This window comes from Schistocerca nitens, chromosome 3 (genome assembly GCF_023898315.1).
Source record: "Schistocerca nitens isolate TAMUIC-IGC-003100 chromosome 3, iqSchNite1.1, whole genome shotgun sequence".
In the NCBI taxonomy this organism is placed as follows: domain Eukaryota; kingdom Metazoa; phylum Arthropoda; class Insecta; order Orthoptera; family Acrididae; genus Schistocerca; species Schistocerca nitens.
In genome coordinates this window covers 495,339,008-495,411,096 of record NC_064616.1, presented here as the reverse complement: position 1 = coordinate 495,411,096, position 72,089 = coordinate 495,339,008, and the positions used below count along the sequence as shown (strand labels likewise).

At 40.2% G+C, this 72,089-nt stretch overlaps 1 protein-coding gene across 1 annotated transcript; it reads right to left on the bottom strand.

Annotated features, from left to right (window-relative positions):
- Nucleotides 1-17,318: 17,318 nt before the first annotated feature.
- On the bottom strand, nt 17,319-48,646 carry LOC126249638 (uncharacterized). The gene is made up of 3 exons (XM_049951315.1): nt 48,483-48,646; nt 40,862-40,967; nt 17,319-17,702 (listed from the first exon to the last, which is right to left on the bottom strand). The coding sequence occupies exons 1-3, from the start codon at nt 48,534-48,536 to the stop codon at nt 17,440-17,442; spliced, it is 423 nt and encodes a 140-aa protein (XP_049807272.1). The 5' UTR covers nt 48,537-48,646; the 3' UTR covers nt 17,319-17,439.
- Nucleotides 48,647-72,089: the final 23,443 nt, after the last annotated feature.

Below are 72,089 nucleotides of genomic sequence, written 5' to 3'. Positions count from 1 at the left end.
GTCCATTCCGGTTGGGGGCAGTGACTCTATATTGTCAGTCTGAGAAGTTTCTGTAACTGAGTCTCTGCCATGCACAGTGTTACCAGATCCTGGCTGTTGGCATTTGCAGCAACAGGAGCACATGCTGGTAGCAACAGTTTCCACTCCCATTTAAGTCATCACACTAACTTTAACTATGGGCTGTTTCACAGCTGATGCAAATGAGGTAGCGAATGATGCGGATTACATTGACATAAGCAGCTTCCTTGCTTCACCATGTGACACGCGATGTGTAACTTTAAGTTCTTTAATTTTCTTTTCATCCCTATAGATGGGGCACTCTCTACTCCAGACTGGATGTGAGTTAGAACCATTAACATCCACTGGTGGAGATGAACATTCCACATCTGGTTCAAGAGCTGCTTGACCGCAGTTCCCACAAGTAACATGACCATTACACCCAATGGTTGTCTGACCAAATCTTTGACACTTTAAACACTGCATGGGATTTGGGGAAAAAAAAGCACAAACCAGTAAACGTAAGAAATGTGTCTTAATGTGGCTGGGCAGGTCTTGGTGTAATGGAAATTAGAATGAATGCAGGTGTTGGTTCAAGCTGCCCATTCACACTCTTATTGTAGAAGCTAGTGGGGAGCAGCACACCCTGAAGTTGATGTGAGAACATGGATTGGAAGGAATGACAGGATGGAGGAAACTGTTGGGTTGAGGATGGGGGGACGGTGGGTCACCTGAGATTGAGGCCAGGAGAATTACAAGAGGATAACTTCTATCTGTGTAGTTCAGAGAAGCTGGTGGTGTAGGGAAGGATCCAGATGGCCTAGGTGGTTGTGAAGCAGGCATCAAATTTGAGCATGTTGTGCTGAACTGCATGTTGTGCCACTGGATGGTCAATTTTGTTCTTGGCAACAGTTTGGTGGTGGACATTCATCCTGGTGGACAGTTGGTTGGTAGTCATAACAACATAAAAAGGTGTTTCAACTCCAATATATATAATCTCCAATCCATACTGAAATTCATAGTCCCATCCAAGAATGTCTCACCTGAGGGCATCTGCCCCTCTCACGCCAACAACACCCCACAGAGCCACTTTCTACATGCTTACCCAAAACCCACAAACTCAACAATGCTGGATACCCCACTGTAGCTGGAGACTGTGCTCCCACTGAAAACTTCAACTCTTGTTTACCAACACCTTCAACCAACTGACTGAAACCTATCTCTTCCACATCAAAGATACTAACCACTTCCTTCCCTGACTTTCCACTATCGCTCCTCAATCTCTATTCATCACTACTGATGCCATCTCCTATACACCTTACCAATGGCCTTGCATCTATCGAACACTACCTCTCTCAGTGTCTTTCAGACTCCAAACCCACCACCTCATTCGTTATACACCTTACCAACTGTACCCTGATGCACAACAACCTTTCCTTTGAAAAGAAGGTACACAAATCCACAGCACACCCACATGACACCTTCCTATACCAGTGTTTTTATGGGCCCTCTAGAGGAAACCTTCCTAGCCTCCCATGCCTCCCAACCCCTTGTCTGGTTCAGGTTCTCTGATATTTTTACAATCTGGACTCAGGGTCAAGACACCTTACCCACATTCCTTCACAACCTCATCACCTTCTCTCCCATCTGCTTCACCTGGTCTTCCACCAACCAACGTGCCACCTTCCTGGATGTTTACCTCCAACTCTCCGGTGGCTCCATTCATACCACTGTTGGTTGGTTGGTTTGGGGGATCAAAGGGACCAGACTGCTACGGTCATCGGTCCCTTTTTCCAAAGACAAAGAACACCCACAGAGAATAAAAACGAGGAACAGAATAGAACACAGACGATACAGAACAAGAGAAACTGAGACAAAGACAAGACAAAACAAAACGAACTAAAACCACACAGAGTGTGACGGTGGTTGGCCGACCATAGAAATAAAAAAAGGAAAAGCTAACCACTTAGAAACACGTTAAAAAATCAGTTTAAAAGCATAGGCCAAAGGCCAGAATCAACACAAAACAATAACATAAAATAGAAACACTCAGATTAAATGATAAAAGCCCCCTGCCCGAATAAAACGTAAAACTAAGTCAGCCATTGCGGAGTCGTCTGTTAAAAGGGCAGGGAGTGTATCAGGCAGCCTAAATGTCCGCCTGACCACAGCTAAAAGGGGGCAGGCCATCAAAATGTGGGCCACCGTCAAAGCCGCCCCACAGCGACATAGAGGAGGGTCCTCCCGGCGCAGTAAATAACTGTGTGTCAGCCGGGAGTGGCCAATGCGGAGCCGGCAAAGAACTACTGACTCCCTGCGAGTGGCTCGCACGGATGACCGCCACACTGCCGTCGCCTCCTTCACAGCACGGAGTTTATTGCGCGTCGTCAGTTCGCGCCATTCATCGGCCCATAGCGCCAAAATTTTGCGGCGGAAGACTGCCTGCAAATCAGTCTCCGGGAGGCCAACATCAAGAGATGATGTACTCGTGGCCTCTTTCGCCAGACGGTCAACATTCTCATTCCCGGGGATCCCAACATGGCCTGGGGTCCAAACAAAGACCACAGAGCGGCCGCAATGGTCAAGAGTAGACAGGGACCCCTGGATAGCCACCACCAGACGGGAACGAGGAAAACACTGGTCGAGAGCTCGTAAACTGCTCAGGGAATCGCTACAGATAACGAAGGACTCACCTGAGCAGGAGCGTATATACTCTAGGGCTCGAAAGATGGCGACCAGCTCAGCAGTGTAAACGCTGCAGCCAGCCGGCAAGGAACGTTGTTCGGAATGGTCCCCTAGAGTGAGCGCATAACCGACTCGACCAGCAACCATCGAGCCGTCGGTGTAAACAATGCCAGAGCCCTGATACGTGGCCAGGATGGAAGAAAAGCGGCGGCGGAAGGCCTCTGGAAGGACTGAGTCCTTCGAGCCCTGTGCCAAGTCTAGCCGAAGGCAAGGGCGAGGAATGCACCACGGGGGTGTACGCAGAGGTGCCCGGAAAGGAGATGGAACAGGGACAAGCCCAAGCCTGGAGAGAAGCTCCTTGACGCGTACGGCGATCGGACAACCCGACCGGGGCCGACGCTATGGCAGGTGGACGACCGACTGTGGGAACAGCACACGGTAATTTGGATGCCCGGGCAAGCTAAAAACATGGGCAGCATAAGCAGCCAGTAATTGTTGGCGTCGGAACTGCAGTGGAGGGACACCTGCCTCCACTAGTAAGCTGTCCACAGGGCTGGTGCGGAAAGCACCAGTGGCAAGGCGTATCCCGCTGTGGAGAATTGGGTCCAGCACCCGCAATGCAGACGGGGATGCTGAGCCATATGCCAGGCACCCATAATCCAGACGGGACTGGATTAACGCCTGGTAGAGCCGTAACAGGGTAGAGCGGTCGGCGCCCCAGCGGGTGTGGCTCAAACATCGCAGTGCATTGAGATGCCGCCAACACGCCTGTTTGAGCTGCCGAATATGAGGCAGCCAAGTCAACCGGGCATCGAAAACCACCCCCAAAAACCTGTGTGATTCCACCACCGAAAGAAGTTCGCCGTTAAGAGAAAGCTGTGGCTCCGGGTGGACAGTATGTCGCCGGCAGAAATGCATAACGCAGGTCTTGGCTGCCGAAAACTGGAACCCATGCGCTACAGCCCAAGACTGCGCCTTACGGATAGCGCCCTGTAGCTGACGTTCAACAGCTGCAATGCCAGTAGAGCTGTAGTAAAGGCAAAAGTCGTCAGCATACAGGGAAGCGGAGACAGAATTTCCCACGGCCGCAGCAAGCCCGTTAATGGCTATTAAAAACAGACAGACACTTAAAACAGAACCCTGTGGCACACCGTTCTCCTGGACGTGGCAGGAACTATACGAGGCCGCGACTTGCACGCGGAAGGTACGACACGACAGAAAATTGCGGATAAAAATCGGCAGAGGACCCCGAAGACCCCATCCATGAAGCGTAGAAAGGATGTGATGACGCCATGTCGTATCGTACGCCTTCCGCATGTCGAAAGAGACAGCGACCAGGTGCTGACGGCGGGCAAAGGCAGTACGGATGGCTGACTCCAGGCTCACCAGATTGTCGGTGGCGGAGCGGCCTTTACGGAACCCACCCGGGGACGGAGCCAGAAGGCCCCGTGACTCCAGTACCCAATTCAAGCGCCGGCTCACCATCCGTTCAAGCAACTTGCAAAGAACGTTGGTGAGGCTAATGGGACGGTAGCTGTCCACCTCCAGAGGGTTCGTTCCAGGTTTCAAAACGGGGATGACAATGCCTTCCCGCCATTGCGACGGAAACTCCCCCTCGACCCAAACACGGTTGTAAACATCGAGAAGGCGCCGCTGGCAGTCCACTGAAAGGTGTTTCAGCATCTGACAGTGGATGCCATCTGGCCCAGGAGCGGTATCAGGGCAAGCAGCTAGGGCACTGCGAAATTCCCACTCACTAAATGGAGCATTGTAAGATTCTGGGTGGTTGGTGCGAAACGAAAGGCTCCGACGTTCCATCCGCTCTTTAATGGAGCGGAAGGCCTGGGGGTAATTCGCAGAGGCGGAACTCACAGCAAAATGCTCTGCTAAGCGATTTGCAATGACGTCGGAGTCAGTACAAACTGCTCCATTCAGTGAGAGCGCAGGGACGCTGGCAGGGGTCCGATAGCCGTAGACGCGTCGAATCTTGGCCCAGACCTGCGATGGAGTTACATGGAGGCCAATGGTGGATACATACCGCTCCCAGCACTCCTTCTTGCCTTGGCGGATAAGGAGGCGGGCCCGCGCACGCAGCCGTTTGAAGCCGATAAGGTGGTCGATGGAGGGATGTCGCTTGTGACGCTGGAGCGCCCGCCGGCGATCTTTAATCGCTTCAGCGATCTCAGGCGACCACCAAGGCACAGTCCGCCGCCGAGGGGACCCAGAGGAACGGGGAATGGCTGATTCGGCGGCAGTAACGATGCCGGTGGTGACCGATTGAACCACCGCATCAATGTCATCAGTAGAGAGAGGCTCAAAAGCGGCAGTGGAGGAGAACAAGTCCCAGTCAGCCTTATTCAGAGCCCATCTGCTAGGGCGCCCAGAAGAGTGGCGCCGTGGTAGTGACAAAAATATCGGAAAGTGGTCACTACCACACAGGTCGTCATGCACACTCCATTGGACAGACGGTAAGAGGCTATGGCTACAGATGGAAAGGTCAATGGCGGAGTAGGTGCCATGCGCCACACTGAAGTGTGTGAAGGCACCATCATTTAACAGCGAGAGATCGAGCTGCGACAATAAATGCTCAACGATGGCGCCTCGACCTGTTGCCACTGACCCACCCCACAGAGGGTTATGGGCGTTGAAGTCGCCCAATAGCAAGAAAGGTGGCGGCAATTGGGCGACCAGTGCAGCCAGGACATGCTGCGAGACATCACCATCTGGTGGAAGGTAAAGACTGCAGACGGTAACAGCCTGTGGCGTCCACACGCGTACAGCGACAGCCTCTAAAGGCGTCTGGAGAGGGACAGACTCGCTGTGAAGAGTGTGAAGGACATATATGCAGACGCCACCAGACACCCTTTCATAAGCTGCTCGGTTCTTATAATAACCCCGATAGCTACGGAGGGCGGGGGTTCGCATTGCTGGAAACCAAGTTTCCTGGAGAGCAATGCAGAAGAAAGGGTGAAGGCTGATAAGTTGGCGGAGCTCAGCTAGATGGTGGAAGAAACCGCTGCAGTTCCACTGTAGGATGGTGTTGTCCATTGCTGGGAAAGGCGTGACGGGACTGGGAAGGCAGATTACGCCGCTGTGTCACCTGCTGCCTCCGATGGAGCACCCGTGCAAATGCCATCCATTGCGTCCGAGGGACCGGCAAGAGCGAGGTCCTCAGCGGACGCCAGAATCTCCACCTCGTCTTCAGAGGCAGAGCTTGTAGGAAGCGGTGGGATGGGTGCCACCGCAACATCGTTGGTCTTGGGGACTTTCTTCTTTTTCAGCTTGTCGCGCTGTGCCTTCGGTGGTTCAGGCTTCATGGGCTTCACTGGGTCAGTCTCAGGGACAGACGACGACCGCGAGGCCCGACGACCAGGGACTGGCGGTTGTTTCAAGCCCTTGCGGGCGTCCGCTTTTCCACTGGTCGGGACTTGCGAAGGGAGGTCCCCAAGGGATCCCTTCCTGGCGAGAGTAGCCAAAGAAGTCTTACGCTTCTCCGGCTGGGAAGGGGGAGCTGATGTCCCCGATGGTTTTGAGGGTGTTGCTCCTGGAGAAGATGGAGCAGGAGCAACAGGGTGTTAAGTGCCCCCCACAAGCAAGGGGGCTGGTGGATGCTGACCGATCTTAGAGCCGATTCGTGATGACGGGAGAACCGTGGTAGCAGCAGCGGCGTAGGTTGACGTCATTGCCACAGGATGGAGCCTCTCTTATTTCCGTCTAGCCTCGGGGTAGGTCAGCCGGTCCAGGGTCTTATATTCCATTATCTTCCTTTCTTTCTGCAATATCCTACAGTCCGGCGAGCAGGGGGAATGGTGTTCTCCGCAGTTAACACAGATAGGAGGCGGGGCACATGGAGTATCGGGATGCGAAGGACGTCCACAATCCCGACACATGAGGCTGGAAGTACAACGAGATGACATGTGCCCGAACTTCCAGCATTTAAAACACCGCATCGGAGGAGGGATATATGGCTTCACATCACAACGGTAAACCATCACCTTGACCTTTTCGGGTAATACATCAGCTTCGAAGGCCAAGATGAAGGCACCGGTGGCTACCTGATTATCCCTCGGACCCCGATGGACGCGCCGGATGAAGTGAACACCTCGTCGTTTGAGGTTGGCGCGTAATTCATCGTCGGACTGCAGAAGAAGATCCCTGTGGAATATAATACCCTGGACCATGTTGAGACTCTTATGCGACGTGATGCTAACGGAAACATCCCCCAACTTGTCACAATTGAGCAACCTCCGTGACTGGGCAGAGGATGCCGTTTTGATGAGCACAGAACCAGAGCGCATCTTGGACAAGCCCTCCACCTCCCCGAACTTGTCCTCTAAATGCTCCACAAAAAACTGGGGCTTGGTCGACATGAATGATTCTCCATCAACCCGCGTACACACGAGGTACCGGGGTGAATATTCTCCACTGCCTTCTTTAGCAAGACGTTCCTCCCAAGGAGTAGCTAGGGAGGGAAACGATCTCTGATCAAATTTTTTCCCGTTGAGGTTAGACCTCGATCGCTTAGAGACTGCTGGTGGAGGCCCACCAGCGAGAGATGATGTACCACGCTTCATTGCGGGTCATCCGCCCTGATGCCACCTACTCCGACCAAGGGCCCTCCCCACGGGCGCCACCCAGCTGCAGCAATAGCCATCTGGCAGGACGGCCATTGCCGGGAGTCCTGATGTCCCAAGGAGATGGGCATCTACTCCTTGGCATACGTGGGGAGTTAACGGCGCAGGCATCAGTAGAGCGATCCCTGTGTTGTCAGGGGGCTACAACCAAGAGGGTACATGGCGGCCCCACCACAACGGACTGGCTACCGTGCTGGATGTTAGGTGACATGTGGTCCATGGTCGCCGTCAGTGCAGAAAATGGCCCTGCACAGTGTTTGGCAGAAAGTGTACGCAAGAGCGTAGCCATGCCCAAGCGATGGAGAGCGGGCAGGACTGCAATGCAACGACGAAGAAGATGGCGAAAGTTCTGAACACAACATGGACACAAGGCACCAAGTAAGGCGCCCTTCCCCAATTGGCTCGCTCTTCGGAATAATTTAGAAAGATGGAGGTCAAACCCGAGAGGGGACCATCAAATAAGGCCAAAACAGTTGAAACTCCTTTTAGTCGCCTCTTACGACAGGCAGGAATACCGCGGGCCTATTCTTACCCCCGAACCCGCAGGGGGTCATACCACTGTTCACTTTAAACCTACTAATCACCAACAGCACCTTCATTATGACAGCTGCCATCCTAACCACACTAAAAAACCATCCCACACAATCTTGCTACTCGTGGACAACATATCTGCAGTGATGAGAACGACCTTGCTCAGTATGCTGAAAATGTCATAAATGCCTTCACAAACAGGCAATCCCCCGCCCAAACCTAATTCATCACACACCACCAATCCTCCCTCCACCCCCAAGAATCACCCCAGACTGGAATAACTCAGCCATATCCTTTACCAGGGCTTTGATGCTCTCTCATCCCACCCTAAAATGAGGGGCATCCTACCCAAGATCCTTCCCATCCATCTGAAAGTGGTGTTTCTTCACCCACCCAACCTATGAAACAGCCAAGTCCCTCCCTATTCCATTCCCACTTCCAACACCTGTGGCAGACCAAGATGCAAGACCTGTCCAATCGACCCATCCAGCACATCCTACTCCAGTCCTGTCACAGGCTTATCCTACCCCATCAGAGGATGCACCACCTATGAAAGCAGCCATATCATATACCAACTTTGTGGCAAACACTGCACAGCTTTTTACATGAATATGACTACCAGCCAGCTGCCCACCAGGATTAATAACTGCCACCAAACTATTGCCAAGAACAAAGTTGACCACCTGGTGGCGCAACATGCAGCTAAGCACAAAAAGCTCAGTTTCAATGTCTGCTTCACGACCTGGATCGTCTGGATCCTTCCCTCCAACACTAGCTCCCCTGAAATACATAGATCGGAGTTACCTTTACAACACATCCTCTGCTCCCACACTCATCCTGGCCTCAATCTCAGGTAACACACTGTCCTTGCACCCATCATCGAAGTTTCCCCTTCCTCTGCACTGTCACCCCTCCCAACTCATGCCCCTCCATCCCCTTCAGTGTGTACCACTCCCCACTGGCCCCTACAATTGTGCATTCCATGCCTAGCTCATATACCTGCCTCCCCTCCCTCTTACATTCCTAGCCAAGGTATGCAGTGAAGACTTTCCACTATCTTGCTCAGTGTTGGCAACTCTGGTGTGAGCTCAATATTGATCATTTTTTATGACAAATGACACACACAAGTAACAAGGTTTATCGAAAGCACATTATACGGATGTTGATGTTCAAATAGTGTGAATATATGTAGTAATGGGTATGAATTGGCTACACACTGTTAGATCTCATAGATTTACAGTAGCTGCAAGTGGCTTGGTCTTCCGATTAGAAGAAGTAGAAAACAGCTTTTAACAATTGGGTTACCTCAGGAGCTAGTGCCAGTACATTCTATTTTATGTAGTTCACTTTGTTCAAGACACCTGTGCTTATTAATACGGGCAATAGAAAATATACTTTCTCCGAAACTCTTAAAGCAGAATTTCTTTTCTTGAGCAAACATATACAAATGTAGAATGTACTTTATATCATTCAGTTTTCTCCAATGAACATCAAAGTGCTTGATATAACACAGCACCTTAAGAAGCAGCAGCACATGTTGGGAGTTTCTGTAAGAACTTCCAGTAGTACAACTTCCTTTATAAGTACAAATTGACAACAAACTGAGCAAAATAAACTTATCACTGCTGAAGAAGGGTTGTTTGTGTTTCATACTGCAAAACAACCATTCACTCCACTCAATGGACTGCATAGATCTTATTGTACAAGAATGTTTTGAGAAGAAATTTACATGTTCCAGGACAAAGTGAGAGTCAATTTTAGTGAACGTTTTATCATCATATGCAATGCATGAAGTGCAGCCAGAACTTAAAGACACTAAGTACATGTCTCTTATGGTTGAAGCATCAAATCAAAAAAGCGTAAAATTAGTCCCAATTATAGTTAGGTATTCAGGGCAAAATAATTTTCTGCAGAAAACTGGTGGCGAAACAGCAAAATTATTTGCCAGTTATGCCCTGGGCATCACAAGAAAGCATAATTTAGCTGACAAGATCGTCACATTTTGTGCAGATACATGTAAAGCTAACTTTGGTTGGTACAAAAAGGCTGTGACACACAACGGTTATTCCCAAGTGAAGAGAGTGCTCAAAATGAACATTCAAGGCATTTGTTGTGTAGCCCCTGTGGTACACAACAGCCTACAAACAGGTGCGGACATTCTACCTATCGATATAGAAACTGTAGTAAATAAAATATTTCAGTATTTTCATATGTACACTGTGCCCGTGGAAGAACTGAAATAATTTTGTGATTTTGTTGCTAATGAATACAAGCAGGTTCTGGGTAGTGTTAAAACTAGATGGTTGTCATTGCTGCCAGAAGTTAGAAGACTTACTATACAGGGTGAACATTAATGAAACCAACAAACTGCAGGGTTGGATTCCTGAACAGAAATGGAGGGAAAAAAGGTCCTATGAAAATATGTCTGGAAATACATCATTGTCATGGTAGATGAATGAAAGTTCCTCTGACCATGTGCCATGTGTTCCTTATGTGTTGCAGGTTGTGCAACTGACGCAGCATACTGTAGGCAGGATGATGGTCTGGTCTTCATGTCAAGAACAAGCCGAGATGGTGTTTGTGTACTGCCGAGCAATGGAAACGGTCGAGAAGCAGCACGGCTAGAACAAAACAACCACCCCACAGACACCAGCCACATCACATGGCATTTCAAGCCTTTTTGGGCAATTTGTGTGATCATGTGTCCCTTCAGACAGACGAACAAACAGGGAGGAAGCGGACTGTGCATACACCAGCTTTGGAGAACCGGGTTCTATACGGGATATTGAGAAGAACCCCAGTACAAGCTTGAGGTACATGGCTCGCCAACATGGTATAAGCCAAAGAATGATTATGTGTATGCTGCATGACAACCTTTATTATCCATATTACCTGCAATGAGTGCAATGACTATCAGCAGCAGATTTCCCTCTATTGGAAGGATTTTTTCAATGGTTTTTGCACCAGACCATCCCAGTTATGGGATTTCTGTCAGTCCATGATGTGACACGTGAATGTGTGCATTGCATCCCATGGAGGCCACTTTGAACATCTGTTGTGGCATGTATTCAATGCACCTTTGTACTTTGTTCCAAGACAATCTGTTGTTGTGTGTACACCATCCTTTTCCAGATGTGTTCATAGGACCTTTTTCCCTCCATTCACAGTCAGGAATCCATCCATCTCTGCAGTTTGTCGGATTTGTTAATGTTCACCTCGTGTGTGTGTGTGTGTGTGTGTGTGTGTGTGTGAACCACTCAAGTCTTATTTCATGTCCCAGGAGAGGTACCCAAAAGTTAGAAAGAACCAAAATTTCTGCTACTGAAGGAGATGAACTAGAACAGCTTAAAGAAAGAAAGGAAAATAAATAAAAAAATAAAGAAATCAGCAACACAAAATGTAATACGTTTCAAATTTCAGCTGTTTCTTAAATGTTAATTGATTTAGAAAAGGTGTTTTCACTCAAATTATGAACTGTTACAGATTTATTTTATGACATTTTTGTAATCTGTTTACAAATCATTTCATTCATTAACATTGAAAATTCTGCATCTTCAAATGATGTTTTAAAAAGTCTGGAAATTCCTGAGATAGTATATTCAGATTCAACGATTCAGGTAAATGAAGATGAATTATTTGATGAGTTAGGATATGTGAACAAAACTGTTTCTAGAAAACTTTAATGCGCAAAGAATAAAGTGGATACTGGTATAATATTGTGTGATGTATTCCACATACTTAAAAATGTATTTATTTCATGTCTATAAATATAGAGGTCCTTTTGAGTTTTGCTCTTCTGTACCAAGAACAAATGCTGTTGCAGAAGTCTTCTCAGCTGTTACCTCCCTTTGGATTGATATAAGAAATCACTATACTACCAAAACAATTGCAATCGCAATCATTAAACCTCATTTTCAATACTTCAGCTGTACACATCAAACAATGTTTTGCATCACCCTGGTTCCCAGAACTCCTGAAGACAGATGTTGACTGTGGATACTGTATCACAGACACAGTCCCTTTGACTGTTCAGAGATGTCACTAAACATGCCCAGAGATGTAAACAACCATGCATGAGCAGCACCTATTAGATGGAAGGAGTCCGACAGCCAATCATTTCTAGTCATTCCACCAGAAAGGAGGTATTCACATGGCTCCAAGCACTATGGGACTTAACATCTGAGGTCATCAGTCCCCTAGACTTAGAACTACTTCAACCTAACTAACCAAAGGACATCAAATGCCCAAGACAGGATTCGAACCTGCGACCGCAGCAGCAGTGCGGTTCCGGACTTAAGTGCCTAGAAGCGCTCAGCCACAGAGGCTGGCAGGAAGAAGGTACACAGTTTGTGTCGCCTGTAATTCAACCATGCCTAGATGGTCAACACCGCAGTTCGAACGCATCCGCATTGTTACTTTGTGTCAGGAAGGCCTCTCATCAGGGGAAGTGTCCACGTGTCTGAGTGAACCAAAGCAATTTTGTTCGGACATGGAGGAGATAGAGAGGGACAGGGACTGTCAATCACATGCCTCGCTCAGGCCACCCAAGGGCTACTACTGCAGTGAATGACAGCTACCTATGGATTATGGCTCTGAGCAACCCTGACAGCAATGCCACCATGTTGAATAATGCATTTTGTGCAGCCACAGGACATCATGTTACAACTCAAACTGTGTGCAATAGGCTAAGTGATGCACAACTTCACTCCCTTGTCCATGGCAAGGTCCACCTTTGAAACCAAGACACTGTGCAGCGCGGTACAGCTGAGCCCAACAAATGCCAAATGGACCGTTCAGGATTGGCATGTTCTATTCACCGATATGTGTCACATATGCCTTCAATCACAATCATCAGAGACGTGTTTGGAGGCAACCTGGTCAGGTTGAACGCCTTGGACACACTGCCCAGCGAGTGAAGCAAGGTGGAGGTTCCCTGCTGTTTTGGGGTGGCATTATGTGGGGCCAACGTACGCCACTGGTGGTCGTGGAAGGTGCTGTAATGGCTATACGATATGCGAATGCCATCCTCTGACCGATAGTGCAACCATATCGGCAGCATATTGGTGAGGCATTTGTCTTCACGGACGACAATTCGTGCCCCCATTGTGCACACCTTGCAAATGATTTCCTTCAGGATAACAACATCGCTTGACTAGAGTGGCCAGCATCTTCTCTAGACATGAACCCTATTGAAAATGCCTGGTATAGATTGGAAAGAACTGTTTATGGACGACGTGACCCACCAACCACTCTGAGGGACCTATGCCGAATCGCCATTGGGAAGTGAGACAATTTGGACCGACAGTGCCTTGATTAACTTGTGGATAATATGCCACAATGAATACAGGCATGCATCAATGCAAGAGGATATGCTACTGGGTATTACAGATATCTGTGTGTACAGCAATCTGGACCACCACCTCTGAAGGTCTTGCTGTATGGTGGTACAACATGCAATGTGTGGTTTTCGTGAGCAATAAGAAGGGACAGAAATGATTTTATGTTGATCTCTATTCCTATTTTCTATACAGGTTCCGAAACTCTCGGAACCAAGGTGATGCAAAACTTTTTTTTCATGTGTGTGTAAGGAATTCTGCAAGCTGCTAACTAAGCAATCCGAAACACTTACAAGATTTCACGTCTTCCGATAAGTACAAAATTCCTGGCTCAGACACCATTGTGTTGGTGTTCAGGAGGTACCTGATGTCTATGGTACTATTTTTTTAATTCTGGCAGAATTCTTAGAAAAACTATGTACTAGAATATGATTCAGTGTCATGATATGTACGTTTTTAAGTTCATTTTAATAATGAATGTCTATTTCTGTATATGAAAGTTTTCATTTGTTTCATTAAAGCAGTGCTGACATACACTAAGCATCCTGCTTTTTCCCATTTTTTAAAATTTGTATTTTTCAGGAATGCTCCGTTTTTTTTTTACATAAAAAACCTGGTCACCCCAAATTATCAGTAAATTTAGTTACCAAACCCATCTTTTAAACTTCAGCTCCAAATGTAGTGGTGCCCCATACTTTTACTAGTTGGTCACTTAATTTACCTGACACTTTTGAATGATTTATGAGATGTTCTGAACTGTAAGACTAAATCGGGCATCAGTCATTTCGTACTCTATAAACTCTTCATAATTGTGTTCTGCCTGAGCTGTTAGTGATAGAGACTGTGTGTTGTTTCAGAGAAAAACGTAACATTTGAGAAGACTTTAGGAAAAGTGAGATGCCTTCCAATGACCTGTTGGATAGGAGTTTCCATAGTACTAATGGTTCTATAGAAAATAGGGGGGGGGGGGGGGGGGGAGGGACATGGAGAAAACAAATTTGTAAAATTAAGTAACCTTTAATAGTTTATGTAGTAGTTTGTAAATACTTCTTAAGATAGTTCTTACCTCTTATGTTTATGTAATGAACTTCGTTAGTAGTACTTACCAATATAGTCAGACACACACACATGCAGACATTAAAATTATTCTAAAACATACCTGTTCTGGTATGTGCATACTATGGGAAACTATCATAATTTTTGTGTGTGATACTTTGGGTGTGCATGTAAAGAAGAAGAATGGGATGACTTACCACTTTGGAGACAGGCCACTTTGAATAATATCGGGCCTAGAAAACTGGGCATTTATGTCATTATTTAAAGCATTACTGGTACATATGTAACTGATTTATCTCTAAGAGTAATACATACTAAAAATGAACCACATTCCAGTGTCTATTTTTCATGTTTACTTTAGCTTGATACATTACACATTTTAAAATAATAATTACGAAGTATAACTACTCACCCACGAAAAAAAGTTCGAAGTCAGTTATTGAGCAATTTGTTCCTCTTGAGCTCCCACAATTTCTTGCTCATGCAATTAACTTGACTCATCTGTGGCAAAGTTACAGCGAATTGCAAAACCTACCAAGTACACGCACGAAATTATCTCAATGCAATCATATTGGCTCAGCCATTTGAGAAAGCAGCTGTTATGTTTACTAATGTTTCTTTCAAATTAGTTCCTCAAATTGACAACAGAAGGCAGGACTAGTCAAGGGACAGGTGGCAAGATGTCTGTACATTGTTCTCACACAAAACGAGTCCAGTTTTCGAGTGACAGGTGGCTCGCACATCAAGAAAATTGTGGCCCAACCTGTACTCGGGTGCAGTTTTTTTAACACCAAGTTTTGGCCCAAGCTATGCTAGGATTTGGTCTGCAGTCTTAACAAAACTGTGATTCTGACTATATCTAAGTACCTGATACTGTCTTGCAATGTTTACACGAAGTAGTACAAACATGAGCATGCACTCCAAGACTGAGTACAATATATTGATGTAATTAGAATACCTGGAACACAGCTACAGTGAAATACAATAAAAATGCAATGAAATATAGATACTATCCGAGAATAAGTGAAAAATTTAAACAACTGTTAAAAGCTGTTCTTACAAAATTCATACACAGAATCCTCACTGTAATTATTGTTCAGCTAAGTGTAAGGTTGCAGGATTCATGTTAGTATCAAAACTGAACCTGTATTTAAAAAGTTGAGATTTTTAAATTAAACATCATTTAATAGAACTGACTGACTCTGTGTCGATCCTGGCATCACAAGGCATCCAGACTTTTGTTACAGGTGGATATAAATGTTATGAGGAGATACATACCTCATTTACAAACTTCAAGAAACAGCAGATTAAGTATCCAGTTTTAGAGACACAGAAGGTCACTACATTTTATGGGGATACTCAAGAATGGGTCACCCAAGTGTCCTATATGCAAACTCTTATGTAGATGAGATACATTTTCCCAATAAAATGCTGTCTAACATTTGCCTTTCCTACTACCAAAGTTATAAACTATTTTGTATTGCTTTGCAGCATTATGCCTATATACTTAATCAAGATGGCTGTGTCAAGCAGCACAACACTAATACTTTATTGGAACATTATGGGATTTTTCCCACTACTCACATTTTTTAGTCATCACAGCAAACAGATTCTAAGTCACTGTATCTTTCTACATGTACTTAACATTGATACTTTCCTGATTACTGCAGCAACATCGGCAAAAAGTAACAGACCGCAGCTCACGCTCTGTCAGATCATTAAGTATACAGAGAACAAATGTGGTCCTATCACATGTTCCTCGGGACACTCCCTAAAATATCCTTATGCCTGACACACACACACACACACACACACACACACACACACACACACACACACACACACACACACAAATGTAATGGCTTCTGTTATTTAAGAAGTCTTCAAGCCACTCCCTTATCTGGAAACCTACTCCATATATTTAGACCTTCATTAACAGTCTGCAGTGGAGCATCATGTGAAGCAGTATCTGGAAATCTGACACCATGGGATCAGCCTGTTGTCCTTCACACATGGTTTGCAGGATATCACATGAGAAAAAGGCAATCTGAGTTTCACATGAGAGACGCTTTCTAAATTTGTGTTGATTTGTGGACAGAAGCTTTTCTGTCTGAAGAAAATAATTATATGCAAGCTTAGAATTTGTTCCAGAATTATGCAACAAACCGATGTTCTTTTACACTTCTCTTACACAGGAAATGCCTGCAATTTTTCCCAGACACCTAGCACTTCGCACTGGATGGGGGGTTTGTGATACATGCCAGCTAAGTAGAGGGGCCAATGCCGTAAGAGTACTTGCTGTAAAACAAGACTGTAATTCCATCTTAAGTGGCAACTTTTTTTTCAGTTTCTTCTGTGCACCAGGGATGCCTATTACTATGTCGTCAATACAGTTGTTTGTGTGATGGTTGAACAACGTTACATCTGTACAATCCTCCTGTGTTAAATATTTCTTACACGCAAAATATAAAAACTTCAGCATGCTTTTTGCTGTTGTTTACTGACTGCCACTCCAGAATAGTCACATAGATTGTCCATCTACTACCTCTTGTACTTCAGTGCTACAGATGAAATGAACAGTCATCATATCAGCTAGCCCAACAACACTAGTTGTACTTATCAGCTGTAATGTGTGTGTGGCAAAGTTGCCAACAAATAAAGAATACTAAACTGAAGCCCTTATTATGGACACAGGTGAAAAGATAATCTAACATACATCATTTTTAAGAAAACCATTTTCTTGTTGTGAACTGTGCTACATATTACTGACAATTTCATAAGGTAAGTAATGCTGAGAAAGTAAGTACCATGTTACTGAAAAGAACCATTCAGATAATTGTCCATTTGTGTTATAGTTTTAATTTCTGAAGGTTTCCTCACCTGACAAACTCAACTTTCATCATGTTCTTCTGGTGACAATATAGAAGATACAGATGTTTCTCATGTCTGAAATGTCTTATGATGGTAATTACATGCATGAAATAATTACACAGTCTTAACTCTAAATGAAGGCACAAAATTGCCGAGAAAAGCATGCAGACAATATTTGAGGAACTCTAAAATAAAGACTTCTACAGGGTTTCCATAAGAGACTTTATTCAATTGTCAATTTACACAAATCAGCTCTCAAAATCTGAAGAAACATGAAAGTACATATTCTGTATAAAGTAAATACATACCAAATTAAAGACTAAAATGATTCAGCTGCCCAATTTTGCTTCGTCTCTAAGAAATGTGGCACAAAGCTTTTCTAAATCATCTAAACTGAGATTTAAAATAGATTTGTAGAAATATATCATGAATTCTCTAGTAATTTTAGAAGAGTCACTTTCATTATAATACTGCCGCAAATATCTGTACATTGCATCCTTTAGGACAGTGCAGTCTGCCTCACCCTCCCTCGCCTTCACAACAGCTACTTTTGCTTCATCCTTTATTCCATACACAGAAAGCGGAAAGTCATCTGTAACACAAAAGAACACATTTCAAACAACAAGAAGTCCCATGCAACTAGAAAAAAACTGCAAGCATTTTCTGTATACAAGAAAGCTGGAAGAACATTGGTGTGTTGCATAATTCTTTAAGACATTCTAAGCTGGAATACGATCAATTTGCTTAAGACAGAATACTGAGCTGCTTTTGGTGGTGACAAATACAAACATCTGCAAAAAAGTTTAGTATGCTAATCGAAGAATCACTGGATATGGGTCTGATACCTGTGTGTGATCAAAAACTAATACATTTTCACTGAGAAGACAGTAGACAGGAAGCAATTTAAGGGTAGCAGTTTTAAGGGCACAGGGGAAAGAAGTGCCACAGCAAACAGGCACAAAGATGATGATCAGTATCTGAACAAAAGCAGTAATCATGACATATTGGGTTGTTGGGTGTTCTGCCAGATATCAGCGTCATACTTGCATGCTATTTCGGCAACGTAACTCGTTATTGTCATCAGGTGCGACCTGAAACTACTTTAGTGGACCTGGTCCAGTATTTATGCCTGTGGCCTTCCTCCTTACCCAGGCACTCCCTCTGCAGTCTGCACCCACTCACTGTGATCTTCTGGAGCATTGCTGTTCCCTTTTCCGTCCGCTGCAGTCCTGGGTGTTCTTTTTGCAGTCAGCACCTGCCAGACACACTCCTGGGTATTCCATCTTCGGTCATGAGTGTTTGTAATCCCGTCTGTGACACCAGGCATTCCCCCAGTGGTCCTCTCCCACTCACTGTGATCTGTTGGAGCGTTGCCATTCCATATTTGGTCCGCTGCGGTTCTAGATGTTACCTCTGCAGTCCGCGTCCGTCAGACCCGACCCTGGGCACAGATCCGGCCTTGGGCATTCCATGTTTGATCTGGCGTGCCTGGAACTCTGTATGAGGATCGATCTCCCTGTCCAGTTCTATTTGTGGAGTGCTGCAGCTGTCCCCGTAGCTTCTTCAACAATTACAGAGCAGGATCCCAGGCTCTACTTAGCTGGTACCCCAAGTCACGGTTCATGAGATTATTGGTTACTTTTATTTCTATTGACTCCCTAATAACACTGTTCCAGAATATGGGCGTTTGTGCTAGAAACTTGGTTTCTTCATAATTCATGGCATGACCAAGCTCTAGACAGTGTTCAGCAATGGCTGATTTTGTTGCCTGTCTTAATCGAGTGTGCCTCTGATGTTCCTTTGCACCTGATATTTACTGTTCTTGTCGTCTGGCCAATGTAGGACATGCCACATTGGTAAGGTATATTATAAATCCCTGGTTTCTGTAAACCCAGGTCGTCCTTAACATTTCCAACCAGTCCCCCGATCTTGCTGGATGGACAGAAAACACACTTGATATTGTTTTCACGGAGGATCCTACTAATTCTGGCAGAAACAGAACCAGCATAGGCCAAATATGCCACCTTCTTTGCTTCATCTTGCTCTGCTTCTGGAACTTGTGGTGTAGTGGCTGGGAGTGCCAACTCAATTTTTTTCGATGTGTACCCATTTTTGCAGAACACTGTTTTGAGATGATCTATTTCTGTGAGTGAACTTTCTCGGTCTGACAGGGCACGTGCTCTATGGACCAATGTCTTAAGAACACCGTTCTTCTGTGCAGGGTGGTGACAGCTGCTGGCCTGCAGATATAAATCAGTGTGTGTGGGCTTTCGATACACACTGTGGCCAATTGATCCATCTGCTTTCCTTTTCACTAGTACATCCAGAAACGGCAGCTGCCCGTTCTTCTCCTGTTCCATGTTGAACTTGATATTCTGGTGGGAGAAGTTAAGATGTTCCAGAAACTCATTGAGACTGTCCTTGCCACGAGGCCAGATCACGAAGGTGTCATTCATATACCTGAAGAAGCATGTGGGTTTATATCTGGCTGTCTCTAATGCCCTCTCCTCAAATCTCTCAATGAACCTGTTGGCAACCACAGGAGACAGTGGGCTACCCATAGCTACACCTTCAGTTTGCTCATAATATTGGTTCCCATACAGAAAATACGTGGATGTCAGTATGCCTGAACAGGTCCAGCAGAGCACCATCAAATTTTTCTGCCGTCAGTTCTAGTGAGTCTCTCACTGGGGTCCTTGTGAACAGTGATACCACATCAAAACTAACAATGATGTCCAAATCTGTGATGCGTAGTTGCTTGAGGCATTGCAGGAAGTAGTCAGTTTCGGATGTGGCGAACACATTTCCCCACATACGGAGGCAGCAGATTTTTCTAATACATGGCTGTTGCATACGTAGGTGCCCCAATATTACTGACTAGGGCATAGAGGCATGCCCTCCTCAAGCAACTACGCATCACAGATTCGGACATGGTTGGTTTTGATGTGGTATCACTGTTCACTAGGGTCCCACTGAGAGACTGACTAGAACTGATGGCAGAAAAATTTGATGGTGCTCTGCTGGACCTGTTCAGGCATTAGTAGGATCCTCTGTGAACACAATATCAAGAGTGTTTTCTGTCCATCCAGCAAGATCGGGGGACTGGTAGGATATGTTAAGGACGACCTGGGTTTATGGAAACCAGGGATTTATAATATACCTTGCCAATGTGGCATGTCTTACATTAGCGAGACAACAAGAACAGTGGATATCATGTGCAAGGAACATCAGAGGCACACCAGATTAAGACAGGCAACAAAATCAGCCATTGCTGAATACTGTCTAGAGCTTGGTCATGCCATGAATTGTGAAGAAACCATGTTTCTAGCACAAATGCCCAGATATTGCGACAGTGTTATAAGGGAGTCAATAGAGATAAAAGTGACCAATAATCTCATGAACCGTGACACGGGGTACCAGCCAAGTAGAGCCTGGGATCCTGCTCTGTAATTGTTGAAGCAACGGGGACAGCTGCAGCACTCCACAAATAGAACTGAAGGCTTGGACGAGGAGAATGATCCCCATAAAGAGTTCCAGGCACACCAGATCGAACATGGAATGCCCAGGGTCGGGTCTGTCTGATGCGGACCACAGAGGGAACATCTAGAACCGCAGCGGACCGAAAATGGAATGGCAACACTTCAGCAGATCACAGTGAGCAGGAGAGGACCACTGGGGGAATGCCTGGTACCACAGGTGGAATCAGACCAAAGATGTAACACCCAGGAGCGTGTCTGGTGGGCGTGGCCTGCAAAGAGAACACCCAGGACTGCAGTAGACGGAAAATGGAACAGCAATGCTCCGGAAGATCACAGTGAGTGGGTACGGACCACAGAGGGAGCCCCTCGGGAAGAGGGAAGGCCACAGGCATAAATACTGGACCAGGTCCACTCGAGGAGTAGTCTCAGGTCGCACCTGATGAAGATAACGAGCTACGTTACCGAAATACCGTGCAAGTACGACGCTGATATCCGGCATAACACCCAGCAACCCAAGATGTCATTAGAGTGCCGGGAAAGTCTGCAGAATTACACCAGTAATCTTTGTGATTTTCTTCCTGACAGTGAAATAAGGTTTCGTAACTTTGTTATTTACTTATTGAGCCTATCCTGAATATCATGATGTTGGACCTACCACAAACTGCACTGACAAAAACGGGTACCATATATGTTCACAGGTTTGACTTTTACACAAACCATACCAGAAGCAATTGCAACACACACCATCACACAAATACTGTGTGGAATAAGAATGGTTGTTGTTTTTTTTTTTTTTTTTTTTACCAAAGCAAAACTTTCACTAAGGAAACTACATTACACTAAGAGGAAATGAATGTAAGAAGGGTAATGCAAGGAGCATTCACTGAATTATCTAGACACTCACTGATTTATCAGACTAGTACTGAATTGGATGACGACATGGGGAAATACAAAATAATTTAATTTTTCCTTAATGTTTTAGCTCTGGAATATCTTAATATTGTTTATCTCCGTCATCACACACATAATTAAATGTGTGTGGATAGAAAACAAAATCAAGCAAAATTGCTCAACAGAGGAAAGACAACTGGAGCTAATGGTACACTTTTATACTTTTATGATCCAATAACAGGGTTTGCACAGTATGCACTAACTGCATGCATGTGGCCTCAGGCTTTGCCTGTCTTGGCACTACTTGGCCCTTCTCAGAAGTACTCAGCGAAGGGAGACATTTCATTCAGCAATGCAGTGCAGTATTTCAGTTGAATCACTGTGTCAGCTCTATCCTTCATTATTTATTCATAATATAAAGGAAGTTCACAGTTCCAGTGGCTGATTGCACAAAAAAGGCTGTCTAGTGACCTGCCACCACAAACCTTTCAAAACGAACACCAATGACAGAAGAGATGGATGCAAGTTCTTAATATTTACTATCCACTCACACAGTCATGGGTACCACAAATTTGTTATGGGACAATACTACAACACAGTACAGAAAGGATTTAAAGATTTAGTTAACAACAAAAGAGCAAAACATTACAATGCTCAACATATGATTTGTGCAGGATTCACTGTTCTATACACCAAGAAGTACTTTGTGCTAAATTTGCAGGCGTAGAGTGAACAGTAAATGTTATGAAGTTGCATGCACTATTACACTACCTGTTGCAATAGTTTTTGACAAAAATTGAAAGATGATTGTGGAGCCCTTACATATTTTGCAAACAATGTTGGTTATGTCAAGGGGCATGCTTGCAACAATATTTAAATTTAAAAGCCACTATTGTTGAATTACTAATGGAAAAAAGAAAAGCAGGAAAAAAATTAGAACCTCTGGAATAGACTGCTGATCTCAAATTTTAACTAGACTGGACTGTACCAAGTCTAAAATTAGACACTGCAAGGTCAGGAACAACTAATTTCAGATTCGACGGGGATGCACTTAAAAAGAAAATCTAATTGTGGAAGCGACAAATCCCGACAAAAACAGTATCTATTTACATAAACTCAATGGCGCTAAAAAGAACATGATTTTGAAGAACTGTGGCATTCAAATAATTACCAGATTAGTTTTCTAAACATTTTGAGTGCCCTGCCAATCATATATCTGTTTCTGATCTGTTTTCGAGACCGTTTGCCATTACAGAACACTGTGCATGAGCAATGGAATGTACAGGGCTTGCCTGCAAAGTAATGCATCATTTCTCTTTTTTTTATTTTGTGTTTGGATGGGTTCAGCAACTTAAAATTCTTCCAAAGTATGACTCTTCCACACCAATACATTTTTGCCAGCAAAACGTCCATGCATTATGAGCTTTCTGGAACACCTCAATCTGAATGCCCTTCACGGAAGCCATCAAAGTACCTTGCACATTGTCCACTGACTTAAGATGCTTTCCTTTGAGGTCCCTTTTCAGCCGAGCAAACAATAAAAAGTCCTCTGGGGACAGGATGGGACTGTAGGGTGGCTGTAGTACTGTTGCCACACTGATACTAGTCAGGTCAGAGATGACAAAAAAAGTGGTGTGAGCAAGAACACTGTTTTAGTGCAATTTTCAAGATTCCTGGAACTCCTTTTTGACATAAGCACCCCTGTGATTCAGTCTCTGGTGCACTGCCTTGTAAAACTGAGCATCGACAGTCTGGTTCATGTTCAGAGAGTTGTTCTACTTCTTCACACAATTCCACTTGGTGCCTTGTATGCACATCTGCCAAAAGTCTCTGCACAAGTTTTGCACGAACCTTTCAAATGGTCAAGTCTTCAGATACAATCTTGGGAAAAAGCATTTTCAGCGTGTCCAAAATTTCCAGCACCAAGCAAACACTCAGTCTATGATCTGGATTCAGTAACTGGCACCTTTGAGGCACATGGTCATCCATTTTCTATGTTGTGTGTGCTGCACAGACCTCATCAGTGACCACCTCTAAACATCTTGTGCCACCTGTCTGACTGACCCGTACAGCCAATCATCGCCAAAGGTTTTCTTAAGCATTCCAAAAGTTTCCAGCGGCATCTTGTTGAGCTTCACATAAAACTTTATTGCACGGCATTGCTCTAAAGATTTATCCATCGTATATTCAACATGACCATTATGTAGAGGTTCACAGAAGAAGTCCACACAGAGGCAACTGAGTGACTTACCACTCAAAAGCTAAGGGTCCCTCCCAATCTCCCCAACTGGCCCAACAACTCTAACATATAATCACGCCACAAAAAATTGTAACATTACTTTCTGGACACAACCTTTAATTCTCATTTAACAGAAATACTTTAAGGTTAAAACTGTACAGGAGTTCTATGTAGTTTTCCTTGGGAAGGGGTTCCACATTTCCATAATGTGGCTGCAAACATGATACAATATTTCAGTTGACCTATGTGCATCAAAGGCTTTCTTGATTATCAAACTAAATGATGAACAATTACACGGAAACTTGAGTGATGAGAAACTGCAGAATTCTCTGCCTCTGTCTGTACACCAACAGTTTGTACCAGATCAAAATTTTATTACATCTTCAGCAGGCCAAAAACAATACTTAAAATTTATTCTGTTTGTGATGTAAGTTGTTTAGAAATACGAAACAAAGCTGCATGCAAGCAGTTCAGTTTTCCTGGTGAGCTGCATTGCCACCTAAATGGCACATTCACAGTTTCCACCTCTTCCTGCATGGACACCGTGCGTGGTAGTGGGGAAGTGTGCAGCCAGGCAACAGTGCTCCAAATGCATGTGAGAGTACTGTGTACATGCAGAATTCTTGGCTGTCCCCGATATGAATCACGCAGAAGAACATATCAACTTCTAACAATAGTTTATCATAAATTACTGGAGAAACAAACTGTTCTAAGCAATCAGAAAAAGCCACATATCGTTTCAATTTCCAAGAAGGGCCATCAACTAGTTGTGTACAGCTGGAGGCCTACATCAATGACATCACTCTTGGCAGAACCTATGGGGATTTTTTGAACACTGATCTTATTAAACTGTTCTCCCTTTCTCATTCTGCCCATTCACAAAAGCAACAAACCAGTAGACAACAGCACCCAGGTTGATGCCATCTCCTTAAATTTCCAGAATGTGTTCAATACAGTTTTGAATATCAGCTAGTGAATAAAATACAAGCTCATAGACTATTGCATCAGCTTTGAGATTGGATTGAAGACCACCTACTTTTTTAAAATAATGATATACTGAAGACAGACAGATTGTTAGATGTAAAAGTAACTTCAGGCACACTGTAGATGAATGTTAGGCACAGTGCAACAAAAAAGATGTGGCACAGGTGTGGAAGCAGGGTGGTGGACATGTGGCATGGAGAGGACATGGGCAATGCACACTGAAGCTGCACTGCTGAGACAAGACAGTCCTGCAACCAAATACTGGCACAGATGCCATCTAGACCAGACCCAGACAGTAACTCATTTAATTTTTGTGACACTTAGATGTTGAGCAACAAAGAAGATACTGGAACCTTGCATTATAATTGAAAAATGAGAAGAAAAATAACATTAAATTGTGTACTGAACATTCCAGAATATTTACAGGATGTCTCAAAAGTGTTTCTACATTGTATTAGAGAAAGCGAAGGACACAATTCGGAGTAAAGCTACGTACTCTGGCCCCATGAGAACCTATTTACCCATTTATATGAACCGTGGAACCTGTGTAACTGTCAGTGGGGTGGACAATAAACACACAAAAGTAACGATGCATGCACAATTGGCGTATGTTACTGAAACCAATCTGATTCTTTTTTTAAATGTGTTGTCATTCACATATGAAGTAAGTATATTTGTAATAGTGGAGATGGGTGAAATTTCATAGCAGTTATTTTGGACAAGCTTTTTAACACCACCACCTTAATTTACCATATAAATTACATTGTCAAGTGTGATGTTTAAGGTTTCTTTCCATTCAGTGACAGGTAAGAGGGACCCCTTTGAACAAATTTAAAGGAATCAGTGTCAATGAATCTGTTTACAAACAAGCAACGAATACTCAGTACCAAGTTTTTAAGAGGACAAAAATCAGAAAAATTATTTGGTGCTTTAACATAAAAAAATTAGGAACTACAAACACAAAACTGTGTTACAACCCTCTGTAAGTTGATGTTATAATTCTAAGTACTCACATTTTGCACAACATTATTCTGATTTGTGATGGGATAATTTCCATGTCTGTGTGTCAACATCACAATACGAGGGCTATGCTGAAAGTTTTTAGCAGAATGTGTGGAAAAAAAAAAAAAAACATTTACAACTTTTCAAAATACTCTCCATTAGCATGTATACATTTTTCCATTCTCTGAAACCACTTAGAAAATGTGTCAGTCCAAGCTTCTTTTGGGATGTCAGTGCACTCTCGTACACTGCAATGGCCTCTTCATCCGATGAAAACCGCTGTCCTTTAATTTTTTCCTAAGTCTTACGGAACAGAAAGAAGTCACAGCAGACCAGGCCAGGTCAGATGAGTATGGGGGATGGGCTAACACTCCCACTTTTGCCTTCTCCAGAAAATCCATCGTTCTGGCAGCCATGTGCACAGATGCATTGTCGTGATGCAGCAGAATGTGCCCACTCTTGGACTTTGGATGCTCTGACTTCCATGTGGCGATGACTTTTGGAAGACAATTGTTCACGTACCATTCAGCATTGACTGTACGACATGTGTCCAACGTCACAGAGGTGAGATGCCTGATCTTTGTGAAAAAAGTTGCCACCATCTTTTTTCCAGATCTCTGATGTCGTTTAACTTTTGTGGGTGGTTCCTCCCCTGGAAAGCACCACACAGAAGAATGTCTCTTCGTTTCAGGGTCATAATGGTAGACCTACGTTTCATCACCTGTGACGATATTGTAGGTGTCTTGGTACTTCCCTCCATTGAATTTTTCGAGCATGAAATGACACCAGTCCACTCTCGCCTCCTTTTGGCTTTATGTCAGGGAATGTGGCACCCAAAGGGCACATCTCTTAGTAAGGCCTAAGTGACTGAACGATGGTCTGCGCTGCTGTTGATCCAATATTTAGGGTCCCTTCAATGTCGAAAAATGTAAGATGTGGATCTTCTTTCACCATTTTCTTCACAGCATCAATGTTTTCAGGAGTCACAGCTGTTGCTGGCCGACCGGGACAAGGTTCATGTTCAATTGACTGCCGACCCCTCGAAAACTCGGGAAACCAATTTCCAACTGTGGCCCTAGAAGGGGAAGCTTCACCAAAAACACGCAGCAAAGAAGAATGGCATTCTTCGGCTCTTAAATCCTTTTTATAATCGTAAAAAATCATGGCGCAAAAGTCGCGGCGCGACAGCTCCATCCTGCACCGTCTCTGACTCAGCACTGCCTGTGCTTTCTTACCGCGCTGTGGGGGAATGACCGCTAGCCAGGGTTTGCGCGCGCACGTCCCAAGGTCGAAAAACCATCGCTCTTTCGAATGAAAACAATCCCATTGTCCTCCACCTTATGGTTTACGGGCTGCTAAAAACTTTCGGCATAGCCCTTGTACAACATTAAAATGAACAATTAAGGCAACAGCCATCTCCAAGATACATTAAAGTCTGCCTTTCCACATACTTCCAGAAACATCCTCATTTACTTTCAGAACAGCTAGTGTGTTTACTAAGCACTCAGATGCACAAAATTTTATTTGCAACAATGTTCCAGATGATGGCTTACATACTTTACTCATGACAAGCACTGAGGTAAAATGTTTCTGATAACCGATTTCCTCAGATAAACCTGTTTTATGCTTTCAGCTAGGTATGACAAATTCACAAGTGGTAGCCAGCATTAAGTTCATTCTCATTATCTGTCAAACTGCACAGTGCTACATCTGCTCCAATACTGGAGACTAGGATGCCTCCACCACACATCACTTTGAAACACCACTCATGGCTGCAAACTGACTTGGTGCAGTTGACGAAGGGATGTGCTGCCGCCATGCCACTCTTGTGTGTGATGTCCCATTTGTTAATAAGAGGGCAGCCCTTAACCAGTGCCATGACTGCCACACGTCCATGCCATGCCAATCTTGTGTGCATTGGACCTTATAGGGACATACTGCTTGAATATAAATTCACTATCAACTGAGTAATGTCTGAAGCTCCATTAGGCTGTTCACTGATACTGAGGATGTATACAGGGAACACCACAAAGCTTTAGTTATAGGCAGGAAACTCTCCAGAGGATCAAAACTTAGTACAGAGACTGGCACTCATTTTCCCTAATCACACAATGCAAGACAAGAAGAGAGAGAACCGTGAACAAAAGGTCAGAACTAACAGAGTCTCCTAGCATGCACTTCTCAACTATTTGTGAAGCACAGATCTAACACTATTTTTTTCATTTTGCCCAGTATCAGAGTGGTTATTTTTAGCAATGCCTGCACTTATTATGATAATTACTATGGCTGATGCTGCAGGTGTGTCCAACACCACCCAAATGTCCAGAGTTGCAAACATGGTTGGTCTTAGGATGTTATATAATTTGACTTTCATCTCTAGAAATGCTCCGTGTAAGGGAAGAAAAGTTACACCAAACACCTGATCTCATATTACACTGTCAGTTCTGAAGACCACATCTAGAAAAACATTTAATGTCAAACGAACCTCCAGGTTGCTAATAGCTTAACATTTTTAATTTTAGTACAAGCGGCTTATGGGATTTCATACTTTTCAACAAAATGTTTTAGAAATTCTGAACAGAGCAGGAAGTTCTACTGGCAACAAACAGTAACTAAGGAAATGTGAAGAGAGGGAGGGAAAAAACGCACACGGAGTATGAATGCAAAGAATAGTTAGAAGACCTTGAAGAATCAAGAGTTTCCAAACAGTCACACAACACTGAAGTGTTTTTCTTCAAAAGTAATGGTAAAGTATACACAGCATCACATTATTACTTTATCATCACTATTACAATGTAAGATCTGCCCCAAAACAGTACTATTAATTATTTGATGCAAGCAGATTTCTCCACTTTGTAGTATCAATGGGAGCACTTCCCCACACTTTACTTTTCACAGAATGGAAACTTTGAGCTGGGAGAAGGCATTGCAGTTGAGAACTTAAAGCTGTTCACAGAAATGTAGAGGTCAGCTGCCTGAAGTGCTCCTGAGGCAAATTTGCACTTGACTGTGCCCACTTGCAGAGACTGGGGTATGGAAATATTGTCACATTAAAAGCACAAGGAAAACTAAGTTAAAAGGGAGAGTAGAACATTCAGATCCCAAGATGAAAGGGACTCAACCTTAGTGAGGACAGGGGTAGACAAAGATGTCTGCCTGTCTTTCCTTTCTAACATCCCCTAAACTATCCCTCTCTCCCCCCCTGGGAAGGACCTATTAGTTACAAAATCTAAATGATTTGTCTAACGGCAGTTCTATACATTTTGCCTCCTTGAAACCAAGTACTGGCCAGAAATTCTGTCTCAAATTATGATTTTTCCTTTGATACGTCATCCTCCCCCTTTCAAGTATTTTATTATCCTGGCCAAGTTCCCTGCAATCAATAGTTTCACAAAGGCTGCAGTATTCTAAGCTTAAGAAGGGCCCATTGTAATGTGGGATAGCACTAAATGTAGCTCACACTGTTGCACTCACATATTGATAATTACACTGTCAAGACAACCCTCAGAAACTGTAACACAATGTGTCACATTGCTTGCAGTGCAACTACCAGACACAGCTCATGAGATGCCACTGACAACATGACATGACTACATTGTGCAAGGAAACAGATGAAGCATTTCTTTAACTGAGGCACTTATTTGTGTATTGGTGAATTGTTAATTCTTTTTATTAATACCACTGAGTTTTAACACTCACTTCTCAGTTTAGCAGATTTCAATGTTTGTTTAAATTCATTTCAGATCATATCACAGGCACGGGCCAATAAAAATAAATTAAGAGCACATAATTAGCAACCGCATCATTGCACATGTTCTACAACTGGAGCCCCAAAATTATGAACAAACACTAGGGCCTCATTCTAAAAGACAAATACTAGCTCCTCCCACTCCCCTCCCTAAATACTTGCACGTTACAATAGCTGTAATGAATACTGACATGCCTAGAAATAACCATAAAGAGTGAAAAATGTGATAAGCTGACAAACTTGCCATTTGTTTGTGATAAAGGAACGAAAGTGAAGCCACACAAAAAACAGGAAAATTATCTTTTCTTAACAGTGCAGTAAGTAACACTACAAATGTCCGATACAAACATTAGTTAGAAGAGTGTGCCATAGTGGAACTTAATCGAGATACCTGTTTTTCATAGTATGTTACCTATTTCACCATTTGAGCATACTGTCCATGAAAAGCTGGTCTTTGGGGAGTTCCAGTCTGTCACAAGGTTTTAATTTGCTAAAAAAATTACTTATGTTTGAAGGTCAGTCATTTAAGAGGACATGTTTTTCTATAAAAAGCTTTGCAACTAACAGAACAGGATGGCAAGTCAGTAACTAAATAAGCTACATGCTGTATTAGCAATGTAATCTTGCTAACTACACTGTGTTAGGTTATACTGAATGAATGTTTTGATATAAATATTATAATGAAATTTATAATTACATAATGGTAAGACAGCTTACAAAACCAGATTTTGAAGTTTAAGTCATTTCACAGAGCAGATGTGGACTGCACACAACTGATCGGTTGCGAACTGTACATTAAAACAGAACTTCTGACAATAGAAAATTAAGGAGTTTGGATCTAGATAAGTTAAAAGAATCAGAGGTAGTTGCAGAGAAAAAAAATTAGGCGACGTGGGTCAAATAGGAGAATACAGTAGAAGACAAAAGGATAGCTTTGAGAGATTAAATAGTGAAGGTAGCTGAGGATCAAAAAGGTAAAAGACAAGGCTTACTAGGAAACTTTGGATAAGTCAAGAGATAATGAATTTCACTGATTTAAGAAGAAAATACAAAAATGTAACATATGAAGCACATCAAATGGAATACAGACAACTAGAAAAATGAGTGACAGGAAATGCAAAATGGCTAAACAGGAGTAACTGGAGGACAAATGCAAGACTACAGAAGTATGCAGAACTAAGGGAAAGGTAGGTACTGCCTATAGGACTATTAAAGAGAAGTTTGGAGAAAAGAAAAGCTGCTATATTAATACCAACATCTCAAATGGAAAACCAGTGCTAGGCAAAGACAGAAAAGTTAAAAGGTGAAAGTTATATATAGAGGAGCTATACGAGGGAAATGAACTTTAAGGCAATATTGTAGAAGGGGAAGGGGAAGTATATGAAGATGAGATGGAAGATAAGATACTGCAATTCGGTTTTGTTTTGCTTTAGGGCACAAAAAACAGCTGGGGTCATACGCACCTAAGTCAAAACTATAGAAGGCGAAGACAGAGGAGTTAAAAATGACTGTCATCCCAACTGACACAATAGAAGACAGCTAAAAACAGGCATGTGGCCAAAGGGCTAAAAGAGAGACCATACAGAAACATAGGTCCAAAACTAAAAATTAAATGGCCTTCACCATATTGCTTTGGCAGATAACAAGTAAGACTCAGTTGACAACCCGTGCGTCATTTACTGAAATGGCCGATAACTCAGACCACAAAGCCAAGCAGGACTGTAAAAGATTAAAAAATGGACATTCCATCATCAGTAAGTGGCAGACAGTTGAAACTTGAGTGCAATGTGTACAAAGTGATGGGGTAGTGCCACTTAGCAAATGACAATGGCTAAAAAGGCAATGTCCAATACGCAGCAGAGTTAAAATAACCTCCTCCTGGCAGGAGGGCCGAGAGGTGGTCATCCAAGCCCGTGGGAGAGGCTTAATAAGCTGGAGCTTATTCCTGTGAAGGGAAAACCATTGGTGATGCCAAAGTGACACCACCTCCTGACAGACAGCAAAACAGAGCTCACCAGAAGGAATATAGGTACTCTCGGGCTGAGGTACAAAAACTTCAGCTTTGGCATCAGTGTCAGCAGCCTCGTTTCCAGATGGATCGACATGACCAGGAACCCACAGAAACATCACACTGGCTCCACCAAGAGTGAGCAGTTGACAGCTTTCCTGGACCCGTTGCACTAAGGGATGGGCAGAGTACAGCACACACACACTTTGAAGGGCACCGAATGAGTGAGCAGATGGCAGACTCACAAAGGCTGTATCGCCGGATTTTCTCTGTGGCCTGATACAAGGCAAAGAGCTTGGCTGAAAATACTGAGGAGTGTGCCGGTAACTGATATCAAACGACATGGGTGCCAATGACTAAGGCACAACTGACTCCACAGTCAGACCGAGAGCCATCAGTGTATACAAAGGTACTAAAGCGAAGTTCCATCCAAAGGTTGTGAAATTGAAAGTGATAGACCGAGGCTGGATTAGTGTCCTTGGGAAGAGAATGTAGGCCAAGGTTATCACAGGCCACTTCACGAAGCCAAGGTGGCGAAGGGTTCACACCCACCGGAAAAGTGCAGGTAGTGTAAAGTTAAGCCACCATAACCAGTGCCGAAACTGGACTCCAGGAGGTAACAGAGACGAAGGATGAGCCCCATACTAACGATCAAAGAAATCATCAAAGAATGAAGCACAGGATGGGTGGCCACACATGGCAGACAAATGGCATGCATACCTGCTGAGGAGAAAGTCACGGCGGTAGGACAAGGATAGTTCAGCAGCATCAGCATACAGACTCAACCAGGCTAGTGTGAAAGGCGCCCATGGCCAAATGAATGCCACAATGGTGGATAGTGTTGAGATGGCGTAAGAGGGATGGGCGTGTAGATGCATAAACAAAGCACCCATAGATGCGTTTCGAACAGACAAGGGTCTGGTACAAATAGAGGAGGGTGGTTCAATCGACACCCCAGGAAGTACCATTGAGGACATGTAGGACACTAAGGAACCACGTACAGTGGGCTGCCAGGTACATGGGAGGACCAAGAGAGCTTCCTATTGGGCATGAGCTCCAGGAAATTCGTAGTTTCAACAAATGGAAGGGCAACAGGCCCATGCTGTAAAGAACGTGTGAGAAACCACTTGCATCGCCAGAAATTCATACTGACAGTTTTGTCAGTGGAAAAGCGAAAGCCACTGTCGATGCTCAAAGAGTAAAGATGATAAAGACACTGCTGAAGATGCCACTCACTGAGACAGGTCCGTGGAGAACTGCAACAGATGGCAAAATGATCAACAAAAATGGGGCTGGAGATGCCCGGTGGGAGACTGGCCATGATAGGGTTGATGGCAATAGCAAAGAGGATGACACTCAGGACGGAACCCTGAGGCACACTGTTTTCATGGATGAAGATGTCCAACAAGGCAGAACCCACACACACCTTGAAAACTCAATCTGGTAAAAACGCCTGAAGGAAACAGGGCAGGTGGCTACGGAAGACGTATTTGAAAAAGAGTACGGAGGATAACAGTTCTCCAGCAGTTGTCATACGCACTCTCCAAATTGAAAAACACAGCCACAATCTGGGAATTCCACAGTAAGCCATTCAGGATAAAGTAACGAGATGGTCACTGCAGAACGCCTCACTCGAAATCCACATTGGCATTCATCAGTGAAGTGCGAGACTCAAGCCACCATACCGGCCGGGCAAGAATCATATGTTCCATCGCATTGCAAACACAGCTGGTAAGAGAGGTGGGGCAGCAGCTAGAAGGAAAGTTTTTGTCTTTACCGGGCTTAGGTGTGTGTACGACGGTAGCTTCACGCCAGTGTCCAGGAAATGTGCCCTCTGCCCAGATGAGGTTGTATATGTTAAGCAGAAATTGCTTGCCTGCAAGAGAAAGGTGCTGCAACATCTGAATGTGGATGGCATATTGTTCTGGGGTAGAGGATTGGAATGAACTGAGAGCATGATCGAGCTCCTTCATAGTGAAGGTGGCATTGTAGCACTTACGATTTGGAGAAGAGAAAGGTATTGCTCATGCCTCCTCCTCTCATTTCCAATTGAGGAATGGAAGGTGTTGGAGATAGAGAACCGTCTGAGTTTGGCCCACACTACAGAGGAAGGGGTGGAACTGTTAAAAGAACTAGTGAATGAAATACAGCTAGCTCTTTTGCTTTCCCAAAGAATGTGACAACACTATGCTCGCATTTGTTTATAATGAATGCAGTTTGCCATTTTAGGATGATTGTTAGAAATTTGGACAACACGTCTCTGTGTGTGAATTGCATCGTGGCATGCCTCAGTCCACCAAGGGACTGGAACACGGCATGGTAAAGAGGAAGTGCGAGGAATGGAACATTCTGCAGCAGTAAGGGTAACATTCATGAGTTATTTCACCTGGCCATCACTCCTGGGGAAATAATGTTGTTCAAAGGTTGCCAGGTAGGAGTAAAGCTGCCAGTCAGCATTAGTAAGCTGCCATTTAGGCGTGCACGTGGATGGGGTAGGAGTCAGTTAATGGGTAGCACACATGAAATGCTCACTCTAGTAGGTGTCAGGAAGAAAAGACCACTCACGACAATGGGCAACATGGGCAGTGCAGAAGAATAGGTCCAAATGGGAATAGGTATGCGACGAGTTGGGAAGGAAAGTGGGTGCTCCAGTGTTAAGACAGAAGAGGTTAAGTTTGTTAAGAAGGTCAGCCAAGAGGGCACCTCTCTGACAGGTCCTGGGAGAACGCCAAAGGGGATGATGCACATTAAAGTCACCAAGTAGCAAAATGGGGAGGTAGCTGCTCAATAAGCTGAAGGAAGTCTGCCCTGGTGACATCAAATATGGAGGTACATAAATCGTGCAGAGCGAGAAAGTCAGGCGGGGAAGGAAAAGGCGAACTGCAACAGCTTGAAGACAGGTCGTCAGGGAGATGGATTGACTATGATTGTCATCCCATATGAGATGGAATGCCGACCTCAGGGGGAAGGTCAAAACAGATCGGTAAGTAATATGAAAGCTCAAAGTGGTCATGAGGGCGCAATTTCATTTCCTGAAGGCAGAAAACAAGGGGATGCTGTGATGCTAAAAGCAGCCATAAATCCTCCTTGAGGGACAAAAGGCCACAAACGTTCCATTGGAGGACAGTCATGAGGCGGAAGAGATGTAGGGGTGTCAACTTGGCAGCCGCCAAGTGACAGCTGGTGTAGAGTCACTACTACAGGGCACAGAAGCACGAGGATCCTGCTCCATGGGGTCCACAGAAGCATCAGCTTGCTAGTGCAGTCGGTCTGTGGAGTTCAACACTGAGAAACTGTTGGTGGTGTGCAATGGCGAGAGAGGCCGGCCGGGCTAAGGTATCACGTGGCAACACAGTCGAAGAGGATCTTCAAGTTGACAAAGGAGAAGACCATTTGCCTTTGATGGACTTCTTCGAGCCTTTCTCATTAGAGGAAGACTCTGGTGTTGTTTGGCTGGAGGGACGGAGGAAGTCTTCATCGGAGTACTACTCCTGCCCTTTCCAGCCTACCAGTTGTGTAGCTGGTGGCTTTCCCACTTGAGCCAAAAGTTTGACGGATTGTTGCACAGCAGGACGGGGGGAATGGTGATGCTACCTTGACACTGGGTGATTTCACAACCTCAGGGCCGAATTTGAGGTTGCATGTCTGCATGACCATGTCCTTCATGGAGTGAGGGGTAAGAAGAACAGAACTATAGATGCCCGACAGAAGAATGCAGGGTTTTTGACTAGCCGGTATCTTGAGAGCTACTGGGTAAGGCACTTTTTCCTTTCCCTGAATCTCTCTGACACCACGCTCATCAAGATACATGGGACAACCCCAAAAGGAGGTCGCATGGCCGCCATTGCAGTTGATACAGCAGGGAGAAGAAGGCGGACAGTCGCCCTCGTGCGCATCCCTACCACAGGTGGCAAATTTGGCTGAGTGTTGGCAAGACGTTGTAGCGTGGTTGAAACGATGACACTGGTAGCACTGAATCGGGTTTAGTATATACGACTGGACTGTGATTATTTCATAGCCTGCTTTTATCTTTGACCAAAGCACCACTCTATCAAAGGTGAGGAAAAGAGTGAGGGTGAGAGCTAAGGAGGAATCTACCTTTCTCATTACACAATGGATGACACTGATACCCTGATCAGAGAGGTAAGATTGGATTTCGGCTTTGGTTAGGTCGTCATGGAGCCTGGTATAAATGACACCACAGGAAGAATGCAAAGTACTATGAGCCTCAACACGAACGGGTAGCCGTGGAAATGTGAAGCAGCAAGCAGTTGTGCTTGAAAATCAGAAGTAGTTTCCAAAAGCAAAGTGCCATTCCATAAAGAAGAGCATGATTTCATAGGGCCGGCAATTACAACAAAACCTTTCTGAATAATGAACGGATTTACTGTGTCGAATGACTGACCATCTTCAATATGTGAGACCACGAGGAACCGTGGTGCAGTAGGAAGGGTCTTCGAACCATAAGCCTCATTACATTTACGTTTTGTAGACATTGATTGGAAAGATGATTGACTCACCACGAGGAAATCCCCCATGATTGCCAGCGTCTCCGATGGTGTGCCCCTTCCAACTGGGGGCCTTCACAAGGGGGTGCACCTGACTTAGGTGATTGTTCACACCTCTGGTCACAGCGCCTGAACACCTGACAGAGGGACCAATCGGCAATTTGTGAAGGTCGCAGGTCAGGCGATCATCCCTCCCTGCGCCTGGCCTGTACCAGGGGATATGTGCAGACCCTGCCACTCAACCCAGGGCTGGAAATTATGCATTACACAGTCACCTGTTATGCATCAAATGCATAGGACAGCCTTCAGGAACGCACAGGGAGGACGAAGAAAAAGAGGAACCTCAAACACTGAAGCAAACGAATGAGAGGAGAAGAGAGAGAAAGGAAAAGGGAGTGAAAAACAAAGGTGAGACGGTTTTTACATCAGCGGAAGACAATGCAGAACATTCCTAATAACATCCCAGATATGATCCTGAAGTGGAGGGAAAAAGAACAGCAAGAGGATGGGCATGCAGCGGAGAAGGGAAAAAATGCTGCAAAGGCTGGGGCCCCGTGGTAGCCAAACATGAACCCACGAAAGAGTGGAGAGCCCCCTTGGGGGAATGATATTGTGAGAAAACACACAGCATCGAAGTCTAAACAAAACCCCCTGAGCGGACGACATCTCTCAGAATTACTGAGAGCCTTGGGACAGTGAGCCAAGATAAAACTATTCCACCTTGTGTGCATGATGTTATGAGACAGGCAAAAATACTGCCAGACCTAAAGAAGAATGTAATAATTCCAATTCCAAAGAAACCAAGTGCTGACATGTGTGAATGTTATTTAACTATCAAATTCATAACTCGTGGTTTCAAAATACAATTATTTACGGAAGAATGGTGCAACTGGTAGCAACTGACCACTGGAGCAATGTAAGAACATGTGGCACAATAATGACCCAAGGATTATCTTACATGATATATTAATGGAAGGTAAATCAATGTTCACAGCATTTATAGATTTACAGAAAGCTTATGATAATGTTGAATAAGCTATAGTCTTTGGAATTTTGCAGCCACCAGGAATAAAATACTGGGACAAAAAGGTTATACATAGCTTGTAAAGAAATCAGATTGCAGTCAGAGGACATGAAAGGAAAGCTACAGTTGAGAAGGGAGTGAGACGGGGTTGCAGCCTGTCCACAGTTTTCTTCAAACTCTATGTTCAGCAAGCAGTGAAGGAAATGAAATAAAAATCTGGAGAACAAATTCCAGTTCACAAAGAAGAAATAGAAACTGTAATGTTTGCTGATGATACTGTAATTAACTCAGCAAATGACTGAAGACCAGTGGAACAGAATGAATATTGTCTTGAGAAAGAGGTTATAAGGAGGGCATCAACAAAATTAAAACAAGGGTAATGGAATATAGTGGAATTAAATCAGGTGATACTGAAGGAATTGGATTATGAAATGAGAGAGAAAGTAGCAGACAAGTTCTGCTATTTGAACAGCGAATTAACTGGCGGCTACAGTAGAGAGCATATAAAATGCACACTGACTATAGAAAGGAACTTATTTCTGAAGGAGGAATTTGTTAACGTTGAAGATAAACATAGGTGACAAGAAATTTTTTCTGAAGGTATTTAGTGTAGCCAGGTATGGAAGTAAAACACTGACAATAAAAAGTTCTGACAAAAAGGGAATACAAGCTTTTGACATGTGGTGCTCTTTAAGAATGATGAAGATTAGATGGGTAGATCATATGACTAATGAGGAGGTACTGAATCAAATGGGGGGGGGGGGGGGGGGGAAGTAATTTGTGGCACAACCTGACAAAGGAGGGATGACTAAATGGTCATCAAGAATAGTCAATCTGGTTTGGGAGGAAAGTAAGGGGGGAAGGGGGGAGAAATATCAGAGGGAGGACAAGGCATGACTACAGCAAGCAGGTTCAAATAAATGCAGCCTGCAGTAATTAATCAGAGAAAATAAGTTTGCTCAAGATAAACTAGCATGGAGAGCAGTAAATTTCCTTTACTTTGTGTCTATGGTCACAAATTTTTTGTCATAAGACTATCAGTTTCAGTCTAAGTTTCATAAAAACATGTCCTAATATACTGGAGCCATTGTGGCATCATCAAATGCTAAACACAAAATCAGCACCAGCATTGTCAAATGTATGTACTATTACTTATACAGAAGAGTCATCTTGTCAGCAGCATTACTGTTCAAAACAAACTTGTGCTGTATCAAATCAATCTTGTGACTAAAGACAACAGCAAAAACAATGTTAAAATGAAATTTTCATTTGTAATTTTCAAGTTTGAGAAGCAGGTAACTTAACAGGATTTAGAAGGCTTTATTCAGAGGAGCCTACAGTACAGTAGTCCCTAAATGACAAATTCCTGGCACTCCACTGAAGCATTTCTTCAGAAAACCTACTGATACTCTACTATCATGTAACATGTGGCTTTGGGGCTCTGTGGTGTGCTTAGATTACATTTCTTCAGGGTTCAAATTCCAGTCAGTCCTAATCTTTTTATCCATCACTTATACCTCTTTATCACCTCTTGCAAGTTTTGTTAATTTGAAAACAGCCGAACATTTCCGCGATTATGAACCCACATTAAACTGTAGGTCCTCCTATAACTGGCTGTGCAAGTCAGTCCAGTGATTGGAGCAAGGCAAGAGTATAATACCTTCAATGCAGCAATGCCTAATGAAACACTGTGTTCAAACCAACCTTTCTGCTGACAACTTCATTTTTTTTTTAACCATTGAACTTTAATCCTGTGAAGTATTAGACTTCCTTACACCTAAAGCATAGGAATGCTATCTGTGTAAGCAAGCACTCTAAGCTGTTTTCATTTGATACATAGCTACATTAGCCTAAGAATTATATTATCACTTTAAAATGCATACCGTAACATACTACTGCTGATCTGTGAAGGGCATTACAAAATACCGCCTCACTTATTCACCAAATTTCTATATGATTATTGATACATCATACTTGGGTACACATGCCATTTAAGCGTCATAGAAAAAGTCTACACACGCCCCAACAAAATTTGGTATGGAAGCTCCTTTAAGCTCATCCAGTGCACGTGCTTTATTGGTCTACACCCTCAATTTCAGGAAGAGACCTGATGAACATGGTGGTCAAGAAATGTCAATTGTGAGAAATTAGGCAACCACTAAATATAATGCTAAAAGAATTCATTGAAACTTTACAACAGTAAAGCTGTATTATTGGAACCATATTCAGTTGCAAGAGCTTCATCTATCATGATTTTCTAACAACAGGAGGTGGGGAAGACAAACACCATGTCACTGACTGTAACTTGTAATTTAGAGCGCACTGGTAGCACCAGGTCTCATCATCTGCAATGATGCGGATATCGAACAACATATGATCACAGTGCTTTAAGTGATGCTACGAGAAGTGTTTGCTGATCGTTGCCAACAGCTTTACAACTGATATCAGATGTGTGTTGTAGCTAATGTTGATTACTTTGAAGGCCAGTAAGAGCAGTTTGTAACTCTTGTTTCCTATATATAATTTTTTTTTGGGACCATTCAATGAGCTTTTCAGGTGCACAATGTATGGGCAATAACAGAAGTTTTTGTTGTTAATCACGTAATTGGCAAAACCCTTTTCAGTCATACTGAGAATCACGTCATCAGTCATCACTTCCAGAATTTGTTCTAAAAATGTTACAAATCTTTTGTAATCTTGAGTCTTCAGTTGCTAAACCTCAGCCATAATGTAAGGGCAATAATGAAGTTGTAACCTCTGACAGTTATCAGACACACACATAGCGGACATGCTTATGAGCTGCCTAATATTTAGTAGTGTCCAATGTCACATACATTCGCGATACTTTCTAATGTTCTGATCGATGGATGACCCTTTCACAGATTTTACCCCTGAACTGTTTCTCTGAAGTTATTCACCCACAACAAAATTTTGTCACAGGATGGAACATGTCCTCTTCAACACATCCTGAAGTGCTGGGCAAATTGATTTAAAAGAAAATTTTCCAGAAGAAATGCATGGTGCTTACTAGCAACAGCACTATGGCCGTGAAAATGGCATCAAATAGGCAACAGTTACAATGTTGTGACAGACTTTTGCTACATCTTGTATTAATCTGTAGACGAAATGTTTTTTGACTTGCTGCAAATTGCTCTATTTCACTCAGTGATTCTGTTTGGAAAATTAGCAGCTCTTTTCTTTTCGAACTATGTTTGCCTATTTTGTTTTCCTAATAAATTCTTCAAATTTGAACATCACACTATGTATGTATATATGTAAATAACAATATCTAATCCAGTAACACCTATCTAAAATGAGAGGCATTAACTAGTAAGATAAAGCACAGTGTCCTTAAGGAAGCACCCTAGCATTTACACGACATGGTTTAGAAGAAATAACACACCTACATGCATTGAAATCATGTCCACTCTTGACAGTATTCCCATATTAAAGTAATTTGATGAAAAAAGTTTACATGTAAGCAAAAAGCACAAAGCTCTTATAGGGCCCCCAAACCACATGTTAGCCTTAGGATCACAGTTAACAGCAACCTATAGCTAAAGAGTGGGTAAAGGCACAGACACAGAAAATATGCTTTCTCCAGCTATAAATCAAAGACAAAAATCCGGAAACTATCTGAAATGATTTCTCAGAGATTCTAATACCGAGCCTGCTGGAATCTACCCACCCCTATTTTTCACTATAATTGTCTAATAATGAAACAGCAGAATCTCTGGACTGTGAAACAGTTCATCTAACAGTTCACTGACGTAAATGAACGACACTTTTCACTTTCTTTGAAAAGCTACCATTCTGCATGCACAATTACAAAGATTTTTACTTCTTTCATGTATTTATGTTTACTTGCCAAATATTGCGACACCCCTGAAAATTATCCTCTGATTAGCAGCTGGTATGCCACTGGTTTCAGAAATAGCTTGTTTAAGGGATTGAAGAGTTGCATCTGCAGCAACCTGCAACAGATAATACAAAGATGAATGAGTGGCATGGGTAACTTATGAAAAAATTAAAATCCCTTACATTGTTAACAGGCATTTCTGAATTTTGAGTAATTATGATTTACATACCATGAACAGAAAATTATCCCGTAATGTCACTTTACTAATATCTTGATTAGGATATAGGATACATGAAATTTGTAACTTCATTGGTACACAACCACAGCTAACGAGATGCACAAGCGTTTTCTGCTCAAACACTCACATTTACAAAATTTTTCCTTCAATGAGCTGTTCTAGCAGACTAAAATTTGCATAAGAAATGTACAGCAGTTACTTTCCTGTGATTCTATATATTGAAATTACAGCAACATTTGTTCCTTAACACTACACAGTAACCCTTAAAAACCACTCTAGATGGAAATAGTGGAATTCTGATCTTCCTGCCTAATTTATATTGTAATTAAGAAGCGGAAAGAAGCATCAAACAAATCAAGTGACAATAGTTAAAAAGCAGCAGATACTGCAGAAAGCCCATGGTTTATATGTAAAAATTAGTGTTCCAACACAGTCTCCAAATCATACAAATCTCAACAAGCTTTAGGCAAGGTACTTGCTCAGATTCAAAGATCACTCCCAAAATGTCCTAAAAATAAACAGTTCTGATAAAAATTAGTGAATTGCTTCAGCTTGTGATAAAAAACCACATAAAATGTTATAAAGGATTTAAGTTTCTATAAATGTGACAACACATTACATCATCACCCCGGAAGGAAAAGGTGGTACTGTCACTAGACTAGGTCTTTCATAAGAAGAAACAACGGAATAAATGTGTCTATTATGATACTTAAAATTAAACATTCAGATGCAAAAACCAGTTTCTATTGTTCGTGGAAAGAAAGATTGTCGGAATGCCTCTGTGTGGACTCTAATCTCTCTGATTTTATCCTCATGGTCTCTTCGCGGGATATACGTAGGAGGGAGCAATATACTTCTTGACTCCTCGGTGAAGGTATGTTCTCGAAACTTCAACAAAAGCCCGTACCGAGCTACTGAGCGTCTCTCTTGCAGATTCTACCAATGGAGTTTATCTATCATCTCCGTAATGCTTTCGCGATTACTAAATGATCCTGTAACGAAGCGCGCTGCTCTTCGTTGGATCTTCTCTATATCTTCTATCAACCCTATCTGGTACGGATCCCACACCGGTCAACAGTATTTAAGCAGTGGGCAAACAAATGTACTGCAACCTATTTCCTTTGTTTTCGGTCTGCATTTCCTTAGGATTCATCCAATGAATCTCAGTCTGGCATCTGATTTACCGACAATTAATTTTATATGGTCATTCCATTTTAAACCACTCCTAATGCCTACTCCCTGATAATTTATGGAATTGACTGCTTCCAGTTGCTGACATGTTATATTGTAGCTAAATGATAAAGGATCTTTCTTTCTGTGTATTCGCAGCACATTACACTTGTCTACATTGAGATTCAATTGCCATTCCCTGCACCATGCGTCAATTTGTTGCAGATCATCCTGCATTTCAGTAAAATTTTCTATTGTTGCAACCTCTCGATATACTACAGCATCATCCGCAGAAAGCCTCAGTGAACTTCCAATATTATCCACAAGGTCATTTATATATATTGTGAATAGAAACAGTCCTATGACTCTCCCCTGCAGCACACCTGAAATCACTTACTTCGAAAGGCTTCTCTCCATTGAGAATGACATGACGTTTGGATGTAGCTGTATTGCGTTGATGTACTGGTGGATATTGTGTGGTATGACTCCTGTAGTTGATAGTATAATTGGTATAATGTCAACTTTATCCTGATGCCACATGTCCTTGACTTCCTCAGCCAGTTGGATGTATTTTTTAATTTTTTTTCTCCTGTTATCTTCTGTATATTTGTTGTATTGGGTATGGATATTTGAATTAATTGTGGTAATTTCTTCTTTCTGTTGGTGAGTATGATGTCTGGTTTATTATGTGGTGTTGTTTTATCTGTTATAATGGTTCTGTTCCAGTGTAATTTGTATTCATCATCCTCCAGTACATTTTGTGGTGCATACTTGTATGTGGGAATGTGTTTTATTAGTTTATGTTGGATGGCAAGTTGTTGATGTATTATTTTTGCTACATTGTCATGTCTTCTGGGGTATTCTGAATTTGCTGGTATTGTACATCCACTTGTGATGTGATCTATTGTTTCTATTTGTTGTTTGCAAAGTCTGCATTTATCTGTTGTGGTACTGGTATCTTTAATAATATGCTTGCTGTAATATCTGGTGTCTATTGTTTGATCCTGTATTGCAATCCTGAATCCTTCTGTCTCATTGTATATATTGCCTTTTCTTAGCCATGTGTTGGATGCGCCTTGATCGATGTGTGGCTGTGTTAGATGATACGGATGCTTGCCATGTATTGTTTTCTTTTTCCAATTTACTTTCTTCGTATCTGTTGATGTTATGTGATCTAAAGGGTTGTAGAGGTGGTTATGAAATTGTAGTGGTGTAGCCGATGTATTTATACGAGTGAGTGATTGCTTTGTGTATTTTGCTAGTTTGTGCTCGTTCTATAAAGAATTTTCTTAAATTGTCTACCTGTCCATAATGTAGGTTTTTTATGTCTATAAATCCCCTTCCTCCTTCCTTTCTGCTTAATGTGAATCTTTCTGTTGCTGAATGTATGTGATGTATTCTATATTTGCGGCATTGTGATCGTGGAAGTTTATTGAGTGCTTCTACGTCTGTGTTACTCCATTTCACTGCTCCAAATGAGTAGGTCAATATTGGTATAGCATAAGTATTTATAGCTTTTGCTTGTTTCTTGCTGTCAATTCGATTTTCAGTATTTTTGTTGGTCTTTGTCTATATTTTTCTTTTAGTTCTTCTTTAATATTTGTATTATCTATTCCTATTTTTTGTCTGTATCTTAGATATTTATAGGCATCTGTTTTTTCCATCGCTTCTATGCAGTCGCTGTGGTTATCCAATATGTAATCTTCTTGTTTAGTGTGTTTTTCCTTGACTATGGCATTTTTCTTACATTTGTCTGTTCCAAAAGCCATATTTATATCATTGCTGAATACTTCTGTTATCTTTAGTAATTGGTTGAGTTGTTGATTTGTTTCTGCCAGTAGTTTTAGATCATCCATTTATAGCAAATGTGTGATTTTGTGTTGGTATGTTCCAGTAATATTATATCCATAATTTGTATTATTTAGCACGTTGGATAGTGGGTTCAGAGCAAGGCAGAACCAGAAAGGACTTAATGAGTCTCCTTGGTATATTCCACGTTTAATCTGTATTGGCTGCGAAGTGATATTATTTGAATTTGTTTGGGTATTAAGTGTGGTTTTCCAATTTTTCATGACTATGTTTAGGAATTTACTCAATTTAGGATCTACTTTGTGTATTTCCAATATTTGTAGTAACTATGAGTCGGGTACACTATCAAAAGTTTTTGGTAATCAATGTGTACATAGTGTAGCGACCTTTGTTTAGTTTTAGCTTGATATGTCACCTCTGCATCTATTATCAGTTGCTCTTTACATCCTCGTGCTCCTTTGCAGCAGCCTTTTTGTTCTTCATTTATAATTTTGTTCTGTGTTGTATGTGTCATTAATTTATGTGTAATGACTGAAGTTAATATTTTGTATATTGTTGGTAGGCATGTTATTGGGCGATATTTTGCTGGGTTTGCTGTCTCTGCTTGATCTTTAGGTTTCAGACAAGTTATTCCTTGTGTAAGTGTATCAGGGACTGTGTATGGGCCTGCAACGTAACTGTTAAATAATTTAGTTAGATGTGAAGGTGTTGAGGTGAACTACTTTAGCCAGAAATGTGCTATTTTATCTTTTCCAGGGGCTTTCCAGTTGTGCGTAGAATTAATTGCCCAGGTGACTTCATGTTGCAAAATTATCACTTCAGACCCAAGAAGAATATAATCAGTTAACACACCAGAATAGTCAATGTAGCCAGATTTCTTATCTACTGTTTTATGGGAAGGAAGCAAAGTTCCTTTTTTAAAGTGACAAAAGCTGAGAATGTTTGAAAGAGCATTTGTGCTCTCCAGACTAATATCGCTGAATTGTCTCCAGACTGACATCACTAAATCGCTCTTCAGAGAGGTGCAGAGTACAGGCACTGGAGACTTTAACAAATCACCATTTACACAGCAGTAACATAGTTACCAATCAAAATGCTATTTTATCTGAGCAGCGAACCCAGCAATACTTCACAATTGCTAAATATTTATGGGAGTTAGATACATGTCCTGATCTTCTGACCCCTCCCCTTCTCGCTAAACTTTAGCCTTGTTCATTGTTATTGCAAACAAAACTTGATAGGGTATTGAAGTCTGTTTTAAAGGAGACCTGAACACTGCTGTTTAAGAAATTTATAGCCTACATCCACTTCAATTTTTATTACAGTATCGTGTAAAAATCTGAAGAAAATCTGTAAAGAACTTTTTGATATTTTGGGAACAATGTTAAGCAACATTGTGTCTTTATGCAGCAGTATCTATTATCTGCAACATGGTAAATGAGCTGTTCATGCTTTTAATCAAAAATACTTCAGAATCTAAAAAATGTATCTCCTAATCTTACAGTGGTGGAAATATTCTCTATGGGGCTAGTCAAAATTTCAAACAGCGATACACAGCCAACATAGCTTTCAGCAAGGAAGTTTACTATTTTGTGTCATACTGGCACTTCCTTTGTACATCCCATGGAGAAGGGGCTGTTGACAGTGCTGAATGACTGCTGATACATCTAATGTCGCCGCACATGAATCCTAGATAAACTCATTTTTCACTGCACGTCTTTTGTACAAACTGAAAAATCTGTAACTGATAAAGCTAATACGATAGAAGTTCCAGCATATCAGGCAAAAAGTCACTAACAAGTTACAGCAGCACTAGAGCAATATATCTCTTCCAAACACTCATTGAGTTCAGTGTTCAAAGCACTGAGAAATACACAGTTGAGGTAAGTTTGTTTTACGAGGATGATGGTGTACAGTTGACCACAGTGGTTGTATATGTTGTGAGGAATTGTGTTTTTTGGAAGTAATGGATAAATATTGATGCCAATATTATCATCATAACATTTTGTATTCACTACCCTTATGAGGTTTACTGTCCCATTCAGGGAATTGTGACAGCAGCTATATTACAAGTGGAGAGGAAGGCACACTTCTCTGCATTACATTTCTGAAAAGGCAGCAGAACTGTTCACATGAAGGAAATTACTAAACATTGGAAAATACACAGTCCAGTCATATTAATGTGGCCACTACCTATGTTTGACGTCAAATTGCAATAGCCACTCAGGCTGCAGGTGGCAGCACTAGCAGTGGAGGATGGTATAAAACATGTCAGGGGGATGTGGCATACAGTGCAATCATTGTCATAATGCACAAACAGAATGAAGTATCTGATGTCCAAAAAAGGACATGGTCAGTGGCTTTCAGGTCAAGGATGAAAGCATTTCGAAAATGTTTAAGTCTGTACATAGGTCATGTGCCACTGCAGTTAAAGTATACCATGCATGGCAAAATGGCACTATCTAAAAGTGGTGCTGAGGCATCTATTGTGTACCACAGACCATAGAATTGCTGGGGAAATTTGTAAGGACAGAGACTTGCAACTATTGAGCAGCTGACTGCCCAGATGCACCACAGAGGTACCAACAGTGTCTCCTCAACAACATTGCAGCAAATATTGCTGAGCATAGGTCTTTGCAGATGGTCACGTAAATATGACTGGACAGTGTATAACATTTAAAGACAAAATGACATTCAAGGAAAAGAGTGGTGGACAAGTTATTGAAAGGGGCTTACACTAAATGAAGGGTAAATCTCCAAGTAAATACAAAACCCTGACTTTCCTTAAAGAGGATTCAATGGAAAAGGAATGACACAGTTGGTCGATTTCAGGGAGGGGACCAAACCGCGAGATCATCAGTCCCATCGGATTAGGGAAGGATGGGGATGGAAGTCAATCATGCCCTGTCAAAGGAACCATCAGGGCATTTGCCTGAAGCAATTTAGGGAAATCACGGAAAATCTAATGTGAGTCAAGTGTGGTAACCACTGCACCAGCTCACTCTGTAGGACACCGGGACTTTCATTTTAAAACCTAAACATAAGCACGCTATCTTTCGGGTGTGATTATTGTAAACTAAGGCATATGCCCGAGAAAGATATGGCAAAAATATGACAGCATTTAGCAACAAAGGTAACAGGAATGGTGAAGCAAACCATACACCTTTGGAAAAATAATTACGGGGGAACACATTTACCTCGGTGGTGGTAATTAAAATGGTTTGTAAACACAATGACAACAAAAACCCTTAAATAAAATCACAATATTAAATACAAATAAAAACTTTCATTCTATATGCAACTTAGGTATCAGTAACTGCAACAGTTCCTAGAAAACTTTTTTATCCTTTTATTGGAAATAACTACCTGCTGTAAAAGGGACATACAACAGAAACCAAAAATAAATCTTTCATGAAATACCAATACAGCAATTAACATTTTTATCTCAACTGAACACCACCAGATTGTGCTTCATCTTTTCACATAATCTGGATATCAAACACATGAAGCCAAGACAATCAATACACATATTCGAGTCACAATTGGAATAATTCTACCTTACTATCATTAACAGCTCTGAAAGTTCTATAGACTAGATGACAGCCAAAACAATACACTGAACTCAACATCTGAAAACCCTCAGCAGTGACTTCATGAATGCCAAGCAGAAATATTCTCCCACTGCAATTAGCTTCCTTTATAACAACATATGGCTACAGATAACACAATTGTATGAAATGCGATGGCTTCATTTTTAGAATCTATATGGAAATAATTAAGGCACAAATGCATGCCAAACACCTTATTTGTGTAGACGTTTCTTGGAATTTTGCTTATCGAAACTGACGGCTCTCTCTTGAAGAAATCAAGATGTTGCACTTAGTCGCTAACGATTTATGAAAAGTAAACAAACAATGTTTTTCCATTTATCTGTGACACAGCTTTACCAAATATATATATGTTTTATGAAAACTGCTACCGATGGTGGATTTGACATGACAACAGAGTAAGTTTGTGTGAACAACAAATGACAGTGTGGAAATAAAAAAAAGCGTGAACTTTTCCAAAATTACTTGAGGCAAATACCGGGAGGATTCTCCAAGAAAACAACGGTCGATCCCTACCACCCGCCGTCGTCACCTCATTATAGACCTGTAAGTCTTTACACATGATTTGCCTTTATATTAAGCTCAGAAAATACAAATCATTCTGATATCACACTTGGAAGATTAATTTACTTACAGAAGTTGGGAAAATTAGAAAGCACCGTCAAAAAGGTTTCGCACACAATACCATATTCTTTTTGGCTTGCTTTCGAAGTTACGAATTGTCCGAAAACGTAAACTTCGCTACACTACATACACACTTCTTAATCCCTTGTGGTCGCTGTCTATGTATACTTCTATTTCTTACCTCCACCGGTAGCAGGGTACTGCTATCCGGAACTTTTACACTGATTTTCATCATGTTCCAGCACTTAGTAAGAGATTTGTCTGAAATCGGTCTCTGCAAGCAGACGCCAAACTCTTAACAATATTCAAATATCAATTTCCATCACTATCGATATTATGAACTGCAAAGATGAGACTCGGAAGCGTCTAGTGATCTCTGGAAGCACCATTCAACAACCTTCTTCACAACAGTCTAGAAAGTAAAATAATCGCATTTTACTACTGTGAGTCATCATTCATCAAAGGTCTCGTTATAATAATTTCCTTGAATTTTACACTAAGGTATTCGTTTCATTTTTGTCTTTCGTTCCGATGACGCCCAGTGCGAATCATAATCAGTATGCGCAGAAATCGTACTTACACGGTATTCGGAAATTCCCGTTACAAACTTCTAGGGCTTGTAGAGGGGAGTAAGTAGATAATATTTTGAACTGGAATCCATGTCCGGATCGTTTCCGTGCTATAATTATTTGAAAACATGGTGGTAATGCGACCACTTTTACAAGTAACTGATTAGACATGACCAAGCAAATCACTTGTTTTACAATTGAACTCATTAATAACTAAAGAAGTTGCTCCTGTACTCATTGACGGGCTCTTTTCAACGTGATAGTGTACGGCTTCTTCTAATTTGGGTGTGTGACGTCTCCTTGGAGAACCACAGTCACGCTTGCTGACAGTGACATTTCTCAAAGTCATTGTCTAATTGTGACGAAAAGGGTATGCCATGGAGACGGACGTCGTGGAGAGCGAGCTTCATACATGCGACGAATCACTCTTCCATTACTGTGAGCTTCGCCACTCAGAAGGATCATGTCAGTGTATTCTGCAGATGAGATTAGATTAGATTACATTCAGTTTTCGTTCCATGGACCCAAAAATGATATTATTCTCGTGGGTGTGGAACATATCAGAAAGTATAACACAAAAAAACAAAATACATTTGAATATAATACTTACTACACTGATCATTTGTCTGGAAACTGTCAAAATACATTGCAGTAAACTGGAACTGCTAATATTTACAGAATAAATACATTGTCGCAATGAAACACTGTTATGCACTTTTAATAAATTTATCATACACAGAATACCTAATCTTGATTGTTGTGATCAAGTGCTGTGAAAACTGAAATCTAACATACGTTTTTCCTTAGCTTGCCTAATAGACCCTGTGGAGATATTCATCTGTAGGTTAGAAGGAGTTGCCTATCAAAATGTCTTTCAGATTCTCTTTAAACCGTGCTTTATCTGAAACCAAAATTTGTATGGTGGCTGGCCATTTATTGAAAATGCGTGTTTCTGAATATAGGACCCCTTTTTGGACCAAGGTAAGTGATTTTAGGTCTCTATTTAGATTGTTCTTATTCCTAGTATTGATTCAATGTATTGAGCTATTGGTTGGGAATAGAGATATACTACTTGCAACAAATTTCATTAAGGACTAAATACACTGAGAAGCAGTGGTTAGAATACAAAGTTCCTTGAATACGTTTCTACATGGTGTTCTTGAACTTACTCTGCAAATGATTCTTATTACACGCTTTTGCACGCTCAAAACTTTTGCTTGGTTTGATGAGTTACCCCAGAATATGATCCTGCATGACATAATAGAATGAAAGTAAACGAAGTATGTAAGTTTTTTATTTTATGCATATAGTGGGTCTTTTCAAAGTTTAATGACAGTGTACTAGCTTTAAACCATTTATGAACGTCAATGAAAATGTGATTATCAGCTATTTCTCAATATTTACTTCACTTGTTACTTACTGCAATGTTTGTATCCTCTGTAGACAAAACAAACATAGCATCTGGCAGTGTAACTATGACGAGAGATCATTAACGTACACAAGACAAAGCAATGGATCCAAGATGGAACCTTGAGGAACACCACATCTAATTAATTCCCAATCAGATGAAGGCTGACTACTCACAGGTAGTTCGCAGTGACACCCTATGTTTTCTGTTAGTTAGGTAAGAATCAAACCTTTTCGGAGCAGTGCTGGTGACACCATAATATTTTAACTTACTTAAGAGGATGCTGTGAGTCACACAGTCATAGGCTCTTGACAGGTCACAGAAAATGACAGGAGCCTCAAATTTACTATCTAATGAATTAAGTATATTCTCACTGTGTCAATAGCTTTATCTGTATCAGAACCCTTAAGAAACCCAAACTGTGACTTGGACAACATATTATTTGCAGTTAAATGCTTAAGGAGACACTTGAGCATAACTTTTTGAAATATTTTTGAAAAAGACAGCTAAAGTGAAGTGAACTGGCCGTTAGTTTGATGGTGTCTCTTTATCTCCCTTCTTGTAACGAGGCTTAACCTTACCGTATTTTAGCCAGTCTAGATATGTTCCACTGATCAGAAATTGATTACACATATAACTTTAGATAGAACTCAACTTGCATGAGCCCTCTTTGATTAACTTCGTTGATATGTTATCATACACCCTAGAATACTCAGATTTGTAGGATTTTATGATGGATGCTACTCCTTTGGAAGATGTAAGTGTCATTTCCATTTTACTAAGTTTATTTTTAAAGAATGGTCTCAGAAAATCTATTGCAGTGTTCACCAAAGCTGATAACCCCATGCTGTAATCAACAGAAACAAAGTACTTGTTTAGGAGGTTTGCAACACTACATCCACTTGTTACCAATGCATTATTTATTTTTGGAACTCTGTTCATCTTCCTTTTTGATCCCACCTGTCTCTGTCTTCACATACAGTTTTTATTTTTTGCCAGATGTAATTATCTTTTTCTAATAATAAAACTGCTCTGATTTCTGGATTACTTGCTTCAGTGCTGTAAGGTATTTTTTGTAATGCATTACAATGATAACATCAAAGCTATACCTAGATAGTAGATAGTCTCCTTTTTGTCCCACATGATATCTTTATTCCTTGTGTAATCCATGGTTCATTTTTTGACTTCGTTTGATTTCACTTACCTTTAGGGGAATACAATTTTCAAAACCGGAAGTAACTTTATTAATGAATGGTTTGTATTTTCCATTTGAGTCAGAAGTATTGTAAACATCTATCCAGTTCATGTCTTTGAGCAATCTCCTACAGTTCTCTAATTTTGAGTGATTTACTCTACATCTACATCTACATTTATACTCCGCAAGCCACCCAACGGTGTGTGGCGGAGGGCACTTTACGTGCCACTGTCATTACCTCCCTTTCCTGTTCCAGTCGCGTATGGTTCGCGGGAAGAACGACTGTCTGAAAGCCTCCGTGCGCGCTCTAACCTCTCTAATTTTACATTCGTGATCTCCTCGGGAGGTATAAGTAGGGGGAAGCAATATACTCGATACCTCATCCAGAAACGCACCCTCTCGAAACCTGGCGAGCAAACTACACCGCGATGCAGAGCGCCTCTGTTGCAGAGTCTGCCACATGAGTTTATTAAACATCTCCGTAACGCTATCACGCTTACCAAATAACCCTGTGACGAAACGCGCCGCTCTTCTTTGGATCTTCTCTATCTCCTCCGTCAACCCGACCTGGTACGGATCCCACACTGATGAGAAATACTCAAGTATAGGTCGAACGAGTGTTACGTAAGCCACCTCCTTTGTTGATGGACTACATTTTCTAAGGACTCTCCCAATGAATCTCAGCCTGGTACCCGCCTTACCAACAATTAATTTTATATGATCATTCCACTTCAAATCGTTCTGCACGCATACTCCCAGATATTTTACAGAAGTAACTGCTACCAGTGTTTGTTCCGCTATCATATAATCATACAATAAAGGATCCTTCTTCCTATGTATTCGCAATACGTTACATTTGTCTATGTTAAGGGTCAGTTGCCACTCCCTGCACCAAGTGCCTATCCGCTGCAGATCTTCCTGCATTTCGCTACAATTTTCTAATGCTGCAACTTCTCTGTATACTACAGCATCATCTGCAAAAAGCCGCATGGAAGTTCCGACACTATCTACTAGGTCATTTATATATATTGTGGAAAGCAATGGTCCCATAACACTCCCCTGTGGCACGCCAGAGGTTAGCATCATTGTTGTTATTAATCTCCTGTACTCAGATTTAGTAGATTTTTTTATCTTGAGAAGTTTCAACATTTAACCATATTGCTCTAACACACACAGACACGTGAATGGAGGCACAAAACAGGTCAGAGAGGTAGGACGAACGTAAAATGACATCAGTTGATCTGGCATAACGACCTCTAGTCACTACTCTGCAGTGGCGAAGTGTGTCATTTGTTTTATAAGATTTCTTAATATTTACGAATATCGAAAGAAGACAAAAGAACCTTAAAACAAGCACATGTAAAACAGACACACTGTAAAAGTAACTTAGTTACATATTGCAACTATGACTGAAAATTTTACATAAATTATTGTAAAGAAATGCATAAAAATATTAAACAGTCACACATTAATAAAAATATATAGTAACTCACTGTTACATCTTCTTTGTAAATTAGTTCTATTCTGCTGTCCTCTTTCTGGGCGTTAATATCGACAACACGAGATATTAACTCCTGTCGTTTGATTGAAGATTTCACAGTTCACTCCTCTATAGCTAACTAAAACTGCCAAGTGTGTCATTATGTTGTGAAGATACGTTTTACTGCGTTTTAATGTACTCATGCGTCTTTGGCAGGATGTGGTGTTTGCTGGAATTGCAAGAGCCAACAACAGTGATTTCACACATTCAAAGAACACGTTTTTTAATCGGTTGTTTATAATGGATTTATGGTGGTCATGAGGCTGTAGAAGTTTAGCCTCACTGTTGTAAATATATAAATTCTCCTTCCAGTTTTTCACTGTCAAGGAAAGGATATATTTTTAGTAGTTTTTCATTTTCATGTACCAGAAGATTCTTTGGCCTACTATAACCTGTGAAATTTTTATCATTTACAAGTTTTGTAAAATGTATTTCATGAAAGTCCTGGAATCTAATTTTTATGTTTACTATTACTGTGTCAATTATTTCTAATGCTAGCCTTCTCAATTCCCGAATACTTGCTTCTGTTTCATTAAAATTTATTTGAGATACTCTTGCTGAATTTATAAGTTTATTAGCTTCCATTATGAATTTCAGAATAATTTCCCCTCATCTTAATCTTTCAATACCCTTAATGCAGTTTTCAGTTCCGAATTTAGGGCGTCTTATATCCAGAGTTTTACTCTGCAAGATGTTAGACAAGATACTTGTATTCTGGAGACTCGAATTGGACAGTTGCAGTAGAAAAAGGAAAGTTTGACCATCCAGTACACTATTTAGCCCAATTGCTTCATGTAATGAATTATCATCCCACCCTTCATTTTTATCATATTATTAAAGGCTGCTCTTAAAGCTGTACAGCGAAGCATAATGGTTTGTACAGTGTGCAAATTTTGCACATAACGAATCAGGAGAAATATAAGAGAAATTCGTAGCACCGAGCGAGGTGGCGCAGTGGTTAGCACACTGAACTCGCATTCGGGAGGACGACGGTTCAATCCCGTCTCCGGCCATCCTGATTTAGGTTTTCCGTGATTTCCATCGTTTCAGGCAAATGCCAGGATGGTTCCTTTGAAAGGGCATGGCCGATTTCCTTCCCAATCCTTCCCTAACCCGAGCTTGCGCTCCGTCTCTAATGACCTTGTTGTCGACAGGACGTTAAACACTAACCACCACCACCAAATTCGTAGCGTTTTATGACATATCGAAAAGGCTGGAGTGCACAAGGCATAGCCTCTGTTTTGTTGGAAGTACTAAGTAGTTGGAATACTGATAAAAACAAATAAGTAACAAACATATGGTGGATGCAGAGCATCGGCAGGGAAAAATTAGGGTGTTCATTCTATTGTGAAAGAAGCATATCCTTTTGCTGTCTTTATCTGCTGCTATGCATATCAATTGGACCGAGTCCTCCTGTATGCTTGTAAAAACATTGCAGAAGTAAAAATCTATCATCTGATGTGACATGACCTTGCTGTGCTGGATGGGCTTACGTAACTAACAGTATCATGCATGTACACTCATGCACACTGAGTAGTACAGTTCGTTTAAAGTCAAACGTACACCGTAGGCGTTGTTGTATGATTTGTCACTTGTAGTCGACCACTATTAAATTATGATGCTTGCCATGCCATCTGTTGCTACATTTTGTAACTATGTATTTTTCTTCTGCCATAGTTTTTCCTCCTTATCCTATAGTATTCCATTGCAATTTGACATTATTCGACCAGTGTTGTTGTTTCTACAATGGTCTGAAAGTTTTACTTTAATTACAGTCACCATGCATAATACATTCCACAATCGAGAAAAGCTAAAATCAGTTATTGCTATCGCTATTTTCGTTTTTCGCGTAAAACTTTTAAAAATATATGATCGTTGCACTATGCAAACATGTGACTCCTTAAACTGCAATCGCCTGCGGTATCTGTTGTGCCACTGCATGTCTGCTGGAAACAATATCTATGCTGAGTATCTTCTACAGGGGAAATCAGCACTAAGTTTCGCAAAGAATAATTTTTTTGTGCTTTGGCTCATAGCTCATGACTGATATTAGACAATATAGTTACAATACATGGACCGATTGAGAATTTTTTTGTAGTTCCTTAGTTTTGGGTGAGTTTAATGATGTTGCAGTGAGCAGGTAAAAGAATGTGCGTCTTTGATCCCATCGTCGCTCTAAATGGGTGGAGCATAAGTGTATCAACTTTTGCAAGACTTCCACAATCAGCATTCACAAAATTCCTCTCTATTGTTACTTAAAAGTTGTAATTGCGTTTTCCATCACTAAATAGCTAAACTGTTTGCAAAAAAATTACATGAAAACTTCGTAACTTCGTCTAACGCTCCTATAACACATTTATAGCATCGTCTTACTCCTAGTCTGTGACATCATCAGAGCATCAGGCACTAACAGAGCGTTTTCGATCATGCGACCACATTTTGATATCTGATAATTTTTAAGCTTTGATTAGATAAAAGTAACAGATATTTTGTGAGAATATTGACCATAAATGCTATTCAAATGTTATAATCAATCTGAATAACAATAATCTAAACATATTTTTAACATAGGAAAATAGTCTATTTCCGAACATCCTGTGTAATGTTAAAGGCTTGTCGCCAAAAGAATCCGACAGTGCTGTGAACTTTTAACCAAAAATTTTAATTTTTTCACCATACTAAAATATCGTTTCAAAAGAGTATATGAGTGACAAAGTCAACCAGATGAAGGCCAATTCAAATGTCACGTCACGTTAACATGTTCCAGAATGCTTTTGAAATGGCAGAACCCACAGAGGCTGGCAATGAACCGTCACGTTTCATCATATCAAGGCTATCCAGGAAGAAAGTTTTGGTGGTGGAATCGTCTGCTGACATCATAAATTAACCTATTTTCATTGTGTTGTAGCTAGGCTCAATATCGTTTCTTCCAAATCCACCAGAAACAAACAAAAAATAATTTTATTTAAAGAAGTGGATAAAGTGCCACTAGAAGCATTCCTAAGAGACAATCTCCATTCCTTCCGAACTGACTATGCAAATGTAGACAAAGTGTGGCTCAAATTCAAAGATATAGTAGCAAAACCAGTAGAGAGATTCATACCTCATAAATTGGTAAGAGATGGAACTGATCCCCCATGGTACACAAAACAGGTCCGAACACTGTTGCAGAGGCAATGCAAAAAGCATGCGAAGTTCAGAAGAACACGAAATCCCAAAGATTGCCTAAAATTTACAGACGCGCGAAATTTGGCACGGACTTCAATGCGAGATGCCTTTAATAGGTTCCACAACGCAGGTCGCACCGGTGTTTAAGGAGGGTAGTCGGAGTAATTCATCAAACTACAGACCTATATCATTGACGTCGGTTTGCAGGAGGGTTTTGGGGCATATACTGTATTCAAACATTGTGAATCACCTTGAAGGGAATGATCTATTGATACGTAATCAGCATGGTTTCAGAAAACATCGTTCTTGTGCAACGCAGCTAGCTCTCTATTCGCACAAAGTAATGGCCGCTATCGACAGGGGATCTCAAGTTGATTCCATATTTCTAGATTTCCGGAAAGCTTTTGACACCATTCCTCACATGCGACTTCTAATCAAGCTGCAGGCCTATGGGGTATCGTCTCAGTTGTGCGACTGGATTCGTGATTTCCTGTCAGGAAGGTCGCAGTTCGCATTAATAGACGGCAAATCATCGAGTAAAACTGAAGTGATATCAGGTGTTCCCCAGGGAAGCGTCCTTGGACCTCTGCTGTTCCTGATCTATATAAATGACCTGAGTGACAATCTGAGCAGTTCCCTTAGGTTGTTCGGAGATGATGCTGTAATTTACTGTCTAGTAATGTCATCCGAAGACCAGTATCAGTTGCAAAGCGATTTAGAAAAGATTGCTGTATGGTGTGGCAGGTGGCAGTTGACGCTAAATAACGAAAAGTGTGAGGTGATCCACATGAGTTCCAAAAGAAATCCGTTGGAATTCGATTACTCGATAAATAGTACAATTCTCAAGGCTGTCAATTCAACTAAGTACCTGGATGTAAAAATTACGAACAAGTTCAGTTGGAAAAAAAATGGCTCTGAGCACTATGGGACTTAACATCTATGGTCAACAGTCCCCTAGAACTTAGAACTACTTAAACCTAAATAACCTAAGAACAGCACACAACACCCAGTCATCACGAGGCAGAGAAAATCCCCGACCCTGCCGGGAATTGAACCCGGGAATCAGTTGGAAAGACCACACAGATAATAATGTGGGGAAGGCGGGCCAAAGGTTGCGATTCATTGGCAGGACACTTGGAAGATGCAACAAGTCCACTAAAGAGACAGCTTACACTACACTCGTTCGTCCTCAGTTAGAATATTGCTGCACGGTGAGGGATCCTTACCAGGTGGGATTGACGGAGGACATCGAAAGAGTGCAAAAAAGGGCAGCTCGTTTTGTATTATCACGTAATAGGGGAGAGAGTGTGGCAGATATGATACGCAAGTTGGGATGGAAGTCATTAAAGCAAAGACGTTTTTCGTCGCGGCGAGATCTATTTACGAAATTTCAGTCACCAGCTTTCTCTTCCGAATGCGAAAATATTTTGTTGAGCCCAACCTACATAGGTAGGAATGATCATCAAAATAAAATAAGAGAAATCAGAGCTCGAACAGAAACGTTTGGATGTTCGTTTTTCCCGCTCGCTGTTCGGGAGTGGAATGGTAGGGAGATAGTATGATTGTGGTTCGATGAACCCTCTGCCAAGCACTTAAATGAGAATTGCAGAGTAATCATGTAGATGTAGATGTTATAGTTGTGGAGTTTGTGCTTTTTTATCTTCACAATCTTATTGTACTATTGTACTTTGTAATCCGTGACAAACTGCTGATGTTCCGTAATGACTCAGATATTTTTTCAATTGTATGTTCTTCCACAAGTGAGGTTAGATATATAAAATTGAATAAATATTTTCATTAAATTAAATTTTAAGTGGAAAAGTCAACTCTAGTGACAGAGAAAAATACCGGTACAGTTGTTTATGTTGTTACTACTTATGTATAGAGAAAATAAACATAATAGATTAGATATATGAGGCTCTATTTATTCCCTTATAAATACTGTTTGATGTGCTTTTATGAATATATTTTTGCTACCGCATTTCAGCAGTTTATCACACAAAATTGATGAAGAACAAACACTACGAATTTTGCTTTGGCCATTAATAAATTTTATTGTTGTTCGAACCTCAGTTCCGATACTGTTGTCTGATTTCATGTATCACAGATGGTAACTCATTACCTCACTTCCAGCATTTGGTACAGGGCTACACAAATTGATGGCACCATGATGTGATGGTGTTAATTGGCCATGACAAAAACAAAACGTTAATTTTTGTTTTGTAAAATATCATTCCAATGGCCTTGTTGCAGTGGTAACTCTTGTTTCCATTAGATCACCAGAGCTGTCAGGCTTGGTTAGCAGTTAGGTGGGTGACCATCTGAGTATGCTAAGAGCTGTTGGCAAATGAGGTGCACTCGGCCCTTGTGAGGCCAATTGAGGAGCTACTTGACTGAGGGCAAGCAGCTCTGGTCACAAAAGCTGACAATGGCTGGTGAACAATGTGCTGAACACATGCCCCTCCATATCCACATCCAGTGACCCCTAAGGTGTGAGTATGACCCAGCAGTTGGTTGGTACTGTAGTTAAGGGAGCTCTCCTATTGTATAAATCTTTTCTTTCTTCTGTTATTTCTTCTGAAGGATGTAGTAAAAAATTTTCCTTTCGCAAAATGAACTTTATATATCACACTTTCTTAGACTTGACACTGCGACTATGCAAAAGACAAGAAAAATAACAGCACTGAGAGAAACTGTAGAAAAAGACGAAGAGTCTGTCTCTGTGGCTTGTTACAAATCTTTAGTAGGAAAAGACCCACCATAGTTACCAAGGCAGTGGGTCACTTTGTAATGTTAATAAATAAATAAATCAATAATGAATAAATATTGTCAGTTGAGTGGCATTAGGTAAAGGGGGCAAGTTTCACACTGTGTTTTAACAGAGAAATCCTTGTTTTGGTTTGAATAAAATGCAAGATGGTGGACAACCCCACGCCCTGGCTTCAGCCAATGTCTGCTTTCTGCATAGGTAATGCTGTCTGCCTTTATTCTTGCTTCCATGCATTTTGATCTAAAGATACCTTTCAGACAAATAACCCAACATAGTAACGAAAAATCCCATGAATCAGACTAATGCAATACCTGACTACAAAATTATCATTACCGTACAATTGTTTTAGATTAGGTGCACTTAACGATCCAGTGGATTCATAGTGAGGACATCCTCGAATATGTAGGAAATGTCAGAAGAACAAAAACTCACAACAAATATTTACAAAGAAAAAAAAGTTAATGTACCATCTGCAGATCTGTAGTGAAATTGTCCAATGGTGTGCAACAAGTAAAAAAAGAACTCAAAGACATACTTTCATAGTAAATAATTTGCCACAAAATTGACAATGGTCAAAACACTGAGTGATACTAGCCATGCATCTTAAAATAGAAATATTATTTTAGAGCACTCATTTACAATGCTCACATAACTGCACTGAATTTGTATAGAAGCCAGATTGTACCAATAATCGCATTCTTAGCAACGTATACACATTAATTGGTTGTACTAAGAAAGTCATCAATGGAGTGAAAGGAGGGACCAAAGCAAGTGACATTATGCAGATGGAAGCAGCAAATTCAAATTTTACATAGGCCAGGATTCACATCCAGGTTTCCTGCTCACTAGGCAGATGTGCTAACAACTGTGCTGCCTTGGCACAGTGGCTTTGGAGGCATGTTATGGCGGTCTGTGCAGTTGTGCAAAGCCATTGTGTGAGGATAGTGCAGTGGGTAGCACATCTAACTAATTGGTAGGAGACCTGGGTTCGAATCCCAGCCTTGGTACAAATTTTCATTTGTCACTTCAGTCTGCATCTATACATCATAGATGTTTGAAACCTGAAAAGGTCTCTGGAACCATGTAGTTTTATTTTATTTGTAAAGCTTATTCTTACATCTATTATTGATTCCATAAACTAAGCTGTAGGTCTTAAAATAGATATTCTTTTAAATGACAAATTTCATTATCGAATAAATATATTGGGAGCAATGGTTAGTATTTCCAATTACTTGACCTAGCTCCTGCTGGATGTTCTTGAGTTCATGCCACTTATAATTCTTATAACACACCTGGAATACTTTGTCTAGACTTGAGTTGCTAAAAAAAAAAATTCCTTATGTCATTCTGGAATGAAAGTAAGCAGAGTACACCAACTTTTCCTTTTTATATCATTTACGTCTGACAATGTTTGCAGTGCAGAAAGAGATTTGTTTAGGCAGTTCAGCATGTCTGTGGAATGCTCCTCCTGTTGAATTTATTACAAATTTGTAAAGGCAAGAAATTAACACTAGACTTCTGCTGTCTGTTTGTCGTCCTGCTTAAGTCATATACTGGTGGGGAACCTCTTACAAACACTAAACGTCATTGGGTGAGTTTTTTTTCAAAGTTTAGTAACAAAGACATGGCTAAGAACGATTTATTAATGTCCATGAATATTTCATTAAACGATTTTTCTAAGACTATACATAATTTGCTATTTATTGCAATGTTTGTATCATTTGCAAACAAATCAAACTCTGTGTCTGGTAATCTTGCTGATGAAGTGTCATTGATGTACACAAGGAAAGATAAGAGCCCAAAAATGGAACCTTCTGGGACACCACATGTGATTAGTTACTAGTTGGACGATGCTTGACAGCTTGAAACATGTGTCTTTCCTGATGACACCCTTTGTTTCCAGTCAGAGCTATGGAACTGCAACCATTCTCAGACCAAGAACTGTGTGTGCCTTTCGGATTTCTCTTTTCGAAAACAGAAGTGACCTACACAATTTTTCAATCGCAGGGGACGCTTCACTCCTACAGCGACCTACAGTAGACTTCTACTGGAAGATAAGCAGGTTATTTCTGTTACCCAATGTAGAATCATATAGGTATATTATCAGATCTGAGCGATTTTATTTGATTTTCAATCGAAAGGTCAGTTATTTCGATAATTGTCATTTGATATTTGTGTGATGGCTGAAAAGAGGAACTGCAGTGTGATCTTCCTCAGGGAAACAATTTAGCAAAAAGGAATCAGTATTTTGCCCTCACTTCTGGTGGCCTCTGTAGTAGTATATTTTTTCGAGACTTCTGGGACAAATAGCATATTGGATTAAAAATTCCAGGATGCAAACCAAGATTCTAATTTCACAGTGTTCCACAGCTAAATTTCATTTGCCTATATCGAAAAAACCAGTTTCTCATTTTCTCATTTAAAAATTTACAAATCTAATAAATTTTGCACTCTATAAATAAGAACCATCAAACCTCATATGCCTATACCGAAAAAACCAAATTGTCATTTATTTAAGAAAATAACAATCAAATAAATTATTCTCTTAATAAATAAGATCTGTTAAACCTTGCCTATCTATATCATCGATTGAAATTTAAATTATAAACCTCAAAAGTCCTTTTCAACTTTAAAATTTTTAATAAACAAACTCAAATTTCATTCAGTATAAATACAACCAAAACAAAATGAGCAACGAAGTTGAGCTATTTAAAATATTGGATCGTTACAGTAAAGGAAAGTACGGATTGAGTAACACAGATTTAGAAAATTGTTGTATAGAAAATGATTATTCAAATGTAACTAGACAAGATCTGATGGGATTTACTGATTATTTTAATAAGAAAGACATGAAGAAACAAATGAAGAAGAGAGAACTAAGATATAAAAGTATAAAAGAACTTCGATGAATTTGTAAAACAGAAAATTGGAAGAATTATTCTAAACTTAATAAACAATAATTTTTCGTACTTATTGTCAATATTAGAAACAAAGATAACGATAATGAACTGAATAAAATATCGTTAACAGAACTTCATCAAATCTGTAAATGAAAAAAATTAAGAAGTATTCTAATCTCAGAAAACGACAATTAATTGATCTTATCAAAATCTAAAGGTAAAATTGCTAACAATACGGATTTTAGTAAAAAAATCTTTGTGATCTTTGTAAAACCTATTAAATGAATAATTTAGAAAATTACTGTGATCTTAATAAACAACAATTAATCGATCTCATCAATATATCTGAGGGTAAAATTAATAATATCAATAATGAAAATTATTTTACAAAGTTTCCAGTTGATACATATGAAGAAATTTAAGAAAAAATAATCAGAAAAATTTATCAGTTTTAAATTTACTAGATGAAGTTTTTTCCAAATACCCAAATGAATATATAGAAAAGTTTCTGCTCTTAAATCAAGGATAATAACTTATGGAATTAATAATATTAATAATATTGTTGAACCACAAGAAATTTTTAATCAAATGAAAGAAGAAATAATCACCTAATTAAAGAATATTTTAATACAAAGTAGAGTGATGGAAGTTAGCATGAAATTTTATTCTAATTTTAAAAGAACAGATGGAAAAAAAGAATTTAATTTTAAAACAACAAATTAAGTTCAATTAAGGACAACTGGTTTAGAAGGTTACTATCAAATATCAATGAATAAACTATTAACTGAAATGGAAGAAATGCAAAGGAAAAAATCTCATTGGTCTTTATTTCATATAGATAGTTTAGAACTAAGAGCTTACAAACAAAATCCAATTTTTGGTTCTTATTATGTCGACTTACCAAAAGTGATAAAGCTAAAAAGGCTGTAGTTAATGTACAAATTACAGATCACAAATGCATTCTTTACTCAATAAAATTAGCTTTATATGTGGCAAATGTTCATTTAGAATGAGTTAATAATTATAAAAATATTGGGTGTGAATTAGATGACATTTTTGAACAAGAGAAAACTAATTTTCCTATTCATTTAAGAGATGATACAAAATTGGAAATGAAGTCCAATATTTCAGTTAATGTTTGTACATATGAAAGCAAAGGTAAAGAAGTGCCAATTATTGTATTTCCTCTTTACCATAGACAAAATAATCAAGAAAAACATGTTAATCTTCTTTTAATTAAAGATGAAAATAATTCACATTATTGTTGGATAAAATGTTTATTTTTCCCTGAGACATTTAAGTCTCATTTTATTATCTACGATAATGATCGAAGGAGAAGAAATGAATTAAAATTTGTGCTGCAGCCAGGACTAGAACTCGGGTGTTCTTGCTTGCTAGGCAAAATGTTAACCATTACACCAACGTCTAGCAAGCAATAAGTACCAGCCACAGCTCAAATTTTAATTAATTTCGTCTGTTTCGATCATTATTGTAGATAATAAAAACAGACTTAAATGTCTTAGGGAAACATTTAACTATAAGATATATTATCTAGATTAATTAGTTCATAAACAAGCAAAGACAATGGAAAAATTTATATTTGTCATAGATGATTAAGGTGTTTGATTCACAAGAAAAATTAAGCAATCATGAGAACGACTATAAAGAACATAGAGAATTAAAAATAGATTCTTCATTTGCGCAGCCATAGTGTACATAGTTGCTTTACAATTCTTGAGGGTATTTTTGGTACGTAATTGCAACTACAAAAATGCGTGATTTTTTTCTGCAGACGTGTTTTGCTTTATTGAGGTAAAGCATCATCAGTGGTCTGTAATTAAGTTATTTACATTTTGATTTGCTTTTTAGTTCGAAAAACATTTCGCTTATAATAGGCTGATTTGTACTTCACCATTCGTTAAGAATAGGTTGATTTGTACTATACCATAAGTAGAATTTTTCCTTTTGTGTATTTCTTCCATATGGTCAATTTCATATCCTAATTCCAATCCAGTGAGTACCAATTTCATCAGGAGTATCTATATTTCACATTCTACATTTTTTGGTTCATTAGGAAATTCACCAGTCATAAAAACGCCATGGAAATATTTAATTTTTAATTGTTTAACTAACTGTTCAATATCATAATTAGATTAAGAATTATTAAATTTTGCAATTATTTCTTTGACAATTTTCCAATTCCTTTCTTTTCCACTGCTAAATTATGTCATTTTTGTTCTTCTAATTCTTGCAATTGCTGCAGAACCATCAGCAAGTGAACCAATTGCAGTTAAATACAGTAATGCAGCCAATAATAATGGTGAAAACCCACCTTCATGTTGTGTTTACCTTCCTTGTTTTTTGTGAGATATTCAACAGTCTTTTTCACAACATGACTAGTTAATGAAACAAGAATATTTTTACCTGTTTTTTCCATTTTTCTTTTTTGTGCATCAGGTAGAAATGGATAGTATTTAATTGTTCATGATTGGGTTTAAGTGATCTTATTTTAATTTGGCCACTAGATAGCAGAGTAAAATCAACTGTTAAGTTATTCATTTATGTAGATTAAAAATTAATAAAGAATTTTTTATAAACATGATCCATTTTTATCAATATCGAAACCCATTTCTAGTTATCGCTTTTCATACATTATTCCTTTATCTGCAGTTACAGTTATTTTTTCTCCTAATGAGGCATTACTTGTATGCATTCTTTCTTTTTCAAATAACCGAGACTTCTTCTCTGTGTCGTCATTCTTCTAACTCTTAATTATCTCTATATGAAATATGATGTTCTTCAAATCCTCATCTAACTGTTTAAGTCCTTTATCTCCTCTAGCTAATCTTTCTTCTGATTTTGTTCCCAGACTACAAAATTTATAACTTGGAATATGAATTTCGATTGGTAGTATGAACTGACCCTATTCCATATTTTTCACTTTTCCAAAATGTGTGGTGAATTATTCAAAAATCTTAATTTTTCTTTGTAATGTCAATTTTCAGCTAAGTCTACTCCATGGATTACTGCTAGCCTATCAATTAACTGATGAGCATCATCCATCCAAAAATATTCGATTGGTTTTGATGAATATTTTTTTTACTAAACTTTTTCAATGAATCACTAAGATTTCTTTCTGAAAAAGTGGGAAACTATTCTGCAACAATTTCTTTTATCAAATTATTTTATCGATTTCCTTTACTTGATTTTATTTTATTTGGTTTACTTGTATTATATACAGAATTAGAGTCGAATATAATTCTAGCTTGATTTTGTAAATCAAGGGAGTCAAATTCTGTACCTAAATCATGCATAGTTATTTGTTTTCTAGTTATAAGTTCTATAAATCCACATATTCGCTCGTATTCTTTTCCATTAATTTTTAATTTTTCACCACTGAATTCCACTGATAAATTAGCAACATATTTAAATTGATCAACAGGTCTTAATCCAAAAGTACTATCTTTACAAATTCTAACAGTCTGTGACTTATATTTATTTTTTAGCATCTTTCTTTTCCAATTTTTTTCTTTTTAATAATTCTCTAACGAATCATTGATTCTGATTCACTTATCATATTGTTTAATTGATCGAATATCATTAAATTCTTCTAAATAATGCTGATTATGAGGTACTATTTGTTTTTCGTCTTTTCTATGTTCTTCAGTTGGTTAACTTTTTCAACAGCCTCGATAACTGGTTGATCTGTTTTAAAATTTTCATTTTCTGTTCTTGGTTGTTTCTTCCATTTCTTAAACTCTTTAATCTTCTATTTTATGTGACTTATTTAACAACTTGTGGATCGTATGTTGCAAACACTTATTAAGGATAAAAACATAATAATTATTTTTTATTTTACATTCATTGTTTATATATGCAACATTTTTATGTTCTGCGTTATGTTCAACATTTTTATGATCAATGTTTAAAATTTTTAAATCTTTTCTCTATATTGACTTTCATTAACATTTCTTGTCATATCCATTGTAATAAAAACAAATTTATATTTATTACAACATTTACAAGATATTTATTTGAATTCATCTCACTTTAAATCTACACCAACAAATTCAAGATATATATGATTTAAACTTGTGTCATCTTGTCTAAAGGTATTTAAAATATTAAAATTATCTCTACCTAGTTGTTTTGGTGCTTTTGAATATGTTTGACTTTAATAAAACAATCTATCCCTTTATGTCTACATGTAGTAAAACATTCTCTAACTATCTCTTTATTTTTAAGACTGAAGTCATTCAAAATTACAACTGAATTATCTTCACAATCTTATAATGGAATAATTTCACCACTATTTTCAATAAAAGTAGCAAGATCTTCATTAATTTTATCTTCAATTTTTATATCTTTTTATAAATTCTTGATATTTTGGTTGATCTAATCTTTTAGAATAAACATAAAAATTTAATCAATCTGGAGCTCGAATATAAGTATCAAACATGACTGTTGTTTTTCCCTAATCACTTGGTCATATGATTGCAGATCAAACAGAATTTGATTAAGGTTTACCATGTTTTTTTTTAAATTTCTTCTCTGGAATTTTTATTTTTGGTGCCCAATCCATCATTTATTTACATAATTTTTACTATTATAAATGTTTACATTATTTCAATTGAGTGAAATGTCCTCGCTTCTGAAAAAGGTTTATCTGTCCCATTAAGAGAAACTTATGAAAGTGCTTCACTAGTTGGATTCAACTTATTTAACTCCAAATATTACATTCAAGAAAAATAAACTTTGCTATGATGGAGAAATCACAAGTTTATCAAAAAATATACTTTATATATAAGCAGAAACCATAGAAATTCTTATTGGTCAATATAGTTTGAAAAATTGAGAAAAATTTATTCAATGGAAAAACCCCTAGATCCTCTAGAATTATTTGGTGGATTTTTTAAAGGTTATAAAGATGTTATGGTGGGAGGCGATTTAACTGTAATTTTTTTTGGAGCTCTAGAAGAGATAAAGACGATTCTATTCTTTGTTGGACTACTGATAATGATAATAGTACTCTGGCAAAAGAAGGCAAAATTGTTGTTAAAAGTATGGAAATTATTATTCCTGTTGCTACGTATGAATCAGAATATTCACTTGAACTAGAACAAGAATGACTTAAAAATCCAAAAACTCCAATATCTTTTTTCAACTATAAACAACTGAATTGGCTGGGTTACATGGAAAAAGAAATTTTGAACTAGTTACTGCTGATTATTATAATTCTACCAAATTTGATATATCTTACTCTGTTTTCGTTTTTATCCAAACTAATCCAAAAAATAATTCATTAAATATTTCTTCATTAGTCGAAATTACAAAACATCTATGTGAAAATTGGAAGAAATGAAGTTTATCCTCAAGAATTATGGAATCTTGATCCACCAATTAACTTTTTAAAAGCTTATGTCGCTTTTACAGATTTTAAAAGAATAACCCAATTAACTAACAATGTATATGTAAGTTCTTTCAATTTTATTCATAATTAACCTCTCTCTGTAATCAACATGTCTAAACAAATGAATGTTGTAACTACTCAATAAAGAACAATCAACTTACGTACATTCTTTAATGAAAATATCACAAATGATACAACTGCATATATTATTATGTATGCATTACGTATGCGTATACTATTATGAATGTGCCTTATGATTCACAACAAAGAATGATTACTGCAAATTTCTAATTAGATAAATAAATAAAAAATTATAAAACATTAAAGAACATTTAACTTCATGGCTTCATTTTCTATTGAAACATTTTCGGGAAGGTAAAAACTGAAAATTTAAGATTTTCAAAAATTAAAAATTTTCCAAACGTTTTCTAAAATCTTTTGATTTTGGTTTCCCAACTTTTTTCTATACAAATAATCTCAGAACAAAATGAACATGATTGGTAGCATTGAAAATCTATTAACTGAACTTAACAATTATAAAACTTCCTGGCAGATTAAAACTGTGTGCCTGACCGAGACTCGAACTCGGGACCTTCGCCTTTCATGGGCAAGTGCTCTACCATCTGAGCTACCGAAGCACGACTCACACCTGGTCCTCACAGCTTTACTTCTGCCAGTACCTTTGGAAGGTAGTAGACGTGGGCACACATATTTAATCTGCCAGGAAGTTTCATATCAGCGTACACTCCGCTAAAGAGTGAAAATCTCATTCTGTTAACAATTATAGTAATGGATGTGCAAAAGTGTTCACTAAATTATCAGATCTTAAGAAACATATATCTTACGTCATTTCAATAGCTGAAATTTTACCAACTAAATCTGGCTATAATGTTTCATTTCTTTTAGGTGATAAATATAAAATTACTCTTGCAGGACGTTATACAGAAGTCTTTGCAAATGAAGATGATAAATTAGACAAAATTCTACGATTACATTTTATTTATCAAGGTAAAAAACGGAATTAAGATCTTCTGATTCATTTTATTGAATCTGAAGAAATTTTAAATTTTTGTACTGTTTTATTTTATTTTTCAGTTAGATGAAAATTTCATTTTGTGGGTATAGATAAATTTTTGGTGGGGTAATACTGTGAAAGTAGAATCTTTGTTTGCATCTTGGAACTTCTAATCCAATATACTCTTGATCCCAGAACTCTAATAAATATAACACTCTGCATTCCGATATCAAAACGTATTGAGGTTTTCCGTCAGATTGGTCGATTTTTCTATTAAATACATTGAACACTTAATACATGGCTCTCCTTGTATTAAATGAGCTGAAGAGTTCAAGGTTGTTTGTAGCCCAGAGGTCTCACTAATGAACAGTTTCACACAATCCCCAGTTCCTACTACACACACAGATCACTCTGCTCTCTGAACCTATAACTGATGGGTTGAAATTTCCCCCTAATGGTATAACAGGATCAGAAAGTATACTTGAAACTTCTTACGAGATTTTCCTGATATGTTCCGCCAATACTGCACCTGAAATAGTGGGTCTAAAAATCATCTGGTTATCATGTTTGATCCTGTTTTAAAACTTATTGGTGCCCAAAATATTTCACCTTCAGAGTTTGTGCTAACCTTACAACATATGAGCGTATTATTTTCGACAATAAACTCGCCTCAGTCACCCACATAAATTCTACCTTTACGTTATACATTCCTTTCGGAATTTAGAATTTTATTGAACTTCCTGTCAGATTAGAACTGTGTTCTGAACTGATACTCGAACTCGAGACCTTTGCTTTTCGGGGCCAAGTGCACTGAACTACCCAAACACCAAACACAACTCACTCCTCCTCCTCACAGCTCTACTTCTGCCAGGAAGGTAGGAGACGAACTACTGGTGGACATAAAGCTGTGAGGATGGTTCTTAAGTCGTGCTTGTGTAGCTCAGTGGTGGAACACTTGCCCACAAATGGCAAAGATTCCGAGTTAGAGTTTCAGTCTGGTACACAGGTTTAATCTGCCAGGAAGTTTCATATCAGTGGACACTCTGCTGGAAAGTGAAAATTTCGTTCTAAAAATTTATTGCCAATAACATTTGGTTTCAGCCAGCTTTTTGCCCCTAGTACTATATGGGCATTATTACCATTTATAAATGTGACTAGTTATGGTACTTTTCGAGGGACACTCCTGAATTTAACCAATACTATATTAAAATTTAATTTTTCTGTCTACATGGATGAATACTACGTTCTGTAAATAATGGGGGTAGTATTCTTCCCTGTCTGCTACTTTAACCTAACAAATGATAGTGCAAGAATAAAATGGCAAGTCTTAGTTGGCATCAGAATGTAATATGACGACAGTAGTACTATAATATAACGTTAAAGAAGGAAAAAAGTGGTAATGTAATGTCATGCCTGACGTTTTGGCAAACTACGTTTTGTAAAATTGAAAACACTGATTAACTGTTGGGTACAAACTGAAGTAAAACAATATCTGTACTATAAATATGAGAGAGCCATTTGACCATCAATATGAAATGTTTAGGTATATATCTATTCTGTTAATAATTTTCTGATAATGTTTTTGTTCATGTAAATACCACAATATCAAAAACTGCTATGTATTGTGACGCATAATTCTTTATACATTGTTTGACAGAGGATAAATTAACCCACTGACGATGGAGAAACTTCTCCAAAACATTATTGGGTGTTAAAACAAGAAGAATTTGTGTTTGCTCAACGCAAAACTATATTTCAAATATTATATACAGATTTGTTCAAAATGAAATAAAATGAAATGTCATGTGGCTAGGGCCTCCCGTCGGGTAGGCCCATCGCCTGGTGCAAGTCTCTTGAGTTGACACCACTTCGGCGACTTGTGCGTGAATGGGGTTGAGATGATGCTGATTAGGACAACACAACACCCAGTCTCTGTGCGGAGCAAATCTCTGCACCAGCTGGGAATCGAACCTGAGCCCCTTGGCATGACAATCTGTCGCACTGGCCACTCAGCCATTGGGGTGAAGTGTTCAAAATGATGTAGACACTATGAAGTGACTAGAAATGTTTGTATTGGTCTAAGAAATTATGTGATTATTTGTTTAAAAAGAACAACTCAGGAAGTTTTTTGTGACGTGTTCACAGATGTTCAGTATGTGAATGGTTAGTTTCGTGGCACAATTCAGTCTTTAGTCCAACTGGACCCACTCTTGCTCCAAACTGTACACATTGATGTTAGACACAGCTGCCCAGCACATGTGCTCTTTACAAAGACACCGTGTTACTGTAAACTTCTGTACTCACTCATGGATTGTTTGGTAGGTGGAGATAGCTAAATGTGGTCCTGAATTTCCAGAACACTCCAGTTATGGGCTCACTCACACAGAACTCGATCATGGAAAACACCTACTCCATTGGGGAATGAGATTTTCTTTCTGCAGCAGAATGTGCGTTGATATTAAACTTCCTGGCAGATTAAAACTGTGTGCCGGAACGAGACTCGAACTCGGGACCTTTGCCTTTTGCGGGCAATTGCTCTACCAATTGAGCTACCCAAGAACGACTCACGCCCCGTCCTCACAGCTTTACTTCTGCCCGTAACTCGTCTCCTACCTTCCAAACTTTACAGAAGCTCTCATGCGAACCTTTGCCGAACTAGTACTCCTGAAAGAAAGGATATTGCGGAGACATGGGTTAGCCACAGACTGGGGGATGTTTCCAGAATGATATTTTCACTCTGCAGCGGAGTGTGCGCTGACAAGAAACTTCTTGGCAGATTAAAACTGTGTGCCAGACCGAGACTCGAACTTGGGAACTTTGCCTTTGGCGGGCAAGTGCTCTACAAACCGAGCTACCCAAGCACGACTCACGCCCCGTCCTCACAGCTTTACTTCTGCCAGTACCTCGTCTCCTACCTTCCAAACTTTACAGAAGCTCTCCTATGAACTTCGCAGAACTAGCACTCCTGAAAGAAAGGATACTGCGGAGAAATGGCTTAGCCACTGCCTGGGGGTGTTTCTAGAATGATATTTTCACTCTGCAGTGGAGTGTGCGCTGATATGAAACTTCCTGGTAGATTAAAACTGTGTGCCAGACCGAGACTCGAACTCGGGACCTTTGCCTTTCATGGGCAAATGCTCTACCAAATTTCTGGGACACAGTTTTAATCTGCCAGGAAGTTTCATATCAGCGCACACTCTGCTGCAGAGTGAAAATCTCATTCTGGAAACATCCCCCAGGCTGTGGCTAGGCCATGTCTTCGCAATATCCTTTCTTTCAGGAGTGCTAGTTCTGCAAGGTTTAAAGGAGAGCTTCTGTAAGGTTTGGAAGATAGGAGACGAGGTACTGGCAAAAGTAAAGCTGTGAGGACGGGGCGTGAGTCGCGCTTGGGTAGCTCAAATGGTAGAGCACTTGCCCGCGAAAGGCAACGGTACCGAGTTCGAGTCTCGGTCTGGCACACAGTTTTAATCTGCCAGCAAGTTTCACCATCTCCATTGGTTTGGCAGACATGTTGTTGGAAATTATTGTAACAAAAATAATTTCTTCAGTTGTGGTATCCATAAATATAATCATATATTAAGGTACCTCCATACAAACATTTTTTACAATCACTTGAAAGTGGAATCGATCATTTTGAATAACCCTGTACATTATTACATCCAACACTATACTACTTCCTATCAGCATAACTAATTAACTGCAGTTAATAAAAACTACACCTGCTACAAAATTAAACTATGTCTGCTTCTATTATAATAACATCAGTTATTGTGACAGAAGCTATACTGCAAGTGGAGAGAAAGACAGTCTTCC

Bases quoted from the DNA above. Each gene is read 5' to 3' on its own strand.
- LOC126249638 (XM_049951315.1), bottom strand. From the start codon at position 48,536: ATGATGAAAATCAGTGTAAAAGTTCCGGATAGCAGTACCCTGCTACCG. The intron at 40,968-48,482 runs GTAAGAAATAGA...TATCTGTTGCAG, and splicing joins GTACCCTGCTACCGGTGGAG to GTTGCTGCAGATGCAACTCT. The intron at 17,703-40,861 runs GCAAGTAAACAT...TTTGTGTTACAG, and splicing joins CAGGGGTGTCGCAATATTTG to ATGACTTTCCGCTTTCTGTG.